The 72,089-nt window shown below is 32.4% G+C and overlaps 5 protein-coding genes across 13 annotated transcripts in view; 4 read left to right on the top strand and 1 right to left on the bottom strand.

Annotated features, from left to right (window-relative positions):
- LOC125864338 (uncharacterized) overlaps positions 1-9,173 on the bottom strand; it is an 11,632-nt gene extending 2,459 nt beyond the window's left edge. The window contains exons 1-6 of the mRNA XM_049544298.1: positions 8,893-9,173; positions 6,643-8,251; positions 4,960-6,396; positions 3,446-3,819; positions 1,591-3,293; positions 1-107 (exon numbers count right to left, since the gene is read on the bottom strand). The exon at positions 1-107 is cut by the window's left edge and continues 332 nt beyond it. Of these exons, the coding sequence (XP_049400255.1) occupies positions 1-107; positions 1,591-3,293; positions 3,446-3,819; positions 4,960-6,396; positions 6,643-8,251; positions 8,893-9,158 (5,496 nt within the window). The 5' untranslated portion in view covers positions 9,159-9,173. The remainder of the gene's footprint in view (positions 108-1,590; positions 3,294-3,445; positions 3,820-4,959; positions 6,397-6,642; positions 8,252-8,892) is intronic.
- A 2,487-nt stretch (positions 9,174-11,660) lies between these two features.
- On the top strand, positions 11,661-16,899 carry LOC125864359 (uncharacterized). The gene is made up of 6 exons (XM_049544331.1): positions 11,661-11,936; positions 14,688-14,887; positions 15,483-15,623; positions 15,736-15,816; positions 16,279-16,403; positions 16,491-16,899. Exons 1-6 carry the CDS (start codon positions 11,714-11,716, stop codon positions 16,537-16,539), a joined length of 819 nt encoding a protein of 272 aa, XP_049400288.1. The 5' UTR covers positions 11,661-11,713; the 3' UTR covers positions 16,540-16,899.
- A 13,767-nt stretch (positions 16,900-30,666) lies between these two features.
- On the top strand, positions 30,667-32,139 carry LOC125864352 (probable aquaporin PIP1-2). 2 transcript variants are annotated; one of them, XM_049544321.1, is made up of 3 exons: positions 30,667-30,901; positions 30,985-31,072; positions 31,162-32,139. In XM_049544321.1, the coding sequence occupies exons 1-3, from the start codon at positions 30,807-30,809 to the stop codon at positions 31,957-31,959; spliced, it is 981 nt and encodes a 326-aa protein (XP_049400278.1). In that variant the 5' UTR covers positions 30,667-30,806; the 3' UTR covers positions 31,960-32,139. The 2 variants fall into 2 exon arrangements, with proteins under 2 accessions (XP_049400278.1, XP_049400279.1); XM_049544322.1 differs by having other exon boundaries at positions 30,674-30,901; positions 30,988-31,072.
- Positions 32,140-36,087: 3,948 nt separating this feature from the next.
- LOC125864351 (probable aquaporin TIP4-3) lies at positions 36,088-70,133 on the top strand. Of its 8 annotated transcripts, none has more exons than XM_049544320.1 (4): positions 36,097-36,229; positions 36,462-36,549; positions 36,640-37,216; positions 69,925-70,133. In XM_049544320.1, exons 1-4 carry the CDS (start codon positions 36,132-36,134, stop codon positions 70,116-70,118), a joined length of 957 nt encoding a protein of 318 aa, XP_049400277.1. In that variant the 5' UTR covers positions 36,097-36,131; the 3' UTR covers positions 70,119-70,133. The 8 variants fall into 8 exon arrangements, with proteins under 8 accessions (XP_049400273.1, XP_049400277.1, XP_049400271.1 ...); XM_049544314.1 differs by lacking the exon at positions 69,925-70,133 and adding an exon at positions 46,589-47,199 and having other exon boundaries at positions 36,640-36,919; XM_049544313.1 differs by lacking the exon at positions 69,925-70,133 and adding an exon at positions 46,886-47,194.
- LOC125864379 (probable carboxylesterase 18) lies at positions 56,845-69,930 on the top strand. Its single transcript, XM_049544351.1, has 3 exons — positions 56,845-57,240; positions 60,418-60,666; positions 69,359-69,930. The coding sequence occupies exons 1-3, from the start codon at positions 56,860-56,862 to the stop codon at positions 69,794-69,796; spliced, it is 1,068 nt and encodes a 355-aa protein (XP_049400308.1). The 5' UTR covers positions 56,845-56,859; the 3' UTR covers positions 69,797-69,930.
- Positions 70,134-72,089: the final 1,956 nt, after the last annotated feature.

Below are 72,089 nucleotides of genomic sequence, written 5' to 3'. Positions count from 1 at the left end.
ATGATTTCTGAAAAATATCTTCGGGCCTTGCAAGTGCAGGACTACATTGAGTAGAGACGATACTAAATTCTGGATATGCCTTTTGACCACAGCCAACTTCTTACGCCCTATAAAAAGACAAAGGACATACGAAACCGCAAGTTACGCACAAATCTGAAAAACATTAGTATAGGGCAAGTATCGGGATTTTTTGCAACTTAATATGAAGAACAATCAGCTCCCTAAACTATCCAACAAACAAATGAAAAACATCACAGCTTCCAGAGAGAGCTCACACATAGGTAGAGATCTTTGCAAGTGCTACTTCGCCTCTGAAGACATGTTAATTAGTTCCTAAACTGATGTCGTCTTAGTCTCTTTACATGCCATGAGCAAAGCCAAGGCAATTATTGTTCCTTTTAATTAATTGTGTGTTCTGAAAAGTAACAACCTCCCAGTCAAAAGACCCTTTAAGAAAAAACGAGAATTCATGGACAAAAAGAATCAAAAGTCCCCCTTTTTCAGGGAGACTCTGCTAATTTTTCCCCTCCACTCAACGCGCTCCTCTTGTGATTTATGACTTAAGTTACTCATCTGTCCAAACCAGAGCTTTTATATTTCATGCAATGCAACATCTGAGGAATTAAAAACTATTTTAAACAGCCCTACTCGCTCCTACTCAAACATATCCATTCAAACCATTTGGATTTTTTTTTCACATCCAAACCATTCATAGTAGCATAAGGAGCATCTGATTGTTAGAGCTATTCAGTTAATTTCATGTCGACAAGAACCAGTGTTTTCTTATCCTTCACAAGGTTAAAACTGAAATACAAATACATCATCTCTTGATCTTTCTAGCAATCGAAAGAGCTTAATTTCTCTCTGATCCAGACAAAATTATGTAATATCTGTGAGGAAAAAAATGCTAATCATTTGTGGAGTCCAAATGAAAGCAAAGAACTTTGACATAATAGCTATCTTGCATTTTTCTCTTAGGACCCGTTTGAACATGCGATATGAAATTGAAGTTTTGTATGGACATGCAATTTGGATTTCTTTAGTTGTATTTTTTTATAAACATGACAACCCCACAAGTTGTGATAACTATCAAAATTTCCCCAATTCTTACGCAATCTTACCAAATTGAACAAACCATAGTTCATAAACAAGATACCGGAATATTGAAAGGCACCACATTGATAAATCACATATATTCATGTTCCTTTTACAAATAAATGTTTGTGATTTGTGAATACAAACTTGCAAATACACATAATTTTATAAAGATTCACTAGTCAACAATAGTAGTAACTAGTTATTCTTTAATATAATAATTTCACATGGTACGAACAATCTTTTCACGCCGAACATGTCTTTTTTTACAAAATTTCAAATGATGGGTCCTTTTTTTTACAAAAAATAAACTTATGGGTCAAGTTTTACATTTACAAAAGTTGAAATCATGATTTGAGCTTTCTGGAGAATTTGGGATTTGAAACCATGATCTCAAATCACATATCCAAACACCGATTTGAAATTATGACTTCATATTGCATGCCCAAACGCAAGCTTGGTACTTGAAAGTAAACCTTGGATATAAAATAGTACCTGACACAGATTCAAGAATCACGTCCAAGCAATCAATGCCTGCAGCAACATAAGCAGAGACCTTTGTTCCATGTGAACTTCCAGTAGTTACTTCATAGTTAATAATGCAGTGTTCCTGCACACCAACTAATGCTCTCTCAATAGCCTGAATAGCAGACAATAAATGCAATTCAGAAGCTCTGCTGACAAAATTCGCGAATGACATCCTCAATCTGGATTTTAACTCATCCAAGTGGTTTAGCCAATGAGAGTTGGATAGGTCATGTTCTGGCAGACCACTTAGCATCTTGGTACTTGATTCTATCTCTCGTGATGCAAGAGCAGCTTCCTTCCCCTGTAAAGATATGCACTTTCCCATGGCCCTCAAATGCAATTCTATTTGCTTGACAAATAAATCTCTAGAAGACAAAGGATTAAGCAGCGGAAATATTTTTCCCAGCTCTCCAATGAACTTCGCAACACCATCTAACCAAATAAAAGAGAACTGTTCAAGTGACCCACTGTGATTGGCAAAATCAGAAAGCAAGACATGAGAGACACGGATTAGTATGGGAAGAAGATTCTTTGGCAAGGAAGTAGACTTGGTATGCAACGAAAATTTTAGAATAGCTGAAGAAGCACCGAAAATATGCTTCAGACAAAATGCGGCTTCAAGATTTTCTCCTTTGGAAAGTCCTTGCAATAAAGATTTTCTCAAATATTGTTGCTCAAAGTCCACATTGGCCAAAAGAGACTCAATACCTCCAAACTTTTGCAAGTCATTCTTACAGTCATTAGACTGTACAGAGTCAGCCGAACCAGAATAGTGTTCTTCCTTTTTCACATTATTAGGCTCATCAGCAGAGTCCCTAGATTGGTAAGTTCCCGCTGCCAATAGATCGTTGCAACATTCTGTCTCAATAGCAGTGTGGGTACTAGACAAACCTTGAGGGTATTGATCGCCCTCAAGAAATAACAAATGCAAAATGGAGTTTAACAAGTCTGCACATGTCTCTATACATGGTTTCATTTTGAGGTTGTGGCTTGTTGATTCTATAAGAGTACTGCTTCTTTTAATATCCAAACTGTCCATTGCAGAAACTAGACCACATAAGAATCCCTGAAAGCAAGAGATCAAAGGTGAGACTTTATCCATTTCCTGAAGCCCAGCTAGATCATCCACTTTTCCATTAACAACCGCTAGATTTAGGGAGTCCAGCAATTCCTGTGCATGTCTCGTTAAGGTGCCAGCTACAGATGAAACACTTCTCCATGCATCGTTGTTATCAGAGAAATCTGAACGCGGACCATTTTCTCTCAGAACAGTCTCTTTGTGGCCATCAGCAGAACTGATAGCTCCTCCATAAGACTTCCCAGCAGTCAAAGCAAAAATGGCTTCAAATTGATCTTTGAACAGAGTCAAAAGGATGAAAGATGTGTGATCCATCAACGAGAAAATCATATGTTTCAATTGAGGAGAAGTCTCTTGAGAAATCACACTCAGAAAACCAGTTACTGCAGACAATGACTTCAGAAGCCAAAAAACAGGAGATCTCTCTGACAACAAGCAAGCTAGCAAGGATTGATGACCTTTCTTCCCTTCACATGATGCCATTAGCAGATTTTTAAAGGTTCTCCGGCAGGTCACAAGCAACCTCAAGAGCTCATAACGGCTGCATAAAGCTACTGACCCATGCTGATCAAACAGGCAGCCGACCACGAGCCTGAAATATTACAGCCATTTGCAAACCAACATTACAGTTTGAATTACTAGTTTGAAGTTGTTATGTCAATATCTAAAAGCTTTCCAACAGCTAATGCTAAAGGCATTTAATGTCTGATGAGAACAACAAAAAGGGTGAAGAAGTGATATTACCTGTCGATATTGAGAATGCTAGTGGCATAACGTGAGAATGATTTTGATCTAAGATGTCCTTTCGGTATCCAGCTCAAAAGGTTGAGAAATTCCCGGCATCTGGTGATTTCTGCGTTTATAGGACTTAGTTCCTTTTCACAAAGTTCAGCAGGTATGTCATTTAGTAAATGATGGATTGGATCTATCAATAATGAGTCATTATCCTGTGGATGATTACTTCTGAAAAATGTAGTCGATGACTTTTCAAGCATGTGTATAGCATTCTCCCAATCAGGTGTACCATTTAGATCAACTTCTCCAACATATGAAAATATTGACGACACAGACTTCTTCAAAATTTGGCAAAATATGGATGCCATGTGCCTGCAAATGGGCTATCATAACATACAGTTAGAACACCACAAGAAACGATCGCTCCCAATAGAACTCAATAAGGCAACCAGACAGCGCAATAACCCAAATGATAAACTAGCAAGGTGTAAGTGGAATAGGATTATCCAATCTAATACACCCGGACGTGAGAAGTGTCCAAAATCCCCAACAACTCTGGGATGCTAATGTGATCCCTTATGCAACTGATAGTTTGACACAGAGAGACCTAAGTACCCAAGCTTTATGTGATCTACCTGCAACATCATTCTTACTAAAATATGAAAACCTGCCTCCAGGAGGACTCAAACTTGAGTCTCAAATTGTAGCAGGCATTAACTGCTACATAACTCCAGTTTGCATATCAGGATAGATTTCGCAAATGAATATGTTTCTGCTAAGTTGCTTGGACTCCGGTGCAAGTGTCCGATACAGGTGCAAATTTAGAGGTCAGATCCTTCATGATCTAAATTTTAAGATGTGGGGATATGGATACAAGTGCGGGGATTCAGCTAAAAATAATTCAAATATCTAAAAATAGAGTTATAAAACCTAAACTATGAGATATTATGTGGAAAACTTGAGCAAAAATATTGACCGAGAGGAAAGTCTTAGAAGGAGATAAAACAAAAAGGAGTGACATAGAAAATTCTATATACAAGTTATTCCATTTTCTTCAATTTCACCTTAGCTTTTGTTTTGATTTCACAAATCATTGAATCTGTCCAAAATTTCTCCGTTGATTTTAGTCAAAGTACTCAAAATCTATTGACTAAATCAGGTACGGATCCCACACCCTGTTATGTCTACAAGGTTGTGGCACCGAAAGTGAAGAGTCCAAGCAACTTCGTGTTTCTGTGGGTCATTCTATAAGTAGATGAAATTTTACTTTAGTTTATACATCACAATGTTCAAGTTATACCCATGGAACCTGCAGTTGAACCAAAGAGCATAAACCTGTTTTCTTGACGTGTTTCTTTGGCTGAGATTTTCCTAATTGAGGGATTAGCAAGTAACTTTTACATGGATTCATAGAAAGGTTCTTTCACAAAGCTGTGACATGAGATGCATGAAGATTTGATGGTCATAAGTAAAGCTAAAACAGTGCTAAATGTATGTGCTGTAGAGGCTACCCAAGAACTTACTTTTTGTTCATATAGAATGGTGTTGCTCAGAAGTTCCACTGAGACCAAATGTCGGTTGACTCCTGTCACGTAGCCAGATTTCTCTATATAATTCCTGAGCGCACTCATATTCGTGCTTAAACAAGGATGGGAGTTCTGAATTAAAGCTAAAAGAAACTTTTTCAAGTCTTTTTTAGAAGCATGAGGACACCAGATATCAACATTTTGGCAAATAATCCACCACAAAGCAGATGGAAACAGCTTCTCATCTATAGATCCAGTACCAAGATCCCATACCTCAGTTTCATACAGATGATTGAGATATGTATTCTTACTGCTTACTTGATCAACTGAGGAATTATATATCCTATCTTCAGTCACTAATGAGAGATATCTCATCATGAATTCGGTGAGGTCTGCTGCCTCTTTCCTCAGAGTTGAGACATGTTTGTTCCACTTTTTAGTATCCTTGGAGTATGATGATAGACCAGCATCATTATCTAACATAGCCTGGACTAGATTATTATTCCTCTGAAGCAAGTAATCAATGGACTTCATTTGCCTATTTAAATCAACTAGTCTTTGAAGAGCCATGCCACTCAATACATAAATAAGGGGACAGCAAACTATAACAGTGTGCTGATGACAAAACTCAGCAATAATATGTAAAACAGCAGGAAGAGGAGCTGAAGGTTGGACAACCCAAGAAAAATAACTTTCGTCTTCCCAACCAGTGCTCTCCAACCAGTCCTTTGCAGAATAAGCGGAAAAAGAATCAGTAAGTGCTCTTGACATCTTCCTTGATGCATCTGGGGGCATCAGGCTGATGGCTTGTCTTTGCAAGCTTCTGCAAGACATATATAAACGAAAGAAAAAGACCACAATCCAGCATGCTGAGAGAAGGTCATTCCCAAGTGCAGCTGCCTTACTGAATCCTCTGCCCGTTACCAGAGTAAAGAAAACGTTAAGAACATCTGAACCTCGAGAGACCAGGCTACTCAAACCAGGGCGAATAACAGCCATCAAATCTTTCACGGAAAGAGCAATGAGGTTGCTATTACCGGTAGTAACAGTCATTGAGTCGAGAATAAGGGTATACATTTCAGTCAAGCTTTTCCCCAAAATCTCAGCTTTTAGAACAAAGCAAAGCGTGCCACAACTACTTAAACATGGTTCTGCAAAATCACTTTCAGCAGGCAACTGATATTCAGATTTTATCCATTCCAGAGATTCTGCAACATCAACAATCAACTGTCGGATGCATCCACTTGCTTGGCCCTCAGGAATGGACTTGACAGCATTTCTGATGGAAAGTCTGAATTCTGGAGAGCACAATAACATGCTCATTGAATTAGCAAATGAGTGACAGAGCAATGAAGATCTGAACACTTCGTTGCTTCTGAATGATGATAATACATCTCTAACAGCTTTGCTTAGTGCGAATATGGCAATGTTAACCTATAAAGTTCAGGATAAAAAAGGACCACAAAATGGTTCAATTCCCCAAAAAACAAACAATAGTAAAGCATGAAATTAAAAGTTAGCTCAAGCATTATCACTAGCACAAAGGGTGCAGAAGAAGGTGGATAGCGGTTCATGAAACTAAGGTGTTATGTGAAGTGTCATACCTTTCTAAAAAAAATTAAGTTATTCCTCCATAATACAAAGTAACTGTCTACAAATTAATCAACAAAACTCACAAACCTGTCGAAGTTCACTGTAGAGGTGAACCAGTCTGCATCCAAGCTTAAGTACCTCTGAAGTCAACAAATGTTGATCTGAAGCGTTCATCAGAGAGTGACTACTGGTTGTAAGAGCAAGTATCGTGCCCCATAGTTTTTCTAGATCATCCCCAACAACATCATATTCAATATCCACTAAATAATGAATAGCAAGAAAAATTTCCTTGGCAGCTAGAATCAACAATTGCCCCGGTATTCGTTCTTCTGGAGAGTCAAATGATTGTAGTAACCGATTCATATGGGCAGTAAGCGACATGATCGCATCATAAATTAACTTCAAAAAATTAAAGCAAGCCCCTTCGGAGGTATCTTCAGTTCGTATATATACCTTTTCCTGTACACATGTTGCAAGCAACTTATTCATTGATCTTAATGTGCTAACACCCAAATACAGAGGTTCAGCATCCACACCGGCCTGTGAGTGAGTATAAATCTCTGATAAGAAAAGTTCCATAATCTCTACAAAAAAATCAAAAACTGATTTCCGTGCTTCTGCATCTAGGGCATAACAGGGAGGACTTGTTGAAATCGCAGAGCTGTTGGAAGAGCTCCTGGAAAAGGCAGTAGAATTGCCTTCCTGGTGTCTAAATGCTTCTGCACCGACTAAAACCCTATTCTTTATATAAATACAATTAATGAACAGGCGAAGCAGCTCTCCAGCACCACTGAGTGCTGACGCATTCTTCCCAGTTATAATCTTCCCCAACTTATCAAATAAGTGTCTATGGTAACTTTTTATGAAAGTTTTCTCCTCTTTTGATTTTTTATCATCAAAATGCCTATACTTGGATGTACTTTGGAGGCATAAAAATCCATCAATATGAGTTGGATGGAATAATGCCTGTGACAAAACTTCTTCTATCAACACCGATAGATTTCTTTTCCATTCTGGATTGCTTTCACAGCCATGAACATCTAACGCATCCCACACAATCACCAAATCTTCAAAAAGCTTATCTATAAACTCGCGGAAACCATTTTTACGAGTTGGATGGACCTTTAGAAACTTAACAAATGGCTCAAGCAAGCAGCAAGACAACTGCTTGGCAAAAATACCCGCCTTCGTTCCATCAAGCTTATCATTGAGAACCTTTTGGACAAATTCAAGCACCACACTAATCAATGATATCCATAAGTCTAGATTTTCATTAGAAATACCCCCATGAGATGAGAAGACCAGGGATATGCAATCAAGCACAATGCTATGCAACTTCAAATCTTCACTAACCAAAGGCTGATCACCCAGACGTATCAATGCATCCCTTGAAATGTATTGGATGACCCGTAACAAGTCCCTTAAGAAGTGTAATGAAACACCCATCTTTTTTGATTCCTCCAAGCAGAACCTGAAAATCACCCAACATCTGCAATCTAAATATGACCCTGCAATTTCCATCGCATGCTTGTCTCCTTCCACCCTAATTTTCTTTTCAGAAGAAACTAGTATCCTCTGAACCCAATTATTAAAGAAAACTACCACTCTTGAAAAGCTTACTGTCTGAATTTTCTCCCTGCTTTCACCAGCCCCTTCTGTTCTTGATTTCACATAATTATATGCCAGCTCCAATTTTCTGCACTAGAATTAGTTTGTTAGAAGAAAATCATCAATTCACAGTAAACAAATGTGAGAACACTTGTGTTTCGACATGAAAATAATGGCTGGCACTTGGTTCAAAAGGTCAAAGAAGAATCTTTGCCAAAAAAAAAAAATCAGTTTTTTGTTGCAAAAACTGGTTTTCATCCAAAAGCTGGAGAATAAAAAAAAATCATTGGTTGAGAAACAGTTTCTGCAATGGCATTTGGAGCAACTCTTTTTCAAAAGTTTGAACCAATTACCAGCTTAGACGTTCTGTTTTTTCCTAAAGAAATGTTTTCCATTCTTGTCCAAACGTGTGAACTTGCTAACATTGCCAGAGAAGGGTTAAGGTATGTTGACAGACCGCATAAAACTAGTCACTTTATGATTAATTCCCATCTATAGTGATTATTCATATAGCCGACCCCAACTAGCTTGGATTTCGAGTATTTGTTTAGAAGACAAAATAAAACTATCAAATGCACAAAGTTTCTCTTCTAACTAATAACAAAATTAATTCTCCCAAAACCAAATCCGTGAGCTTGCAAACAAAGCAAAAAATAACTCCATAACAGAAACGAAATTGAACGTTTTTATCAGCAAAATATAGCCGAACATTGAAGTATTAGTACTGACTCTTGGAGAGGGATAGAGTTGTTCTGAAGGGACAATATCAACTGTAGATTTCTCCATGGGGAATCATCCTGTATCTTAATTGCTTCTTCACTTTCCGGAACAACTATAGGTTCTTCAACTTCACCAGCCAGCTGTTCGGTGCGATGGGATTTTGAAGGTCTGTTACAGCCTTCTTCTTTGTCGGCGCTATGTTGCTTTCGTTTCTTCATCTTCATCTTCATCTTTTTCATCTTTCTGTGTGCTGAGTTCGTCTCACAATCCGCCATTGTTGTTAGGGTTTTAGCAGGGTTTTGGTTTAGAAGGGTAGTCCCGGGTACGACGCCGTTCCGCGCTTGAGGTCCATCAATTTGTCCAAAACTATGAATTTTTTTATTAAAAGGGTTTTTAAGACTTTGAATCTAAATGGATAAAAAATGTAAAGTTTTAATTTGATTTATTGTCAACACTTACTTTAATAAAATAATTTTTTAAAAAACAAAGTACTTATTCTAAAACAACAATAGTAGGGAAGAATGAAAGAGAAAATATCGAAAAAGATCTAGAAAATAACTAACAATTGTTTAGTAAAGAATAATCTTGGACCTCAATTCTTAATCGATTTAGTAACGTTTTAGGGTGTGTTTGGTACAAGAAGAATATTACAATAACAATAATATTCCAGTGAAATCTCACGAGTAAAGTTTGGAGAGGATAGAATAAAGACAAACTTTACCATATTTTGTTTTCGAAAGACTCATGACTCAAATGCGACAAATTCATATATAAAAAATAAGGAAATCGTAAAGAGAATATGTCAATTAACAAGTAGCATTGCAAAGTCTACCTAAAAGGATTCGAAACAATAATAGAATAATGTGATAATTGAAACACATTAAACAACGTACTACGATAGATTATTGAAAACAATAAAACAATGATAAAATCAAAAACAAAAACTACAATAATACAACTAATATAAATGATAAACAAGTCACCTTAAGCAAGACATCATTGCACAACCTACTAACATTTTACCCTAATAAACGTCCTCTATCCCTTCTCATCTAAGGTCATGTCCTTGGTAACCTGAAGTTGCGTCGTGGCTTGTCTTGTCACCTCTCTTCAATACTTCTTTGGTCTACATTTGTTTTTCCTCTACCCTTTATAACTAACCTTTTGCACCTCATCATTGATGTGTCTATGAAACTCCTCTTCACATGTCCAAACCATCACAGTCTCACCTTCCTCATTTTGTCCACCACAGAGGTGACTCTCACATTATTCATGAAAAACGTTCTCTTGAAAAACAAATTGATTTCTTACTTATTTTATAGTGTTCGATAATTATAAGTAAAAAAAAATATTGTCTTAAGAGCGTTTATATGAAATCTAGTAAAACACTATAGGGGTGATAGGTGGTCAGGAGTAGAGCCTCGGTGGCAGGGTGAAATGGTTAAGATATATAGGGATTGGGGGAGTTAAGAAGGTAGGAATCGGGGGACGTTGAGTTGGTGGAGAGGATTCAAATTTGAACTCTAACTCCAAGTTGCGCATACTTTCAACGATGAGTAAAAATTGTGGATAATTTCTTTCATTTTTCAGTTGGAATCAACTATGCTTTCGCTTATAATCAGTGTCCAAACAGATTCGTCACCATACATAAAAAGAAAGGAGTGTAGGATTGACAAGCTTTGCGAGAAAGAAGCTATTCGACAAATTCAGGAGGTTACTACCGGCGAAGACTCCCCGAATCAAATGAAATTGAAAAGACTTTCTATTTCAAGGTAGCATCTCGAAAGTATCACTAGTCGATTTAATCATGAAACGTTTAAAAATGTATAATAACCCTCTAAATTAACTTTGCTTTAAAGCTTTTAATGACCGTGGTGTGTGAATGAGCTCTTATAGTGATTAATACTTTGTTTTGGATATTACAAAGTTGTGAATACTAATCAATATTAACGCACATCACAATCATGATTCATGATATAGGTGTTGTGATCACATCTTAAATTGGTTAATCCAATCCAACTAAAGTTGTTAGATTTTATGACCAAATATAAACAAATAGTTCACCAAACTTCATGATGGAGTATTCATTCCAGCTAATTAAATGAAATAGTGTTTTCTCTTGGAACTTTTGATTTTCAACTTTTTAAAAATTTATCTAAAATTAACTTTGAAATATTGTTGCCTTGTTCCAAGATATGAAATATTATTAGGGTAGATCATTTATTTATTAGTTTTAAATAATAATTCATTTATTTAGTCTCCTAGGAATTTTTTACAAATATTGTTTATCAAAATTAAATTAACCTAATTCAATTAGTATTAAATTATTCAAATCAAAATCAAACCAATTTAATTGATTTGTTTGTTATTAGTTTGGTTCGATTATTTAGTTATTAACCATACATCAAAGTTAAAGAAACGATTCATTCAAATGAATTATTGTCTTTATTCTATTTTGAATCTTATAATTATTAATTCTTATAGTATAACTCAATTATACTTAAATTATTCATATAAAAATAATATAATCATGTATATATAACTATAAAATATGTGTAGAATTAGTTAACACTATTTCTTTAAATTTTCGAACAAAAATCAAAACCAAACTAAATATTATTATTTTTTAAAAATACAAATCAAAGCAAATAAAAATAGATTTGGTTCCATAATTTGTATCAACACCCTCTCTACTCCTTAACAAAACAATTTTTTTTTTTATAACAAAAGGTAAGTTACGAAATATAAGGTATATATATTGATCGACGTATCCGAAGGCTCCAATTTTCAATTGACAGTCGATTTTTTTTTAGCACATCAAGAGAGCAGTATGAAGGCTCCGAGGAGGCCGATCCACGCTGTGTCAACATGGGTTAAACGGCAACCGCCAAAGGTAAAGGCTTTTCTGGCGGTGGTCGCCGGCATGACAGTTCTGGTGCTGCTACGTGCCATTGTTCACGATCACGACAACCTTTTCGTCGCCGCCGAGGCTGTTCACGCCATCGGAATCTCCGTTCTTATCTATAAGCTCACCAAAGAGAAAACTTGTGCTGGTAACAATCCCACATTCTATTTCTGCTTATATATTGTTATCGAAAATTGGTGCTTTTAGGAGATCTGCATTGATTGGTAGTCTTGGATTGAAATTTAGAACCTTTTTGCAAAAGACACAATTAATGAAATCTCACAAGTGAAGTTTGGGTTGGGTAAAATGTGTGCAGACCTTACCACTACGGTAGAGAGACTCTTTTGGAAAGACCCTCGATTCCTAACTAAATTTTGAAAAAGAATACTAATTTATTGATCAATCAGCTCAACCTTCTGAACTAGTATGGATTAGCTGTTTCAATCATCTGAACTCATTCAGCTTTATTTAGATTTCTATTAGGAATTATCATTTTTAGACTATTTTTACAATTGCAAGTTTGCAACCCTCCTCCTGTAATCCCGTCTATGCTTAGCAAAGTTCACATTGCGGAGTTTTATGGTCTTCTTGATAATTCGTTTAATGTGGGTTTTACATTGAATCTTATTAGTTTTATTTGCATGCTAGGCCTTTGTAGTCCACCTATTGCTGTATTGGATGATATTGATTTTGTGGAGTCTTTGACGTAATGAATGTGACTGATGAATTGTATGGTACCAGTTTCATAGTTGGACTATGCAAAAAGCGTGTGTCCTATACCTATATTAACCTTTGGGTTGGTTGAATCAGCTATATTAGTAATGATTTTGCATTTGTATGAAAACATATTGGAGACTGTTTTTATCTGCAGCTACCTTAATGGGTAGCGATTTGACAGTCTGGCATCTTGTGGTTATTGGAATAGATGGTGGGAAATGATTGAATGATTCTTCTCAGACAATTATGTCCTCTACATTCTTTCTAAATAAACACCAATGCAGGTGAAGAGGAGGTTGAGCATTTGCTCTCGGGATCTTTGGTAGTGACAGTCTGTGAGAATGAGATTCCTATTTCCTAAAGCATTGTTTTTTTTTCAAAGAAGCATAAGTGCCTGAACAGCATTTACTTGCCTTCAGTTTCTTTATATCTCACAACTTGGCATATCAATCAACTTATCAATTATGCCACAACCCCAAACTAGTTGGGGTTGGCTGGATGAATCCTCTGTATTCGTTTTGCTCTATTCAAGCACATTAATTTCAATACTAAATGATTGATATTTTAAGGCTAATTAAGAGTTATCTAAACTGGAGATTCTCTGGAACTCATATTCTTTACGCGGACATGCAAGTGTCTAACCAGCATAAGAAGACCAGATTTGTGTAAGAATAACAACAACAAATGTGCCTTAATCTCAAATAGTGTGATTTCCTATTTTGATCATTTGCTTCCGTTATAATATCTTCGTAGCTAAATCCATATTAATTTTGATTGTCTACTTTCTGAGACAATTTTCTTCCCTGAGATCTTAGGTATACCTCGTTATATCACCTTCAACTATCATAATGGCGTCCCTAAGAACTGTTGCATAAGGATATAACCAGATGATCTGAGTTGTCCTTCTCGCATTTTATCATTTCTATGATATTTGTACTCTTGTCGAATATGATCATGTATAGTCTTGTCCCATTTTGTATAACCTCTTTTCCATCTTAACATTTGAATCCTGCAACATACAGATCGTGGATTTGTTGGGCCTTAGAAGCACAACAATTATTCCATATAACATTGCTGGTGTCACAACTCTTCTCTTAAATTTGCCTTTTACTTAGGTCTTGTCCTATGCATGAAACTCCCATAACACTCATCTTTTTCTCCACTTATTTTGCTTTCATGTTTCTTAGATTACTTAACCTAGATGTGTGATTCTCTACATTAGGCCAACAATCTTGTCTAATGCCAATTCACAATCAATCTTTTTTATGGGGATAAACTTGGCCTCTGAATATAATATCAAAATTCATTTTGTTGCATTGCAACATAAATGGTGAGAGCATCTTTTCTTGTTTTCCATTTAAAATAACTTCCACAAATGCCAAAGCCTTTTTCACAATTTCTGTGCTATATATCATAATACTTCATAATTATAATTCATACATGTTGAAAATCAGTGTGTGCTATTGAGATGGGTTATAAGGCGATAGTAGTAGAATTATTGATAGAATGCTGTAACTTTTTCATGGTCATGTGGCCCTTGTTGGTTTTCACATGAGATAGCATTTATCTTATTGTTATTCTTTAGTAAATTGCTCTGTACTCTTCTATATCTGTTAATTATAGTTTTTGAGTTTTGTTCCTCATATCCACAGCTTCATCTGAACATAACGTTAGATAGGAAGGTATGGAGGTCGAGGATTAAGGTAGAAGGTTAGTAGGTAGCTGAGTGTTGCTGTTTTTCGTGTGGGAGAGGTGTAGGCTAGCCTCCTATTGTCCTCTTAGTAGTATTATTCAATTAGCTCATAGTTTGTATTCTTTGATTTGTATTACTATCTGTCGCTGCATTTGTTTGTATCTTGCTACTTTGTTGTCTCTTTTCTTTCAATCTTGTGTCGCATACTTCCCTTTTGGGCTGAGGGTCTATCAGAAACAACCTCTCTACCTCACAAAGGCAGGGGTATGGTCTGCGTACATCCTACCCTCCCCAGACCTCACTTGTGGGATTACATTGGGTATGTTGTTCTTGTTGTTTATAAACTAGATTTTAAAAAATAAAATAATAAAGGAAACCTATTTCTCAATTTTATCCGGATTCAATCCTATGGCTGGGTTTTCCTGATTGCCATGTTAGTTTTTATCTTTTGTGTGCCACTGATCATTTGTAACTCTCATACTATTGCAGGGATTTCACTCAAATCCCAGGAGCTCACTGCTCTGTTTTTGGCTGTCAGACTGTATTGTAGTTTTGTCATGGAATATGATATACATACCTTACTTGATTTAACTACATTGGCGACAACGTTGTGGGTTATATTTATGATCCGATTTAAACTTGAATCAAGTTACATGGAGGACAAAGACAATTGTTCAGTTTATTACGTGGTAAGTCTTCAAACAACCTCACTTTTATATGTGCTTCATTCAAGGTCTAGTTGGTAGTCCATACATTGATGATTGATGTACTGATCTTTGATAGATATAGCTACCAGATACCGCTTATACATGTACTAGTGAAGCGAGACTGTATTTGTGATGATGTTGAATAATTGTTTCAATTCAATTACAATTTTACTTGGTTAATGGCAAATGAAAAAGATAGAGAAAACTAGGAATTTGATTAGAGAAGATCCATGTGTGGTTGATCTCTCTTTGTAAAATTCCTTAAGATCAAATTATCTTGTCATTTGTACTTGAGGCAGATTTGTAAGATGATGACATTTGTAAAGTGAAGTCCCTTTGTAAGAATGCATTTGAGTATTGTGTATAGTAGTCCAAGTCAAGTTGTATAAAACTTCAACTAGAAATGATCTCAAATGTTTACTTTATCCTAAAAAGTTACCAATATTTCATCATCTTTATTATTCTCTGTTTGATTGTTTAAGATTTCGGTTGCATGATTCTCTGTAATGCATGCTGTATAAAGTTTTTCTCTGGCTTATCTTTTATAAGTAAATTGTTTTAACCCACTTTTGTCCAGGGGATCCCTTGTGCTGCCTTAGCCTTACTAATTCATCCATCAACATCACATCACTTGATCAATAGAATCTTCTGGGCTTTCTGTGTTTACTTGGAGGCAGTTTCTGTGCTTCCTCAACTTCGTGTCATGCAAAACACTCAGGTATAATTACTGATTATTGTTGATGAACATGCAGATTTCGCTCTCTTAAAACTTCTGTTCTGATCAAATGTTCTTGTAAGCTTTGACAACATACTTGGTATATTGTCTACAGATAGTTGAACCATTCACGGCTCACTATGTATTTGCGTTGGGTGTTGCGAGGTTCTTAAGCTGCGCTCATTGGATTCTCCAGGTTTGATTTGCAAACTTAAAAAATCGCACAAATCACGTAAATTTTCACTGACAAGGTTTCCATTCTTCATATTTGGTGTAGACGCAGTATCTTATTTGGCTACTATAATGATTCGAACTAGCAGGGATTGGAAGTCTTAGTTGAAGTAAAAATGAGTAGATATGTGGTTTTGGTTACTTTGTCCTAGATTTTGATAAGTGCCTTATCATGCATGTCTAAGTGTCAGTTTTATTAATTCGCACAAAGTCAGGTTGTGCACCTAGTACTGACTACATTGTAGGAACTGATGAAGGACCTTTAAAAACATCTTCAGGTTGTTGAACAATGTATCCTTTTTTGTATGATAGCTGTAACTTAAGTCTACGAATAGAGATTGAGGAAGATTGTCACCTTTAGATCCATTTTTGCATGCATGCTGTTCATTTCTATTAACATTCTAAGTTTCTCTTGGGCTGACTACAGGTTTTGGATAGTAACGGCCATCTACTAGTAGCGTTGGGTCATGGTCTATGGCCTTCAATGGTGCTTATATCTGAAGTTGTTCAGACATTCATCTTAGCAGACTTCTGTTACTACTACGTTAAAAGGTTGAATATCAGCATCCCATGCCTTCCTTGTTTTTCACAATGCTTCTCTATTGACCATATCCTTCTTATTTTGTGAATGTATTGCAGTGTTTTTGGAGGACAGCTGGTTTTGCGCCTTCCTTCAGGGGTTGTGTAACTGAAGTTTGTGCTAAGTGATGGACAAATCTCACGTACCACGCTTGCCTTTGCTTATTTATTTTTTTGTATCCTACACAAGTCCAACTTGGTCTAGTTTCTCCAGGGGTAAGACCAAGAGTGGATGTTTTTGTAAAGCTAGCACTATTTAAATTAAGTAGCTGATTTTGTGGCTATCAATCGTAGTTTTAAACTTTTTAGTTATGAGCTCTAATTTTTTCGGCTTCAGAAAGGTAGTCACACTTGTAGTTTTTATGAACTAAGTTGAATGATTGATGATGCTGGTTCTCAGATAAGCTATAGTGCCTGTTTGATTACAATATAAACAACTTGATTGTGGTAAATCCATTTAATTATAAAATAAATTTTGTGACACATTGGATTGTGCCTTTGTGAGCAATTTTCAAACATACATGTGTTGATTTGCCCATGTTAGAGATTAATGAGGAGCGGGTGTTCATGACTAGGGTTGGATCAATTTCTCAAATGTTGGAATTAGATCAAATCAATTAAGTCAATTTTTCATTGCTTTAGTTTTTATCGAACTAGAGAAATTACATATCTAATCAAATTACATAGAGGTGTGGAAAACACCTAGCGCAAAAAAATAAAAATCAATATGCCATACCATAGAATTTTATGTAAAAATAAACACACACTTGTGTGTGCATGCGCAAGTATACTTTTCAAATGGCTTTTTATATTGTTGATTTGGTTTGATTATTATTTTTTGTTTAAAATCAATACCAAATCATATATTATCAATTTTTAAAAACAAAATTAAAAATTAAACTAAACCTAAAAAGTACTTATTATTTTTATTTTTTTCTTTGATTTTATCGATATTCCGTCACCAACCCTAATGAGAAGTATAAAAACAAGACTAAAAAGTATATAAAAGGTTTTGGCTCGAATATTTCAATTATGAGTTTATGTAAAGTGATTTTTTTGTAGACTGATCCAATAAGTGTAGATAATTGAATTTTCGAATAAAAGCAGTCAACTCTCATTTATTAAGATGATGATTATTATTATTAGGTAAACGGAAGTGATCATCAAATGCTGGAAAAAATAAAATAAAAAGGTCAACAAAGTAGAGGAGAAGAATACATGTGATCTTATTTTTAATTAGGAAACAACACATACGAAGTAATCGTGAAGTTGGAAATTTAACTAAAACGAGTCAAAATATATAAAAACAAATTTAAAAAATTTAACATGTAGTAGTACACATATAAAAATATAACATAATATAATATTTTAGTAAAGGAATGTGAATCGACACCTTTTTGAATAAAATGCGTACAAGAGTGTAGGTACAATTATCAACTGCTTATTAAAAGCACAACAGTCAGTAATTATAATGTATAAAATCGGAATAAAGTCCTTTAAAATGACTTATTTGATTTGAAGGGTGGTCATCCACATGAATAACTCAGAGTTTATTCCCTTCGTTGCGAGTTTATTCCCTTCGTTGCCTTCTAAATTGAACCTATCGCATAAGACTAGACTTTTCTTTCTGGACCCATTCCGCTCTAGCCTATATGCCATCAATCACTCAACCAGAAGGTCCAAAGGACAAAAGTCAAAATTTGAAAAATAATTGAGCATACCATTCATTCAAATAGATACAAATATAGCCTTCAATTTAGATGGCTAATTAATATACAAACTATTTTCATTCTAATTTATATGATATTTTTCTTAATCAACATTTTATTAAAAGTTATTTTCCAATATTTAATAACAATAACTTTATTCTTAATTAAACGTTTGCATGACGTATTACAAATCATAAATTTTAAATACTTTTTGAAAATTTTATGATCAATCAAACATCATCGTCATATAATTGAATTGGGACGAAAATAATAGTAATTTCAACGGCAATTAGACATGTACGAATGTACGATATCTCTTTAGAAAAGATGTCACCTAATTAACAAATATGGGGAGTCCACTTGACTACAATAATATAATCTCTTATAAATTATAAAAATCATAAATGCTTCTAAAACAGCAATGCATGTGACCAAATTTATATGGCGTTACATTGTGAATACTATTTACACTGCATGGACTTTAAGCTTATCCCAACAAGTCTACGGTTCTAATTTATGACAGTACTTCTCCCACTTTTTGTCATCAACTTTCACATCCCATTTAATGCCATCACACTCTGTTGACTTTAGCCTTCCATCTCTATCATCCAACACAATGTCCCTACTAAGAAAGGAAAAATTTTTCCTAAGAAACTACTCCCTCCGTCCCTATTTACTTGTTCATATTTCCTTTTTTGGTTGTCCCTATTTAGTTGTCCATTTTGACAAATCAAGAAAGGACAATAAATTTTTTCCTATTATACCCTTATTTACACTTCTTGAAAATTGTAAAAGTGTATGTTGTTTCCCTCCAATTTATTTCACTTTAATTCAAATAAGTGGTTGTAATTTTGAAGTGAAAAGTTGTCATAAGGGTAAAATTGTAACTTCACTGTGCTAATCATTGTTGCCTTAATCTGTGTGTCATTTCTAAAGTGGACAACTAAAAAGGGACGGAGGGAGTAGTAGTCCGCATGTGAGTTGGATCGACAGTCATATATAGTTTAGATTGATCAATCAGACACTCTTCGTTAAAAAATTATATTATCTATTTAGAAAATTGTACGAAATATATAAATCAATATTTTTCATACATATATATTAAATTTTTGACACCGTTAACGCTTTGACTTCGCCACTAATTTAAATAATATATTTGTAATAGTAAATTTATTAAATATATATAAATATTAAGTTTAAAATCCAATTATCATTATTTAAAATTATTATTATAAAATTCAAAATTCATTAATTCGGGAAAATATCAAGCATAACACTAAAAAGTCAAAGCTGCTTACTACTCTGACAAATTGGATAACATTTTGGACATACTCTCTATACAAGTACTTTTGAGAGAAAAAGATATACAGTTAAAAACTTCCCTTTTTTTCTGATCGTGCATATATTCTAGTTTATTATATTTAATTAAAATGATGAAAAAGGAAATTTGTAGTTGCAACAAGAAAAAAACAAGTAGATCTTATGATTCTAGTTAATGAGCATGAAAAGATAGTTGCTTTGCTTCCCTTTTTAGCTGTTTTTCTTTACTTTACTTTTGTGATAATAAAACTCTCAATTTAAAGTAGAAACAAAATGATATGACATGTTTATTATGACAACACGTAGAAATGTTGTCTTTCAGAAGTATTTTTCTTCAACAACATAATATATATAGTGTATGTGTGCTCTTTTAAGATGTACTCCCTATTCGTTCATCTTTATTTGATCAATATATTAAAAATGAATCTGAATCCAGAACAAACATATTTTGGGCATCACATACGAATAGGAATCCTCTAAAACACAAATCAAAACGAATATTTAGCTCACAAATGGCCGAACTATCCCAAACGATGTTTGTATATTCATGGGAGTACAAGGGAGAAATAATGTAAATTGTAACTTAATCAGATATGTAAGAATATAGTATCTCCGTTCTTAAATACTTATCATCCTTATTAAAAATAAATAATCTATGATATTTATCGTTTTAGAAAATCAAGACATAATTGAATATATTGTTTCTACTTTTTTTTATTATCCTTAGAAGTGTTACAAATCCACNGAGTGTATGCCACTAATTGCAGCGCGCACACGGTATTCTTTAGTAAAAGGCAAAAGAATAATTGAATATATTGTTTCTACTTTTTTTTATTATCCTTAGAAGTGTTACAAATCCACTTAATTGTGTTGATGTTTCTCTTAATCTATCCTAACGTAATGTTTTCATTTATTATATTAATTAAATATTATAGTAACACATTGTTAAATGTTGTAAAAGGATGGTTTGAACATCCTATAAAAGGGTAGTCTTCACCCTTGTAAAAGACACAATTGAAGAGATTAAAATAAGACTCTCAACTCACACTTTGTCTTACTTTCTTGTTTAAGTATTCTTGCATTTTCCTCTTATTTTACAATACGTTATCAACACGAGTCTCTAACCAATTGAGACCTACTTAATTTGGGATTATCTTTTTTTCCTAAAAGTTAATCAATTTTCTTTTAGAGTCAGGTATAAATTTATGTGTTTATAACATCTCTAATAGGACTTGCATAAATCTTTGATATGTATTTTAATTACTGCATCTATAACTTGCTTTAGGTATTATTATGATACTTTACTAGGCATAATAATCAATACGTTTCAAGTTTATATTGTTATGTTATTTATATGCTACTAACTTATAATTCTAAATTAAATACTAAGCAATATGATAACATGATAGTTAGAATACTCGTAACTATTTTCTTGTCATACATTTTGTGTGTCATAAAGAATATAGTATTGTATTAAATATAACTTGAAATTATTACTAAACTTTGACGTTAATTGAAACTAGTAATAAATACTTAAAACAAGTAGAAAATATATTTAACTCTTACCGTTTCAATGCTTCATGAGTTTATATTTTTTTCTAACATTAATGTTCATGCATATAATATATTTTATACTCATCCTATACTTTATTATTTAAAGTATTAATTTGTCATTTATAATTAACAAACCAACATCATAATATTAACTCAATTATTTTATGATACTCCCTCCGTTTCACAAAGAATGACCTCCTTTCCTTTTTAGTCAGTTTAAAAAAGAATTACCTCTTTCCTTTTTTGGTAACATTTTACTTTTTGCTTTCCACGTGGCATGTTTAAGACCATAAGATTAAGGGCAATTTTGTACATTTGACATAATTTTAATTTAGGACCACAAGATTCAAAAGTCTTCTTTATTTACTTAAACTCCGTGCCAAGTCAAACCAGGTCATTCTTTGTGAAACGGAGGGAGTAGTTTTCATCATGTCGAATTTGTTAAAGCTTGAATTTGTGGCACTTGACATTTCTGGAAAGAACTATTTGTCATGGGTACTTGATGCTGAAATTCACCTTACTGCTAAGGGTCTTGGTGCTAGTATAATCGAAGGAAATCATAAAGCGAAAGCTATGATTTTCCTTCGTCATCATCTTGATGAAGCCTGAAGGTTGAATACTTAACAGTGAAAGATCCACTTGAATTGTGGATAGGTTTGAAAAGGAGGTTTGACCACCTCAAGGCAACGGTATTGCCAAGGGCTCGTTATGAGTGGATGCACTTACGGTTTCAAGATTATAAAATCATAATTGAGTATAACTCTGATATGTTTAGAATCACTTCTCAATTAAAATTATGTGGGGAAACTATAAAAAATGAGGACATGTTGGAAAAGACACTAACTACTTTCCATGCCTCCAATATGATATTACAACAACAATACCGTGAAAAGGGTTTTAAAAAATACTCTGAATTAATCTCATGCCTTCTGATGGCTGAGCAGCATAGTGACCTTTTAATGAAAAATCATGAAGTTCGTCCTGCTGGAAATGCTTCATTATCGGAGGCACACAGGGCAGAAGCACACAACCAGTCTGAAATAAGACAAAACAATCGGGGTCATGATAATGTGCGTGGGCGTGGCAAGGGCAAAAGACGATATAATAATCATCAAAGTGGTGGTCATAACAAAAAGGAGTACAATATGAGTTCTCAAAATAATCCTTCAAAGGGCAAGGGTGATCACTGTCATCGTTGTGGCCTTAAAGGTCACTGAAAAAATGAATGTCGAACACCTGAGCATTTTGACAGGCTGTATCAAAATTCATTTAAAAGGAAAGGAAATAAAGGCGGTGCCTCCTCTTCTAATGCCTGGGTGGAGTCACATTTGACTCTCAAAGATGATGTCAAGGCAGGATCTTCTCAAAAATATGTTGAGAATGTTGAGGCAAATTTAGCATTGAAAGATGATGCTTTTGATGGGTTCGATGATATTACTCATCTAGAAGTTGAGGACTTCTTTGGGGATCGCAACTGAAGATTGATAATTGAACTGGGAAATGAATAATGTTGTTATGTGTTTTAAATGTATTACTTGAAGTTCATGTACTTAAATTTTCCCTTGTTAAGTTTCGTACTTCTTATTATGTATTTTTATGTTTATGAAGATAAATAAAATTTCCCAGTCTTCAGTTGAATCCAAGATGAATAATGGAGATATGTGCCTTCTGGACAGTGCCACAACTCATACAATACTAAGAGAAAATAAATATTTATCTCATTTGATTATGAAAAAGGCATATGATAATACAATATCCAATAATACAAAATTGATTGAGGGTTCTGGAAGAGCGGCCTTATTATTACCTAGAGGAACAATATTGATAATAAATAATGCATTGTATTGTAGTAAGTCTCAAAGAAACTTATTAAGTTTCAAGGTTATTCGTCAAAATGACTATCATGTTGAGACTACAAATGAAGGAAATATGGAATACTTTTATATTACTACAATAAATGCGAAGAAGAAAACTGTGAATGAAAAATTGCCTGCACTTTCTTCTGGGTTGTACCATACAAATATTGGTACGATTGAATCACATGTCATGGTAAACAAAAGGTTTACTAATTCTAATGATTGTGTCATTTAACATGATCGATTGGGCCATCCCGATTATAATATGATGCGCAAAATAATTGAGAATTCACATGGGCATACTTTGAAGAACCAAAATATTCTTCAATCAAAGGAATTCTCTTGTGCTGGTTGTTCACAAGGAAAGTTGGTTACCAAATCATCAATGGCTAAGATTGGAGTGGAATCTCCTGCATTTCTAGAACGGATACAGGGTGATATAGTGGCCTATTCACCCTGCATGTGGACCATTTAAATATTATATGATCTTGATAGATGCATCTACAAAATGGTCTCATGTGTACTTATTATCAACTCGCAATATGACTTTTGCGAGGTTGTTGCTTAAATAATAAAGTTAAAAGCACAATTTCCAGATTATACAATAAAATATTCGTCTTGATAATGCTGATGAGTTTACATCTCAGGCATTTAATGATTATTGTTTGTCCACTGGAATAACAGTTGAACATCCCGTTGTACATGTTCATACTCAAAATGATTTAGCAGAGTCATTAATTAAACGTCTTCAATTGATAGCTAGATCATTGTTGATGATGACAAAGTTATCTGTTTCGATTTGGGGGCATGCTATTTTGCATGCAGCGACACTTGTGTGCATAAGGCCAACCAGTTATCATGACATCTCCCCATTATAATGGTTTTTGGTCAGGAGCCAAACATTTCCCATCTTAGAATCTTTGGTTGTGTGGTATATGTTGCAATTGCTCCACCACAACACACAAAGATGGGTCCCTAAAAAAAGTTGGGGATATATATTGGGTATGAATCTCGTTCTATTATAAAATATTTGGAACCTAGAACTGAAGATTTATTTATTGCAAGGTTTACTGATTGTCATTTTGATGAATCAGTATACCCAACATTAGGGGGAGAACAAAAGTAGTTGGAAAATGAGATAGATTGGAATTCACTTTCACAGTCTAATTTAGATCCTCGAACAAATCAATGTGAACAAGAAGTTCAAAAGATGATTTATTTGCAGAATATTGCAAATCAACTGCCGGATGCATTTACTAACCTTCCATGGGTTACTAAATCATATATCTCAGCTGCTAATGCTCAAGTTCAAGTTGATGTCTCGATAGGACAAAATGATAAGGTAAATAAGTCTGGACCACACTTAAAACTTGGTAGACCAATTGGTTCCAAGGATAATAATCCTCAGAAAAGGAAAGGAATAAATGATCAAGATGATCATAATATGGAGGCCATTGCTTATGAAGATCTCCGAGACATAATAAATGATGACACCATAGAGGAGGTCCATGTACCTGAAAATAATGAGAATGAGAAAATCTCTATAAATTATGTCTTGACGAGAAGAAGGTGGAATCAAAATAATATTGTGGTGGATAATATTTTTGCCTATAATGTTGCAGTTGAAATAATGCAACAAGATGAGGATTTAGAACCAAGCTCTGTCAATGAATATTGACAGAGAAATGATTGGTCAAAATGGAAGGAAGCAATTCAAACAGAATTGACTTCACTTGAAAAACATGAAGTTTTTGGACCAATAGTCCGAACACCTGAAGGTGTCAAGCCAGTGGGGTGCACATGATTTTTTGTGCGAAAACGCAATGAAAGTGGTAAAGTTGTAAGGTTTAAAGCATGACTTGTGGTACAAGAATTTTCGCAAAGGCCTAAAATTGATTATGAGGAGACATATTTTCCTATGGTAGATGCAATTACATTTAGGTTTCTAATAAATATGACAGTTCATGAAAAGCTTGAAATGCATCTAATGGACGTTGTCACAGCCTATTTGTATGGCTCACTAGATCACAATATTTTTATGAAAATCCCTGAAGCAATCAAAGTGCCTGAAGCATATAAAAATTCAAAAGAAAGTTGTTCAATAAAGCTTCAGAAATCCTTATATTGATTGAAACAATCAGGGCGAATGTGATATAATCGTCTTAGCGAATATTTGCTAAAAAAAGGGTATAAGAATGACCCTATTTGTCCTTGTATTTTTATACGAAGGTCAAAATCTAAATTTGTAATAATATATGTTTATGTTGATGACTTGAACATCATTGGAACTCCTAAAGAGCTTTACAAGTTGTTGAGTGTTTGAAGAAAGAATTTGAAATGAAAGATCTTGGTAAGACAAAATTTTGCCTTTGCCTTCAAATTGAACATTTGAAAAATGGAATATTTATCCATCAATCAACATATACTAAAAAGGTTTTGAAGCGATTTTACATGGATAAATCACATCCATTGAGTACCCCGATGGTTGTGAGATCTCTTGATATAAATAAAGATCCATTCCGACCTCAAGAAAAGGATGAAGAACTTCTTGGTGATGAAACTCCATATATCAGTGCTATTGGGGAACTAATGTACCTTGCCAACAATACCCGAGCAGATATTTGCTTCGCAGTAAGTCTATTGGCGAGATTCAACTCATGTCTAACAAGAAGACATTGGAAATGTGTTAAGCATATATTCAAATATCTTTAAGGAGCAATTGATATGAGATTGTTGTATTCTAATACATCCAAGTCAGAATTGATTGGTTATGCAGATGCGAGATATTTGTCTGACCCACATAAAGTTCGATCTCAAACAGACTATTTATTCACATATGGAGGTACAACTATATCATGGCGTTCGATGAAGCAAATAATAGTTGTTACTTCTTCAAATCATGCAGAGATAATAGTCATTCATGAAGCCAGTCGAGAGTATGTATGATTGAGATTAATGACTCAACATATTTTGCAATTATGTGGTCTTTCTGTGCAAACAAACATTCCAACAATATTGTATGAAGATAATGTTGCTTGCATAACTCAATTAAAGGGAGGATATATCAAAGGAGACCGAACAAAGCATATTTCACCTAAGTTCTTTTTCACACATGATCTTTAACAAAATGGTGAGATAAATGTTCAACAGATTCGTTCGAGTGATAATCTTGCAGATTTATTCACTAAGGTGTTGCCAACGTCAACATTTGAGAAGCTAAGATATAAGATTGGAATGCGTCGTCTCCAAGCTATCAAATAAATTTTTCATCAGGGGGAGTAAAATACGCACTGTACTCTTTTTCCCTTAACCAAGATTTTGTCCCATTGGGTTTTCCTGGTAAGATTTTTAATGAGGCAGCACTCAAGGCGAATAACAAGATGTATGTACTCTTTTTCCTTCACTAGGCTTTTTCCCACTGGGTTTTTCCTATTAAGGTTTTAACGAGACACATTATCTATAAACATCCAAGGGGGAGTGTTACAAATCCACTTAATTGTGTGGATGTTTCTCTTAATCTATCCTAACGTAATATATCCATTTATTATATTAATTAAATATTATAGTAATGTATTGTCAAATATTGTAAAAGGATGGTTTGAGCATCCTATAAAAGGATAGTCTTCACCCTTGTAAAAGACACAATTGAAGAGATTAAATTAAGGTTCTCAACTTTATACTTTCCATCACACTTTATCTTACTTTCTTGTTTAAGTATTCTTGCATTTTCCTCTTGTTTTACAACAAGAAGTAATTATTCCGGGAAGTAAATATAGACCAATTTAGCATAGAAAATGTTGATTTAATCTTCCAATCTCTTTATTAATGACTGTTTAGATACTTTCATCAACACACTTTTCATTAATTAAAGAAAAAATTAAGGAAGTTGAATGAAAAATACATAAAACCATAAATAGGGAGGATAAATTTGTTAGGCAAGTTGGTGCTATAAATTTGAGCAGTTTAATTAGTACTCCGTCTGTCCAACTATAGTTGTCCACTGTTGACTTGACACACTCCTTAAGAAATCATAAATAACAGGGGTATTATTATTATATTATTCTTTGACTTTATTAAATTTAATACTGTGAAAAATGTGTTATATAATAAATAATATTTAATAGCAAGAGTAAAATAGATACAAAAATTAAATTATTTCTTGATTTCCTAAATTGAATAAGTATTATTGGATAACTATTTTAATATAGTGGACAACTATTATTGAACGGAGGAAGTGACGAAAAATTAAAGAAGTCGAAAGCTTCGTGACCTGCCTAATAAATGACTCCCAACCCAAAGATTGTTATCTCCCTCTTTATTTTTTCTGCAATATATAAGTTTCAACAATAAAAAGATTGCCCAATCTCTATCTTTAAATATCATTCAATTGTACTGTATTTCATCCGTCCACTTTTATTATTTCATCATATTAAAAAATATTCATTTTGCTTATTTATATTAAAGAAAATATTAATAGCTATAGTTATTTTTCTGAACAATAAATTTATTATAATCAAAATATGATATAATAAAATTATTATTCTATTTATTACTCTTAAAAATATATGCCAAGACAATATTAAACACATAAAGATGGACAAAGAAAATAATTTTCTACGTCATCTTATTTTTGTTTTTGATTTTTTCCTTTAAAAGATAAAAAGAATGCGTCATTGCCAATTTCTTGGAAAAGAACTTATGTAATCACACTCAATGCATGGTTTAAGATCGATTATATTTATAGTTAAGCATTCATTTTTTTTTTCATTTTTTGGGAATTTCTAATTATAAGTTTTAACGTGTTCGTTTAAGCATTTGACTCTAAAGAAAATAAAACATGACAAATAAAAGAATAAATAAAATGTTTTTGTAAGAGGTATAAAAGAGAAAAAAGGATAAGGCACAAGTACTCCTAGATTAGGGTTGCGTATCGCGGTTCGGTTTGGTTTTGAAGTTTATCGGTTTGGCTTATTGGTTATCGATTTGTAGAGATGCTAAACCGTTATTAAACCATTAAGATATTGGCTTATCGGTTATTGGTTCATCGGTTTTTGATCGTTATCGGTTCGGTAATCGGTTTAACCGTTAAGATTTGACATACAAAAAAACATTGAAAATCACTTAGAAACAAGGTGACAAACCAAATGAACCATGCACATGAGTTCACAAGTTACATCTTGCTTAAAAGCAAATATTTTTACATTGTAGAATAATCAAGTGTTTGAGACAACCAGAAATAAAAATAGGAAACCAAACTCTAAGTCTTTACTTTATATACAAAATGACATAAATATATTATTTAATTTACTACCGGGTTATCGGTTAACCCGTTAAGAAAAAACCTCAAACCGTTAAGAATCGATAATTCGATAAGAAAAAAAATCAACACCGTTATCAAAACCGCTAATATAAACCAATAACCCATACTCATAAACCAATAACTTTTTTTCAGTTCGGTTTTGAACAGCCCTATTCTAGACTATGATCGAAATCGCGGAGACACATCTTAATTAAACTAATGTCCTATTACCCCTTAACCCTTCTTTTGTAATTTTGTACACCTTTTTGGCTTACATGACATTCAAACATCTCCACGCGCCTTAACTACTAGGAGTCATGGAGTGTGCCACATAAGCCAAAAAGTGTATAAAATTACAAAAAGAAAAGAGTTCGAAAAAATAATAAGACGTTAATTTAGTTAAAATATGTTTCGATCACAGAGAGAATACTTTTTCCTTATCCGAAAGAAAATACAACAAATAAAAATTAAGGCAGATTCTATACTAGAATGAGCATGACTTCATTTATTAGTTAAGCCACAAATCATGCAAATCCCAAGACTACCGGTAAATTATTGGATAAAAATAAGGAAATATTGATGACACAATAAAAATAAGATATTTGATCTCTCATATCTATTATTGGATATTTAATTTCCCTTGTGATTTTTCCATCTATATAACAACTATTTTCCACGATCGTACGAGTTCTTTAATTTACATATTTTAATATTTGATGTATCTACTTAAAAAATCATTCCTCCACACCCAACATCAATCGTCTTCTCCTATTACTGAATTTGTTTTAAAATACTTGATATTTGGACTCTTCCTTAATTACTACTCCATATTTAATACATAATCGTGTTAAAAGAGAGATAAATGATATATTCTTTGTCCTAATTTATGCTAAACAAAACTCACCTATACTCCCCCCCCCCCCACCCCACACACACACCAAATTTCTTTAAAAAATTTAAAAACAAAAATTGATAATAATTTAAAATATTTAAAAAGAATTTGAGAAAGAAAATAATTTAGTCAAAGAAAATTAATAAAATTATCCGACTTCCCGAAAAATAACAATCTTACGCAAAATGGGATGGGGGAAAACAAGTTCAGAAAAATATTTCTTGATTAAGACAATTAAATATTTCCTCCGACGATTCATTTTGCTTGTTATATTTCTCTTTGCTAATCCTTTAAGAAAACATTAACTTAAAAAATAATTTTCATTAAATTATTCTTATTTATTCTTTGATTTCAACTTAATACTATTCTCTTTTTCACTATATTAATCTTTCTACATAGATATTAAATAAAATTAAATAATTAGTTATATTTTATGTTTTAAAGATAATAATTATCTTAAATAGGGCCGGCTCTATGCTTTGGGAAATAAGGCTTTTCCCTTAAGCCCCCAAATTTCGGGGGCCCCAAATTTTTATCAAAATAAATTATGTGTTAAAATTTTTATAGAAAAAATTGATTATTTATGATAAAAAGTATAAATTTTTTTAAAGTATATTATTTTACCCACTTTAACATCTTTTGTACTTTGTTAAAAATAAGAATTAATAGTGAAAAGTGTTGAATAAAGTGAATTACAAATTCTTTTTATTTCGTTTTAAATTTTATTTTCAAGCATTTCTACAATCATATTAAAATGGGGTATCAAGTCATCAACTTCTTGCGTCAAATTCTATGGTTCTAAATCTTATCTCTATTTAATATTTATCAACTTATTACTTGTATAATTATGTTAACAATTCATATAATAATTGTCTCACTAAAAGGATGTTTTTCAATGTTGAGTTGATAAAATCTTACCTAAAACTAATAACTAAAAAAATAATATTAAAATACTAATAATTTTCATCTAAATAGTGTAAGAAATATAAATTTTGAATAAATATGTATATGAAGTTTGATTATATTTTAGGCCTCGAATTGAAATTTTGGAATAGGCCCCCAATCATGTTGAGCTGCCCTTGATCTTAAACCAACTATTTTTAATAAACACGATAACTAAAATGGTTCAGAAAGGAGCATTTTTTTTTGTTTCCACCCAGTGTCCGATATCCTCATTGGAGCGTGACTAAATTTGAATTTCACACCGAGAAATCACACATTGAATAGAGCGCTCTCTAACAAAAGTATCTCTATACCTAGAATAATTCGAACCCAAAACCTCTGATTAAGGATAAAGAAGTACTTAAGTACTTAATATCTTTACACTCTTGGAACTCGTAGTCGTAGATAAATAATAAAGAGGATGAAAAAGTAGAGCTTGATATTCTTAAATTATTTCCTAATTTCAAAAAAGCCTACTATTTTAACAAAGATCTGTCACATCCGTACATGTAGTAGTAGAACAACCATATTATATAACAAAAATAAAAATTGACTACTCTAATAAAATTGGCCAAGAGAGATCTCTTTTGCTTGATATATTCAACTAAAAGTAAACAGAACTTTCTTATATTTTAATAGGGATCCCATTTTAATAATAATAATAATAATAACAAAAGATAGGTTAGGCAGTGGAGGTTGGAGAGTAGTATTTATAACCCCATATTCATGCACACAATTTCAGGGAAAATGCATTAAAACCTTAAGCTAAATACTAGGATCAACTATCTTAGTTTTCTCCCACATATGGCTTCCAATAGTAATGTTGTTTTTGGTGATGAGGAAAGCCAGCTTTCTGGTGGGACTAATAGAGTTCAACCTTGCTCTTCTACACCAAGAAAGTATGTCCTTTGATTTATTATCATTTGTACTTTAATTTGTCTGGTTAATTTCTCAGATGATCACTTAATCTCACTCCTATTAGCAGAAATACTATTGATGATGACGGAAAGAAGCAAAATTTTCTTTCACTCTCTCAAAGGCTGGGCATCCAGGACTTCTTTTGTTTGGATGTTAGTAATATATTTTGATTTCATCACTAATTGCCTTCAGAATAAATAAATGACTATCGTAAATTTAAACTCTATTTTTTGTTATATAGGTATGGCGAGCGTCGATGGGAGAACTCCTAGGCACAGCGGTTCTTGTTTTCATGTTGGATACTATAGTAATTTCCACTTTTGAAAGTGACACGAAAATGCCAAATTTGATCATGTCAATTCTCATAGCAGTTGTGATCACAATTCTACTCCTGGCTGTTGTTCCGGTGTCCGGAGGCCATATCAATCCGGTTATCTCTTTCTCGGCTGCGCTCGTCGGAATTATATCCATGTCAAGAGCCATAATTTACATTGTGGCTCAATGTCTTGGTGCTGTTTTAGGTGCACTAGCTCTCAGAGCAGTGGTTAGTTCATCAATTGAAGACACTTTCTCACTTGGTGGTTGTACTGTCACAATAATTGCACCGGGCCCAAATGGGCCCGTTACTGTGGGCCTAGAGACTGCCCAAGCCTTATGGCTAGAGATACTTTGTACATTTGTTTTTCTCTTTGCTTCAATTTGGATGGCTTATGATCATCGACAAGCTAAAGCTCTTGGACACGTCACTGTGTTGTTCATTGTTGGTGTAGTGTTAGGCCTTCTAGTGTTTATCTCGACTTCGGTCACCGCCAAAAAAGGCTACGCCGGGGCAGGGATTAACCCGGCAAGATGTTTGGGGCCCGCCCTTATTAGAGGAGGTCACCTTTGGGATGGACATTGGATCTTTTGGGTTGGACCAACTATTGGTTGTGTAGCCTTCTATGTGTACACAAAAATCATTCCACCAAAGCATTTTCTTGCAGAATATGGATTCAAGCATGATTTTGTTGGAGTTGTTAAGGCTTTGTCAAATGTATAAAGGCCCACACGCAACAATGGGCCTATGGGTTTCCTTTATGGGCCAATAATAAACTAATGGGTTAAAGAACTTGAATAATAAGTAGTAAATAGAACATCATATCATATTGTCCCTACCTAGTACTCACTTGATGTAATTTAAGCTTAAGCTTATCAATGTTTCAACAAGTTTCTCTCTCTTTCAAAATTGTACAAATTAATAGTATCATTTGTCATTTACATATCAGAAGCTAACCAATGATTCAGAGACGATGGGTGCATCAACGGATAATGCATGTTATTTAATTAAAGCATGTCACTTAATATTGATTCGTGTGATATTTTTGTTAACCATAGAATAGTAAACTAATGTATTAACATATAAATTTGAATTAAATGACTTTAATTAGTACATAAAGTTACTGTGTGAAGTGTTGATTTTGAACTTAGGTTGTAAGTTTGAAACTATCAATCCCCTTATTTTATCCAATATTTGCAAGGTTCTCCGATGAAAAATGGGGGAACCCAGTCCATCACCTTAAATTGAGGAGGGGCACAAAGTTTAAACCAGTGCACCCATTTAGTTTTAGCGTTTTTAGAGTGTCTAATGAAATATATGTCATATCTTAAGCTATATATACACATATACATAATTTTTCACGAAGTTAACAGGTGCATGTGCACCCTCACATATAAAGATGGACCCGTTTCTATTTGACATGCATTTTGATATCAAAACTAAGGTAAACGAACTCTCGAGGTTAATAATATGATCATGAGAAATTATTCATCAAAATTAGTTAGTAGTCTTTCTCATTAAGGACAAATTTCACTGTTGTATATGTTGAAATTTTGTTTAGATCGATTAAATTAATAATATAATATTTAAATGAAATGTCTTTTAAATGAAAGAATGTGTCCTTTCATTTTTTAGTTTGTGTCTTTTAAATGAAAAATGTGGTCTTTAATTCTTTGGTTACCACAAGTTTTATTTAAATCGAACTATTGTAGATTCAAACGTAATTTTTAACAATATCTTTTCTTATAACATTCTACAAAGAATTTCTTTGTTCTCCAAAAAGATCAAGTTCAAGTTTTTGCTTTTCAATGAAAGTTCTTCATTATTTGTTTAGCGCATATATTAATAGGCTTGTCATATCCACTAAAACTATTTGCGTGCAATCCTATAACAATTTTTAATAGGAGACAACAAATATCATTTTTACGAAAGCGTTTCGTTCGTGTTTCAAGCCTTCTATTCTATTTCGTTGTTCATATTATCAATCAAATATTCATCTTGATTATTTTCATCAATTACTCAATTTAAAGTACTAGACATCACTATGATTTTTATTTTTTTTGGTTTCTCACCATGTATTCGATCGGTACCCACACTGAAGTCCGACGTACCCAATGGGACTCGAACCCGAAACCTCTGAACGAGTACTTATCATTCCACTACAACCTTTGTTGATATGATTTATTTTATTGTGATACACTATAACTTGACAATGGAGCGTTTGAAAAGAAACAATAACGTAACTTATAATAAAAAAAGCGCAAGACGATTCATGGACTGGTCAAAGCATATTCCAATTATTGCAAGAACAAATTGTAACGATCTGATCGGGTCATTATGAGTAGGTTCATAGATAAGAAATTTGGGCTAGAAAACTTTTCGGATAGTAATTTGAATTTTTTTGGCTAGGCATGCCTTAGATGGAATTTGAGCTAGGTGAGGTCTAGGGTAATCTGGGAACGGGAGGGATCTTGATTTGAGATTTGATTGATGTATACTTATAGCAACACATTAAGGAATTCATAAGGCCTTTCAGAATTGAATTCAAATTTATAGAACTCCCAAAATCAAGCTTGACATGAATGACACGAGTCAGGATGTCAAAGGAAAGTGTTGTATTGTAAAAAGGGCCCTTTTTCTGAAGTTGAGGTTGCTGAACTTTCGTCGATCTCGCTATAGCATCCGGCCTCCCGCTTTGGCGGCGCTCAAACCGCTATAGCGAGGGAATCGGAATTTAATGCAGAAAGCTGGTCAAAATATCTATTTTCTGCAATTTTGTTCTTGAAAAACAGAAACGGGCGATTTTGGGAAACCTGAATTTTTTTCCCACGAAATTCACCAGTAAAGATAAGAATTCGACTCCTCAATCTTGTAAATTATTTCTTAAGCCTTAGAAACTAGGTGGTTAATATTGGAGGGGGGAGGGGGGAGGGGGGAGTTTAGGTATGATTTCATGGTGGAAGAAGCCCTAAGTTGGGGGAGATGATCACATTTTGGCTAGAAATAAGATTTGTTAGTAATTCGGGTAAATTAATAAGCCATTTGTGATTGATTGTTTTGTATTGTTATTTTTAGACCAAGAACAAGCCACTCTAATTCGAGCATAAAAATATTATATAATGAAAAGTCAAAAAGTATAAGTTCATAACATAACTGCGTGAGAAAGTTAATTCAAGATGGAATAACTTTTATCATACCAGTGGAGTCAAAAAAATGTAACAATTCTATTTACTAAACCTCTTATAAAGAAGTTGTTAAATACAACTTTAAGTTTGATTATGTTATAACTCTTTAATTAGGTCCACCAATAACGCCAATCCTACCCAGCACTTTGAAATAAATAGTTATAGGTTCAAAGGGTAATAACAAGTTATTGATACGTGAATGTTTTAGTAACAGATTAAGAGATATACTAGTATTGATTGTCATAGATCAGGGAGTTGAGTTAATGAGGTTCAGTTTAAGGAATAAGTGTCTCAAATTGACAAAGACACTAAAAGAATTTCACCTATATAAATATAAAAGTGATGTTGCTTCGATTGAAAGTTAAGAGTTATTTTCATAAATGTTCATTAATTTTGAATAGCACATGACCATTAAAATACCAAGCATGTCTGAGTGGAAGAAAAAAAGAGGTTTATCGATGTAATTTTTTATATGCATAACAACAATATTCCCAATCGTTCGTGTTCTTTAATTTACCTATTTTAATATTTGTTGTATCTACTAAAAAATCGTTCCTCTACTACTCAACATCAATCGTCTTTCCATATTACTGAATTAATTAGTTTCAAAATATTTGACTTTAAAAAAAACATATATATGTAATTATTTTTTGGACTTTTATTTACTACTCCACAATTAAATCATGCTAAAAGAGAGAGAAATGATGTCCCCCGCGCCCCCCATTTATATAATGGGATGCAATATACTAAGGATAAATCACTCAATTTTACTATGAGTTAAGGTATATACTCCTCTCCCCCCCTCAAATTTCTTAAAATAAAAATTATGCATTTAAAATAAAATAAGTTAACATGATAATAATTTATTCAAAGTATTTAAAAAGAGTTTGAGAAAATGATTTAGTCAAAGAAAATTTAAAAATTATTTAACTCCCAAAACAAATAGCAATTTTACATAAAAGGGGATGGGAGAAAAATACTTTTGATTTAGAAAATTAAATATTTCCTCCAATATTTTTACTTGTTATATTTTTCTTTACACGCTCCATTTCAAAACATTAACTAAAAAAATACTTTAATTAAATTATTCTTATTTACTCTATAATTTTGATTTAATCCTACTCTTTTATTTTCATCACATTAATCCCTTTTCATATTTATTAAGTAAAAATAAAAAGTTAATCATCTCTTAATTTCTTAAATTAATAATTATTTTGAACCAAATATTTTTTTTTAAAGTACGATAACTAAAATGATCCAAAAAGTAGCATATTTCTTAAGGTTTAAGTAGTGTGAATACCTTTCATTAATACTCTATATATTTTGGTGACTCGTAAATAATAAAGAGGATGAAAAAGTAGAGCTTACTATTCTTAAATTATTTCCTAATCACAAAAAGGCCTACTATTTTAATGATATGTCAAATCCTTACATTTAGTAGTAGAACTACCATATTTTGTAACAAATATTTTTTTAAAAAAACAATTAATAAGAAATTGACTCCTCCAATAAAATTGGCCAAGAGATCTATTTTGCTTGATATATACACGTAAACATAACTTTCTTATATTCTAATAATTAATAATAATAACAATAAAAGATAGGTTAGGCAGTGGAGGTTGGAGAGTAGTATTTATAACCCATTTCCATGCACATAATTAAAACCTTAAGCTAAATACTAGGATCAACTATCTTAGTTTTCTCCCACATATGGCTTCCAAGAATATTGTTGTTTTTGGTGATGAGGAAAACCAGCTTTCTGGTGGGACTAATAGAGTTCAAACTTGCTCTAGTTCTACACCAAGAAAGTATGTCAAATTAATTTTTTCTTTGATTTATTGTGATATTTTCCTTTTATTTTGTCTCGTTGATTTCGTCAGATGGTCACTTAACCAATATTTATTATCTCAAAAAGTCAATTTCTTTGTTGAGATGTTTTGAAATGGTGACTTTCTGAGATAATAAGAATTAGTTGAGTGACAATCTGAAAAAGAATCAAGCTTTCATTTTTTCTAATTAATTATTGTACACTCCTATTAGTAGGAATACTATTGATGATGAGGGAAAGAAGCCAAATTTTCTCTCATTCTCTGAAAGGCTGGGCGTTCCTGACTTCTTTTGTTTGGATGTTAGTAATATATTTTAATTTTATCACTAATTGCCTTCAGAATAAATAAATCGAATATTATCAGTGCATATATATTTTTTTGTTATATAGGTATGGCGAGCGTCGATGGGAGAACTCCTAGGCACAGCGGTTCTTGTTTTCATGTTGGATACTATAGTGATTTCCACTTTTGAAAGTGACACGAAAATGCCAAATTTGATCATGTCAATTCTCATAGCAGTTGTGATCACAATCCTACTCCTCGCGGTTGTTCCGGTGTCCGGAGGCCATATCAACCCGGTTATCTCTTTCTCGGCCGCGCTCGTCGGAATTATATCCATGTCAAGAGCCATAATTTACATAATGGCACAATGTATTGGTGCAATTTTAGGTGCACTAGCTCTTAGGGCAGTGGTTAGTTCATCAATTGAAGACACATTCTCACTTGGTGGTTGCACTGTCACAATAATTGCACCGGGCCCAAATGGGCCCATTACTTTGGGCCTAGAGACGGCCCAAGCCTTGTGGCTAGAGATATTTTGTACATTTGTGTTTCTCTTTGCTTCAATTTGGATGGCTTATGATCATCGACAAGCTAAGGCTCTTGGCCATGTCACTGTCTTGTCCATTGTTGGTGTAGTATTAGGCCTTCTAGTGTTTATCTCGACCACGGTCACCGGGAAAAAGGGTTATGCCGGGGCGGGGATTAATCCGGCGAGGTGTTTGGGGCCAGCTATTATTAGAGGAGGTCACCTTTGGGATGGACATTGGATCTTTTGGGTTGGGCCAACTATTGGTTGTGTGGCCTTCTATGTGTACACAAAGATCATTCCAGCAAAACATTTCAATGCAGAATATGGATACAAACATGATTTTGTTGGAGTTGTCAAGGCTTTGTTTGGGTCGAATGTATAAAGGCCCAGATGCAATAATGGGTCTATATTGATGTATTTAGTTTTGGGTTTCCTTTTTATGGGCCGATAATAAACTGTTTAATGCGCCTAGTCTAATAGGACTCAATAGAATATGGAAAAATTATAGAAATCTCACATTTTAATTTACTGATTAACATTATCCCCTATAAGTTTTACAAATCTCCAAAATCCCTCATTTTCGCACATCAGATTAGTGTATCTCGCGCATCAGATTAGTGTATCAGGTATAAAATGTAATGTATCTTACTTAACGATTAATGTATCTCGCGCATCAGATTAATGTATCAACGCTTATATTATTGTATCCGTTTGAAGGATTTATGTAATTATAAACTTTTAAGGGATAGATTGTAATTTTACTTTAAAAGTATGTGATTTCTGTAATTTGCCCATAGAATATCAGATCATATTGTCGCTACTCAATTCCCACTTGATGTAATTTATTCTTAAATTAAACTTATCAATGTTTCAACAAGATTCTCTATCTTTTTCTATTATAGAAAGTCATTATTAGTTAATGAAAAACCTAAATTAAAGTATCATTTGTCATTTACATATCAACGTAAGAACTGCCATAAAGCTCATGCTTTTATCACTATGATGAGTAATTATTGTAATTTATAGTACTTTTTACGTAGTTTATAAAAGGTGGCGGAGTCAGAATTTTCAATAAAGGGGTTCAAAATCTGTAGAAATAGACACACGAAGTACCCGAAGGGGGTTCGACATTTACTATATATACATAAAAAATTATTTCAACAATGTATAAATAATATAATTTTCCGCCGAAGTACAAGGTGGCTCCGCCCCTGTTTACAAATATATAAATTTCATTTCAAAATTTTTGAAGATTTCATGTGTGAATTCCCGGTCAAACCTACATTGTTTGACTCTCAAAAAATAAAAAAATGTCACATAAATTGAAATAGATGGAATATTATTTTCTTAATAGTTGTGCCAAGTCCAAAAATTACAAATAAAAATGAACGAATAGAGTAATTGGAAAAACCAATTTTAGAGAATATCACACAAATGAAAAAAAAGTTTTACTTTTATGGATCACAGTTTAAAATCAATTATATCAATAGTTAAGCATTCTTTACTTTCCATTTGTTGTGAATTTCAAATTACTCCATTCGTTTACTTTTATTTATCTACTATTTTAAAGATATTTTTTTTTATTTATCATTTTTAATATATCAAGATTAAAAAAAAGACAATAATTTTTTTCCTGCTTTATTCTTAGCATTAATTACTTATTCTATATATTATTTTTCAAAATCTAGTACTTACTACACATCAATAAATAAAGATAGTGTAGAAGAATAGTCATGTCAATCATTATCCTCTTAATAAATGTATCAAATCCAAATATAACAAATAAAAAAAATGGGAAAAGTAATGTATAAGTTTAAATGTGTTTATTTTAGCATATGAAATTTTCAATTTACATAGTGCACACATATACTTTTATATTTAGTACTAGTAAATAAATATATGTGTGACATTTAATCCGATCTGTCTCAAAATAAATAATATTTTATTTATATTTAGTATTAATAGTTTAATTTTAGATTTTATTTTTAATAGAATAATATATAATTATATAAATATCTACAGCTTTTGACATGTTCAAAAAATCTTTTTTTTATTCTTAAATCTTATATCCACTATTCAACCGTCGTCACCTAAATTGAATGGAGGAAGTATATAATCATAGATTATATCATCATAACTTGTTTGGTGCATGAATTAGTGCGAAAGTATGCAACACAAAATCAAGAAGAACAAAGGACATACTCTCTTCGTCCAATAATAGTTTGACTATGCTATTTTGGAATGTTGAATAATACTTTCTTTGTTTCTAATTACTTATTCATATTTATTTTTTTAGTTGTCCCTAATTGCTTGTCCATTTTGACAAATAAAAAAAGGACAATTTTTTTAACGTATTATACCCTCAATTAATTACTTTGAAAAAGGTATAACTTCTTGAAAATCTTAAGTTTTTAATTCATCAACTTCATAATTAATAGGAGTAAAATGATAAACTCACTATGTCAATTATTATTTCTTAATAGGTGTGTCAATTCAAAAGTGGACAAGTAATTAGAGACAGAGAGAGTACTTGTCCATTTTACAAAATCAATAGATAATTTTATATTTAGTTCTTAATTTACCCTTATCATTAATAATAGTCATTTATCTATTACATTTTTCAAGATATTGTATTTATTATATTCAAAGGATGACATAGTAAAATTACGCTTTTATTTATAGTTTTTTAAGAAGAGTGCAAAGTCAATAGTAAACAAGTATTATTGAATAAGAGTATTTTCTTAAGAGGTGTGAAAAAAATAACAGAACAAACAAATTGAACGGAAAGAAATAATTCTAACACATTTTACACTTAGAATGAATCAGACTTTTATTTATTACTCCTTCCAACAATATTTGTCCACTATTGACTTTGCACGCTTCTTAAGAAACTATTAATAGAAAGGTAATTTTACTATAGTAAAACCTCACTAAATTAATATAGTTGGGACCGTGAAATATTATTATTTTGTAGATGTATTATTTAATCAATAAATTAATGATTATTAATGTATAGAGTGTTTTGAGATTCAACCCTATGATGCTCGGATAATAAAAGCTTTCAAGATGTATTATCAGAACAAATTTTATCGTAGAATATATATTAGAAGGCTATGAAATGGGATATGAAAGCAAAGGGGAAATTCGTTAGGAGAGAAGACCCGTCCACGTCTGCAAGATACCTGACGGCGTCTACGAATTTCGTGAATTAGTTCTTTTAGAATCAATTTCAAACCATCTGCTAGAGGTTGTAACAATCCAAACGATCCCACTACATCAGGACCCTTTCGACGTTGCACAAAAGCCATTACTTTACGTTCAGCTAGCACTAAAAAGGCTACTCATAGTAGAAGTGGTAGAATTATTCCAAGTATTTCAGCTAACACCCGGGATAGTGCTACCCTTCTTCCCTATCCGAAAACTAATCCAATGAAAGCGTAGAAAAGCCCAGAGACTGTACTGAGCCATTCGGTGACTTTCGCGGTTGCCCTCACTAAACGTCTTCGATAAGAAAGAGGCGTCTGAGTAAACAAAAGTGAGATCTTCCTATTGATACTAGCACTAACCGGATTGAAATTGTGAGACAGTTCGATTCTCTAGACCCATCTGCCACCCTAGAGAAGGGGCGCGGTGTTGAAATTGTTGAACCGGAGAAATGAGTTGGAAAGGAGTGGAACGAAAGCAGACAAGTGAAGACCAAAAGAGACAGGCTTATGACTAAACACTACCCGGAACGAAGCCCAATCGATTCGAATCGGTCAGTCGAACAAACAAAGACTATAGTTCGCGATCAAGTCGTTCGCTTCTATAGCGGTTCAGAATTCCATTTTTCTCTGTAAAGTTGTTCAATTGATCCATCAAGGACAGGAGGTCCACTTATACTATTGATAAAGTCTCTAAATTAATAAGGCCCCGGTTGTGTTGTTATATAAGATGAAATTCAATCTAACAAGCGGACTACCTTCGGCTACTACGTCGTGAGTTTCGATCTTAGTAGCCTTTATTCCCATCCGGAAGTAGCAGTTTCAGTAGCCGTATTTGATGATGTTGATGTTTCAAAGTAACTTCAAGTGTGATCAGTCTCATCCGTGTAAGAATTAGGAATTCCTCTTCCAACTCGTCCCAGAATGGGCGTTATGGCAAAGAACAAGAAGAAAACTAAAGGAGAAATTTGTCCAATAGTAACTTTGGGTATCTGTTCGCAGATGACCTAACTCGTGCTGTGAATCATTTTTACTCTCCTCCGTCAGGTGAAGGGTGGTTCAGTCAACCGCCAACTCCAGTTGCTGGTTTCAGCACCCAAGGAAATGGAGTAAGCCATAAAAAGAGCACCCATACTATCTCTGACAACACCACCACCTCCCACTCTGACTATTTAGAAGGCTGCCTCTTCTTCGATCCAGAATTCCCAGCAAATCCTTCCTCGAACACAATGGAATTTCACACCTGGTGAATCTTTCACTCTACCTCCTCTTATTAAGACCATAGAATGTTCCTGCAAATTATGACCTTCGCCTGGAATGTGAGCAAATATATCATGTCGATCCTCGAGTCCTGTCATGATCGCGCACTCGACGAAAGAAGGTTTCCTCGGGCCGAGAGGAGATTGGCCCACTGAACTTGCTTATGCTCCCCTTTGATCGAGCTGGGTAGCACAGCGCATATATTTTGGGTACAGAGGCGACGAGGGGTGCTAACCCGGCCACCCAACCCAGCAGGTCAGGGGCAGGCCGGAGTAGCTCCTCCTACATACGAGTAGGGAGATCCTGGGGCTTGGCTTGACCCTGTGTTCTCCCGGGTCGGAGGCGAGAACTTTGACACAAGAGAAGAGGACCCCGATTCTTCGATTCAATTACTTTTCCAATTCGCACGTCGTTATGGCGCTTTGGAACACTGCTGACTCTTTACTTGGAGGGTCGGTGACTGGGCCCTATCACAAAATGAGCAAGTTAGCGACTTGTCAAAGCTTGGTGGCAGGTTTTGTCGAAAAAAGAATGTTTTTCAGCGGGAGTCTCATCTAAGTAAATTGCTCCCGGTTGTTCAATCATTTGACAATCCAGAAACAAGATTGGACGTTATCCCGGTTTGTCTCCATTTTTGTGAAACTATTTCTCACCTAGTGGTCCTTATCTTATCACGCCACACATTGGAATACGAGAATAAGAAGAACGGAAGTACAATAGGACGAGAAGGAAAAGAGGCGAGTATAGTTTCACTTGCTTGGTAACCTCTTTCCCGGTCAGAGGCCTAACCTTTGAAATTGAGCTTGATAGGAGGGATCTCCTCCGAATTGTGTTGAGCGAAAAGCTTTCGTTGGAGACAAAGATAAAGATGGTGGGCACAGCCAACCCTGTAGGTGGAGGTACACGAAGACCACACACATATCTGTTTTGAATATATATCCCACGCTCATCTCACGTATGGTTCTCTGAGAAGGGGGTGGCTACCTACTGGAGCTTCGACCACCAATAATGCCCCTATCGACCTTAGTCTTGTTTTTTGCTAGCTTGAGTTCATAACGTCAGCGACTACTGCTCGAGACCTACCCTTGTGTGAGTGACTGACGGAGGGAAGCGATGGCTCAAGGAGAGAAGGCGCAGTGCAGACTTGGTTAATCACATAATCGTTGTGGAGTGCTGTAAGTGCAGAACCGCCATAAAAAGATTCCTCGTGTTTCATCTGTAGCAAAACTATGAACGGGAGCTAGCAATTCGGACCGTATTAAAAAGGTTCCGGAGACACAGCATGGAAAAGTAACAATATTAAGAAATGAGGTCCAAGAATAAAGAAGGGGTAGAATTACTGAATGAATACGAGCCTAGCTAATTATGCCATTGATGAGGAGATTTCTGGCACTTTTGAGGAGTTCCACCAGCTGCCTGCACAAGCTAGAAAGCTTATCAATGTTGATAAAGCGAAAAATAAATTCCTTTTTTTGAGCTCCAATTGGACAAATTTTCTTTGACTTTTGAAGACTTGCCTACAGAAAACAGCGAATTACTTTCTGCCAGGCTCAGGAATTCTACTTTCTATTTTTATTTTTTTCTCTGAAAGTAGCGCAAGGCGAGTCGAGGCTGCTGGACCAGCAGATTGTTGGATTGGCACCACAGACAAGAAGCTTTTACGTATTACGGAAAAGCTAGAGCCAGTGAAACGGTAGCTACTAAAGCGTAAACTACTCATTTTTCCTTCCCCGCGAGTATAGCATGATGAGCCCAAGTTACGGCAGCTCCAGATGAAAAGGGAATAAGGGTATTAAGAATCGATCCAGGAAAAAATAATGTTTTGGATGTTATGAATTTTGCAATCCTGGTTTGGACGACAAATGTTCAACAAAAGACAACAACAAATTATTTTCGACACTACAAAATTTGTGTGGAGGATGGAATCTCAGAGAATTTGAATGAACTCACCCACTTGTGAAAACATCATTTATAAACTTGAGGTCATGATTAATGATCTCGGTTAGCTCAATAAAATGGACATCAATAACCTATCTAATTATCCAAGTGACCATGATACATATTCAGTGGTCTAGAGCTTATAAGAAATTGTGGATACCATAAAAAACAGTATTGACGATGAAATTGTAGATGATACAATACCTTTAGAACCAGTTATGCGTAAGGAAACACTTATTGTATCTAGAACTCTTCACAATATTATGGTGCAGTTCAAAAAAACAACACTAGAACTTTTAGATGCAATAAGAAAAGTTAGAGATGAACTTCAACTAGATTAAAAGTTTAACAAAAAACAAAGCACAATAGAATCACATTTCACGTAATCATCTTAAATATATTAGTACTTTCAAGAATTATTAATTTGTAATATTAATGAGACCATATATTTATATAAGGATCTTCTGAAAATATATTATTTTATTATGTTATCGAAATAAGTGATTTTTTTCCATTGGCCCAAGTCGGAACCGGAAGAAAATATTATCTTAGAGATATTATTAATTTATCGAATATTAATTTGGTGAGGTTTTATTGTATATCATCCTTTAAATATAATAAATATAATGTCTTGAAAATATACTAGGGAAATGACTATAATTAATAATAAAGATAAATTAAAAAACTAAGTGTGAAATTATCCATTAATTTTATAAAGTAGACAAGTATTATTGAATATCTCAAAATAGTATAGTGAACGAAGAGAATAGTTAAACCACATATCATGGAGCCAACGATGCAAATCCCAAGTCTCATGGTTGATACTTCCATACAAATACGGAAATATTTATGACACAGTCTGTCAGATAAGATATTTGATCTCCATCTCTATTATTGGATATTTAGTTTCCCTTGTGATTTTTCTATATACATAACAGTAATTTTCCACGATTGTACGTGTTCTTTAATTTACAGGTTTTAACATTTGGTGTATCTATTTTTTTTTTAACCTCCACTTCCCAACATCAATTGTCTATCCATATTACTTAATTAGTTTCCAAATACTTGACTTTTTGTAAGAGAGATAAATGATATTTTATTACTCCTAATTTATGGGAAGGGATTCAATATACAAAAGTTAAATCACTTAATTTCGATTATAAATTTACATATACTGTTTTTTCTTCAAATGTTTTGAAATGAAAATTACATGAAACATACTATGTTAACATAAATAATGATTCAAAATATTTAAAGAAAGTTTGAGGAAATTACATTGTCAAAGAAAATTTTTAAACATATTCTACCCATCCCCAAACAATAACAATTTTACATAAAGTGGGACGGGAGAGAAACTAGTTTAGGTTTTTTTTTTTGGTTAAGACAATTAAATATTACCTCTGATCATTTGATTTGTCATATTTTTTTTTGCATGTTCCTTAAGAAAATAATAATTGATGGAGTAATTTGATTAAATTATCCTTATTTATTTTTTGATTTCAATTTAATACTCCATCCTTTCAAAATAGTTGTACATTTCGCTTCTTGAAAGTCAATTTGACTGTTTTTCAAAGCTAAATTAGATTAGATTGATTCGATATTTTGAAATTAAAATTTAAATATTCAAAAACTATCACTACAACAAAAACACCTTTTAGCGGCAATAAATATACACATTAACAATGAGTTTCAAAGTCTTTACCGGCATTAGTTAATTGTTATTGGATTCAATGTCACTAAAGGCTTTAGGGACATATATAAAGAGTGTTAATTGCTGCTAAAAGTACATATTTAATTGCAATAAAGCTATTGCCGTTAATTAATTGCCGCTAAAGATCATTTTTGATGTAGTGTATATGAAAAGTATTATAAATTGCAATATTTCTCATATCAATTTGGTTAAAATATATCCTTACATATTGATCAAAATTCATATCGTTAGACTCTTAAAATGAAAATTATAAAAAAAAATACCCTTTTTTCACTAAATTTATTGAGTAAAGATAAAATAAAAATAAACAATTTATCATCTCTTAATTTTCAAAATAATAATTATTTTAAACCAACTATTTTTAAGAAGCACGATAATTAAAATATTCTTAAGGCTTAAGTGGTGCGATTACCTTTCAATAATACTTTATATATTCTCGGAACTCGTAGATATTAAAGAAGAGGGTGGGAAGTAGAGCATACTAAAATTATTTCCTAATCATAAAAGCCTATTATTTTAATTATTAGTATCTGTCACATCTTTACTACTTGTAGCAGAACTACCATATTATAACAAATATTTAACAAAATAATTAATAAAAAATGATTTTTTAATTCCTATAATAAAAAAAAGTTGTCCAAGAGATCTCCTTGCTTGATATATACACGTAGACAGAATTTTTTTTTATATTATAATATATATACTATGGAGGTTGGAGAGTAGTATTTATTACCCATATATCCATGCACAAATATTTGAAACTATCTTAGTTTTTCTCCCAAATATGGATTCCATTAATAATGTTGTTTTTGGTGATGAAGAAAGTCAGCTTTCTTGTGGGACTAATAAAGTTCAACCTTGCTCTTCTACACCAAAGAAGTATGTCAAATTAGTTTCTTCTTTGATTTATTATATCATCTTTCCTTTAATTTCTCCTAATTAATTATGTATTTATTTAGCAGGAGTACTATTGATGATGAGGGAAAGAAGCCAAATTTTCTTTCATTCTCTGAAAGACTTGGTGTTCCTGACTTTTTTTCTTTGGATGTTAGTAATACATTTTGATTTCATCACTAATAAATAAATCGATCATCGTCAGTACATAAAAATTGAACTTTTTTTTCTTCTTATATAGGTATGGAGAGCGTCAATTGGAGAACTTCTAGGCACAGCTGTTTTTGTTTTCATGTTGGATACAATAGTAATCTCCACCTTAGAAAGTGACACGAAAATGCCAAATTTGATCTTGTCAGTTCTCGCAGCTATTATAATCACAATTCTACTCCTGGCGGTTGTTCCAGTGTCCGGAGGCCATCTCAACCCGGTTATCTCCTTCTCAGCCGCGCTAGTCGGAATTATATCTATGTCAAGAGCCATAATTTACATTGTGGCTCAATGTCTTGGTGCTGTTTTAGGTGCACTAGCTCTCAAAGCAGTGGTTAGTTCAACAATTGAAGGAACTTTCTCACTTGGTGGTTGTACTGTAACAGTAATTGCACCGGGCCCAAATGGGCCCGTTGCTGTGGGCCTAGAGACGGCCCAAGCGTTATGGCTAGAGATATTTTGTACATTTGTTTTTCTCTTTGCTTCAATTTGGATGGCTTATGATCATCGACAAGCTAAGGCTCTTGGACACGTCACTGTGTTGTCCATTGTTGGTGTAGTGTTAGGCCTTCTAGTGTTTATCTCGACCACGGTCACCGCCAAAAAAGGCTACGCCGGGGCAGGGATAAACCCGGCGAGGTGTTTCGGGCCCGCTATTGTTAGAGGAGGTCACCTTTGGGATGGACATTGGATCTTTTGGGTTGGGCCAACTATTGGTTGTGTAGCCTTTTATGTGTACACAAAGATCATTCCAACAAAGCATTTCAATGCAGAATATGAATACAAGCATGATTTTGTTGGAGTTGTTAAGGCTTTGTTTGGGTCGAATGTATAAAGGCCCAAATGCAATAATGGGCCTATTTAGCTTTATTGACCAGACTCAATAATGGGCCTACTCAGTACCCACTCAATGTAATTTAAAGCTTAAATTTAATTTTATCAATAAGTTTTTCTTTCTCTTTCTGTTATAGAAATTAATATTAGTTAATGAAGAAACTAAATTATCGTTTGTCATTTACATATTCAAGTAATTGGCTGATTGACTAATTAATTGTTAATTGATGGGAAATGCTAAACAGATGAAGAAGGCTGGTCGAAATAATCTCTTACATACATTTATAACTTTAATTTTAAAAAATGATATTTTCTGATCTCTTATGTATAAAAATAAATTTATTATAAAAAGACATAAGATTAAAAATAAATTTATTAAAGACTAAAATTTCATATCTCCCAAAAGCGCTAAAGAGACTGCCCATACATGCATTCTGTCATTTCAAAATCCCTCGTAGGCAAGTTTGTATTAATATAATATAAATATCAATCATTACTTCTCTTTTTTAGTGGAAACATAACATATATAAAATATTTCTGTATTGATCAGTGATCACTCTCTCAATTTTATATACGATCATGTTTGATTGAGTATGAAATTTCAAAAACTAAAGAAGAATTTTATGTAAATCAAATATCTATATAAAATATTATATTATAAATATTAAATAAATGACAATGAAAACTTCACATATTTTTGAAAAAATGGCCAAATGATCCCTCAATCTATTAGTCAATTCTCAACTACACACTAATACTTTTCGGAGGGGTCCTATTACCCTATTTTATTTTAGTGGAACTATTTTGTTAAGTGTCTGCCTATATATAAGCTTGAAGTTACGAAGGAAAGGAAACAGTTTTTCCAGCATTTGTTTTCCTCTTTTACGTACTTCTTATTTTCACTTTTTAAGAGTATACTTAATAGTTTTGAGTGCCAATAGTGCATATTTAACAAATGAATTGACTCCTTCAATAAAATTGGCTTAAGAGATCTCCTTTGCTTGATATATATACGTAGACGTAACTTTCTTCTTTTCTTGTATTTAGTAACAACAAAAAGATAGGTTAGGCAGTGGTAGTTGGAAAGTAATATTTATAATCCGATATCCATGCACAATATTTCAGGGAAAACGCATTAAAAGCTTAAGATAAATACTTGCAACTATCTTAGTTTTCTCCTAAAAAATGGGTTCCAACAATAATGTTTTTTTCGGTGATGAAGAAAGCCAGCTTTCTGGTGGTAGAGTTCAACCTTACTCTTCCACACCAAAAAAGTATGTGTGAAATTAATTGCTTGTTTGATTTGTTATCATCTTTCCTTTAATTTTGCCAAGTTTGACTTTTCAGATGGTCACTCAACTAATATTTATTATCTCGCTCTTATTATTAGAAATACTATTGATGATGACGGAAAGAAGCAAAATTTTCTCTCACTTTCACAAAGACTGGGCATTCCGGACTTCTTTTCTTTGGAAGTTAGTAATATATTTTGATTTCAATCACTAATTAATTGACCATATTTGTCGGTGCCTAATAATTGAACTCTTTTTAATATAGGTATGGCGAGCGTCGATGGGAGAACTCCTAGGCTCAGCGGTACTTGTTTTTATGGTGGATACTATAGTGATCTCTACTTCCGAAAGTGACACTGAAATGCCAAATTTAATCATGTCAATTCTCATAGCAATTGTGCTCACAATTCTACTCCTGGCGGTTGTTCCAGTGTCTGGAGGCCATCTCAACCCGGTTATCTCCTTCTCAGCCGCGCTAGTCGGAATTATATCTATGTCAAGAGCCATAATTTACATTGTGGCTCAATGTCTTGGTGCTGTTTTAGGTGCACTAGCTCTCAAAGCAGTGGTTAGTTCAACAATTGATGAAACTTTCTCACTTGGTGGTTGCACTATCACAGTAATTGCACCGGGCCCAAATGGGCCTGTTATTTTGGGCCTAGAGACAGGCCAAGCCTTGTGGCTGGAGATCTTTTGTACATTTGTTTTACTCTTTGCTTCAATTTGGATGGCTTATGATCATCGACAAGCTAAGGCTCTAGGCCTTGTCACTGTCTTGTCCATTGTTGGTCTAGTCTTAGGCCTTCTAGTGTTTATCTCAACCACGGTTACCGCGAAAAGGGGCTATGCCGGGGTAGGGATGAACCCGGCAAGGTGTTTGGGGCCCGCGATTGTTAGAGGAGGTCACCTTTGGGATGGACATTGGATCTTTTGGATTGGGCCTACTATTAGTTGTGTAGCCTTTTATGTGTACACAAAGATTATTCCACCAAAACATTTCCATGCAGAATATGGATACAAACATGATTTTGTTGGAGTTGTCAAGGCTTTGTTTGGGTCGAATGTATAAAGGTCCAGATGCAATAATGGGCCTATGGTGATGTATTTAGTTTTGGGCTTCTTTTATGGGCCAATAATAAATGTGTAATAGGACTTGAGTACTAAGTACTCGATGTTAAATGTTTCAACAAGGTTTTCTCTCTCTTTTATATAAGATCATGGAAAAAATACCGAAATACACAATTTATTTTACCACATTCTCTAAAATTTCTCATAGTTTAAAAAAATTACAAAAATTCCTACTCTCTTTTATTCTCGTATACATCACTTTACGCGATGTATTGGGGTATGATACATCACTTTATGCGATTTACCGGATTGGATGCATAACTTTACGCGATGTATCGGGCATCGATGCATAACTTTACGCAATGTATTAGTCGAATAAATCACTTTACACGATGTATCTGGGCGTACGCGATGTACCAGGACGTTGAATGATGTATTCGAATTTGAGACGCGATGTATCAGGATATTGAGCAATGTATCCGAAACCGGAACGTGATGTATTGGAAAGTTTTTTGGGATGTGTCTGAATTTCATCAAATTTATTTTTGTAATTTAAATAAGAGTAGGAATATGATGCAATTTGCTCCTAACATTACAAAATTTGCGTAAAATTTCATTGTTTAAAATGTGTGTCTATATATATATATACTGTTTAATCAACTTGTAATACTTGATCTTGTGATGTAGAACTTAAATAACTATAAATAATGAAAAAATTGGACAAAATATCTATTGAGTAAAAATTGCTTATCAAATATTATAAATTACTGATTTCAGCCAAAGTGCACTTTGCACCTTATCTATTGAGTCGAAATTTCTTATCCAAACATTTTTTTCTTTTACTTATTTTGTTTTGTATTTTATTTTAAGCATTTCAATTTATAATAATTTTCACATTCCTATATATGATAAATTTTGAAATCTATATATAAATGTTAAATATACTTTTAAAATTTTGAATAATACACGTAACGTTTTCATAATTATATTGAAAAAAGTATCAATTCATTGAGGAAGATAAATCATTGTTGTAGAAGTATTATATAAATAATGTATGAGGGTGTATATACATCTCTGATACATAGTTATACATCATATATACTCAATTATACAATCAGTGGCGGACTCAGAATTTTCGTTCAGGGGGTTTGAAAAATAAAAGTATAAACGTGTATATATAAGCCAAGAAAACAAAATTTCAAGAAAGTAGTAGTATTTAGTTTAGTGGCGGACCCTTGAATTTTTTTGGGTTTAAAACCACACTTTTAGCATGTTTTATAAAATAAAAAACTAAAAACGGAACTGAAACCTTTAAAAAAAAAAAAAAAACTGAAACTGAAAAAGAAAAAAATAAAACGCTAACGCAGGGATTCGAACCCTCAACATGAGGCTTAATTTTCAGGAAAAATACCACTGGGCTATCTCTTTCTCCTTGTCATTGAGGGGGTTCAAAATATATATATCCACATAAATACATAAAATTATCTTATATATATAGTGTAATTTTTTGGCGAGGGGGTTCGGGTGAACCCCCTCGAACCAACGTGGGTCCGCCCCTGTATACAATATTGACACATTACATATACATATGACTATTTTATAAATAAAAAAATGTTATCTGTACAATTACATAATTAAGTGGGTAAGAATTTACTTGAGGCTAAGTTTAAGTAGCAGTGTATCTTAATGTATTTTCCTTTAAAATATATAAAGAATACCTGCTGTTATACGATTGGATGGTTTTATTTTATTGAATGCATGCTGTTATACGATTGGATGGTGTTATTTATTTTCCTAAAATATATGAAGATTAATAACCAGTGTGTGTTGCATTGCTTTAAGTTTGTTTTCTCTCTTCTTTCTTTGAGGGATTTTCATATTGCGATTTCAAGATTTTCCTATGATACCCACTAATTGTGTCTTAGGTTCTTAAGGGCTTTATGTTTGAGAATTTGACTTCTTACGTGAGCACCCCATGAGTGTTGACATAGCTATCTTATAAAGAACTTTGCTCAAAATGAACTTAAACATGACTTTACTTGTCTTTTTAAATGTGCCTAAATATTGATTTCAAAGGCTCATATTTCTTTGTCAAGCAGACTACATAGTTTCTCTTTTGTAATCTAGTTCAGTTTTGCTCTATCATCATCATATTTATTGAATTACAAATTTTTGGTGTTCATCTTTGTTTGCAGGCTGCTGACTTCAATGTCGAATATGCTCAGCAAGGGGTTGTCTACAAAGATGAATTTGATAAAATAACCAAAACAGTCCAAAAATTATTATCTACTTTATGAATTTGGATAATTGACTTTAAGGTAGTCATTCTCATCAGTCATCTATATAGGTTGAGAGCCTTAACATTGACAGAGATGTATCTGAGGAGGATGTCCAACAGGCGCTGTTGAAGTTGTACTCGTGTTGTTCCTGTCTTGAGACTAGGGGCTTCTTATTGACCCTACTAAAATGGTTGTAGTCTTTTTCATATTATAGATCTTGTTGCATAATCAACATCGGCCTGCCAAATTTTTCATTTTCTTTGTTAAATGGTTTTTAACCTTTTCCCATTTGTTTACACTAATCTGGAGATAGCTAAAAGTATCATTTTTACTTGTGCAGGAACTTTTGTTTGTTTAGGGAAGACAATTCAGAAAGGTTATTTGTCAAACTCAACTAATTTCATGAAACACATTTAGGTTAATTGATTTAATATGGTTCAACTTCTCATTCCTTTACTCCCAGATGACAAGATTCTTTAACTGGATTCGGAGCACCTGTTCGAACTAACATGAGATTTGGTGGTATAATTATCATTTTCTTTTACATTATTGATGTTCGTTATTACGTAATCTTGTGTGTAAGATAATGTACTGTTTTAGTTTTAATGATTGACAGACTTTAAGTGTTATTTTATAAATTTTGTGATAATAAATTTTCGCACGTGACACGAATTAATTTAGTAGTATTAAAATATTTAAAAAGTGAAATAGAGAGGTGAATAATAATTCTCCAAATTTAGAGAACTACTATTTACCTCCCTATAAATAGAGAATAGAGAACTTTTTAGAGGATGACTGGAGACTCAATTCTCTATTTTACTGTGCAAATATTTCTTTCTTCTTCTCCTACTCCTCCTCCTCCTTCTTCTTCTTCTTTCTCGTTTATTTTTTGATATGTCTATTTTTTTCTCTACGTGTTTTCTCATTTCATTTAATTATTTTTACGTTTTTATTTCTGTTTAATTTTTTATTTACTTTGGTATGTAATATTATAATAATATATTCATATATTGTTAAAAAATCATTAAAGTTTCGTACATTTATTCATGTACAATCAATCATCTGCATAATGCTAAGTAAAAATAGAACAAATGCATAGGAAAATAAATAAATATAAAAAGTGATATCAAATTGATCTTGCTGAAATAATTTGTTTTGTCCAATTTTCAAGTCTATAGAAATCATATACGTACCCCTCTCTCTTAAATAATTTAAATGTGTTTGTAATCCTTAATTTTTGAAAAATAATAATATTTTTTTAATATAATTTTTATTTATAAACGTCAAAAAGACGATAGCAGTGTTTCTATAATGAACACAAACATATTAAATAAACAAGCGTGTCAAATTGAAGCTGCTCTTTATATAAAGAGAATTACCAACTCAAACGCATTCCACGCTGCTCTCTTCCCCAAAAAAAGCCACTGATTCAGTTTTTCTCTTCTTCAGTAATGGCTAATGGGAGTGTAGTTGGCTTCGTCGGTTTGGAATTGGCTACTTCGCTTCTTCATTCGGGTTACTCTCTTCAGCCACTCGAGGTTTATTACTCTTTTTTTGTTGATAATTTCTACTTCTTCTTGTTATGTTTCTTGATTTTCGATCATTCTAGTTATTTTTTTTTTTATTTTTCATCAAGATTGACAATGTTTTTTCATCAAGATTCTGAAATTTAAAGATTTAGTTTAATGCATTATTTCATCTTCTTTTTTTATTGGGTGTTGGTGGTTAGGCGGGGGATGACACGTACTTTATGCAGTGCATGATTACCAAGATTTAGTCAATGATTAATGAAAATCTTAAATTAAAATTTCAAGAAACTTTAAGATTTTGGTTAATGCTTTAGATGACTAATAGTTTAGGTACACTATGCAGCGATTTCTAATAGTAAAATAAGTTCTCATGGGTAATTTACTTAAACTAATCTCTCTCTGTGTCTTATTCGTATTGCAATTTCAAGTTTTTTAGTTAAGTGAATGAAACTCTCCTCCTCTTCTCTCTCTGGCATTAAAGTAAGCTTCCTCTTCCTATATTTTCAATGGATATTCGTATTGTGATTTCAAGATTTTAGGTGAAATCAAAGAAATTCTCCCTCTTTTGATTGCATCTTAGGTTCTTTAGGGTTTTATTTTGGAGAATTTGAATTCTTGATGTTTCTTGATTGTAATTCACAAGGTAATTGATCTTCTTTTTGCTTTAGTGGTTTCGTATGTTCAAGAATTTACAATGTCTTTGTGATTTTTTCACCAAGATTCTACAATGTCTTTTGTTTAGAGAAGAAAGTTGTCTGATGGATGTTTTGGTCACTTTTTAGTCTCTTTTCCAGGATTGTAATTGTTTGTGGATCTTTAATAGTGAAATACTTGGTTAAGATCAAATACATTTCTGGGTTCTTTATTATTTTTATTTTTCCTTTAAAATCTACCAAGAGTTGAATGGTTTCTCTTTTGTAAACTGCTTCACTTTTGCACTATCAACATCATAGTTCTTCAATTATAAATTTTGATTTTCATGCTTATTCTTGGAGGTTGCTGACTTCAATGTTGAAGCTGAAACATCTCAGCAAGGGGTTGTCCACATAGATGAGATTAATAAAATAACTAAAAAGGTCCAAAAACCATTATATACTCTATGAATTTGGATAATTGATTTTAAAGTAATCATTCTCATCACTCATCTGTATAGGCTGAGAGCCTGAACATTAGCAAAGATGTATCTGGGACGGCGTCCAACAAGTGCTGCTGAAGATGCTCGAAGGAACTGTGAATGTTTATTGCAAATTGTTTCATCTGGTCGTTCCAAGTGCCTATTNGCTATTATTATTCTATCACATAAGATAAACATCTAGATATAAATAATGCAATTAGTTTTCTAACAATTCAAGCTTCATTTCATTTCAACAAGTAAAGTTTTACATAAGACCGTCTCACGAGTTTCATCACGTTTCCAACTATACGCATTTTTCATAAAAAATATATTTTCAATTATTGAATCTAAAGTTTTTTTTTCTAAAAGTTAGCTTTTATAAATAAATTTTATCTTCTTACACTTAGCCTAATTAATTAATTAAGTTCGGCCGGTTAACCATTTTAATGGATCTTAAAGGATGCCTAACCCCTTCCCTTTAGATTAGTTGAACCCTTACCTAGAATCTTATGTTTAGTAGACCTTAAAATGAAGTTTAACTTTAGAAAATAACTTTAATTAATTTAGGTGTCCTAATTCACCGTAATAATTAGGTGGCGACTTCTTGACTTAGTTAATTACTTTAGAAATCACCAAAATGTTGTACACTATTTTGACCCGGTTAAAATGGGGTATAACACCTATTACTCTTGTAAATGTGTTTGCAAGTTCATATCTGTAGTTCCTTGACTTCAAATGTGTTCTCTTTTGAAGTATTTTTCAAGATTAATAATCTCACTTACTTAGTTTATCTTTATTTCTTCTTCAGATTGTAAGTGCACCTGAAGAGCACGGAAACATCCAAGTGGCAATACTATTCCAGTATACTGAATCAATTTAAAGCCTATTTTATCTGCTTTTTTCTTTTTAAAAATTGCAGGGTAACAATTTTGTGGAAATAACACTTATCACTTTCTATTTGGATGGTAATATAGTTTAGTGCTTTTAGTGGAGAACAAATCTCTATGAGAAAAGAATGTTTGGCCAAGCAAAATCAGATGTCAGACACCTATTCAACAGCAAGAAACAGAACTTCTTCAGCTAGACTACACATATGTTGGGATGGGGAGTTCAAGTGATGATCTCACTGCATATGAACTCATATCTGAATTTGTGAGGTGATTTTCAGTTTTAGTGAGTTTATCTTCACTGGATGAGGATTATCTTGTTCAGGTTTGTCTATTACTTTTGCCTTTTTGCGATGCAGTTTCTAGTTTGACTACAAATTTGGTGTATAATTATTAAATAGTGGGATAATATTGTAATTATTTGAAAAGTGTTTTTGATAAACAAATTGTATTTGACCAATCTTTTTTAAAGAAGTATTTTTGAGAGTCATGAAAAAAGATAGATATGAATGCACCTTCTATTACATTATTTTATAAGGAGAAATTATTTAAAGTCACTATTGAATTATTTTATAAGGAGAAATTATTTTAAATATCTATTATTAAAGACTTTAAATAATATTTGTACTTTATTCAATTAAGAAGTGCATATTATACATTTTTAATCAATATAATGTATAAATAAATTAAATTTTAATATAATATTAACATAATGATTTCAATATACTAAACAATATCAGATTTTTTAAAAATATCATTCTACAAAGTACAGTCACTGCATATAAAAAAATCACCAATAAATAATAATAGGTAAAATTCATTACATGCAAAGGTAAACTTTGAATAATAATAGATAAAATATAAAATAAAACAAAAAAAGATATTGTGAAAAGAGGAGGAAAAAAATCTTTAAACAAAATTTAAGAAAACTTACGAGATATGTTAATACATTAATGAAATATATATATATATATATGTGGTAGGAATACTTTAAAATTTTAAAAAATATATATTTTGTGCTTTTTTTTTTAATTTAAAAAAAGCAAAAACTTTTTTGTTTGGTATGAGAGTTTTTCAATTTTTTGAAAAATGATTTTTCTTAAAAAACAAGTTCGTTAAAAATAAAAATAATAATTTTTCTAATAGAAATAGAAATCAAATTGTGTAAATGACATTTCAAATATTATTTTTCTCCCTCTCCACCAACACACAACCCTCATCCCTTGATCATCACAACCCTAATATTATTTTTAGAATAATATTTTCTTACCTACTTTTCAAACAATTTTAAAAAAAGAACTCACTTATTTTTTAAAAAAATTATATTATCTAAATTATTACTCCTATTTTTTTTCATACCAACCTAAAAAACCGGCTTTTATTTTTATTTAATAAAAATAAGTTTCACTAAAAAAAGTAAGCACGTACTTTTATTGTAAAAAAAAAAAAAGTCTTTTTGGTCTTCCCAACTGCTTGGCCAAACAGACCCTTAAATCTTACTTTTTGTGCTTCTTCACAACTGTTTTTTTTCTTCCACACATCACAATTTCTCTCTATTTTCTTCTTTTCATCATCAATTATGGCGCAACAAGAGAAGAAATCATCAGCTTCATCTCCGGGAATTCCTTGGAGGACACGAATCGCACTATCCTTCGTCTCTACAATTACCGACTATTCTCGCCGTCAAAACGGCACCGTTGACCGCCGACTACTCGGGATCTTCGGCCTTAAAACTTCCGCCAATTCAAATCCAGTTAACGGCGTTAAATCCTACGACGTCACTGTAGATTCTTCTCGCGATCTCTGGTTTCGCCTCTTCATTCCAACTACCGATGAATCTCGGAATTTGAGTTCACTTCCGATTACCGTCTTCTTTCACGGCGGCGGATTTGTGTATCTCAGCCCTGATACGAAGGCGTACGACGCCGTTTGCCGTCGTTTCGCGAGGAAAACCCAGGCTGTTGTTCAGTGGCGGAGTTAGAATTTAGATTGAGCGGTGTTAAAATATGAAGTAGTATGCACACAAAAAATTCAACAAAATAAATTTTACTAACAAAAGCAAAACATAATTACATTATTACAACTGTACTTGACGCGGTTTCATCTCTTGAAATGTTTTTACAATAGTATTATTAGAAATATTAATAAATACATCTTTTTCTACATAAGGAACTAGACAACCCTTCAAAAGCTCATCATTCATCTGATTCCGCAAGGCATTTTTAAATAAACTTCATTGCTGAAAAAACTCTTTCAACGGATGCAGTGGCAACTGGTAAAAGCAAAACAAATTTCACTAAGCGGAATACAAGAGGAAAGTTTAGGTTCTTCTTTGTCTCAACTAATTTTCTTGAGAGATCACAAAGTCCATTAAGATTGGAGAACCTTTCATCCATATCACGAACATCAATAATGTAAGTGGCAAGTTGATTCTCAAGAGCATTCATACTAAACTCATCAAAGTCATCAGGATATAACTTAGCTATTCTCATTATTTTTCTGATGTTAAAACTAGAAAATGAGTCAACTGGATTCAAACAAGCAACTTCATGAAGCAAATCAGTAGTCACCTCATTGAAACGATCATTGAGTTCTTGATGCTGCCAATCAATAATCTTACAAAATACTTCAACACGATAATGATGTAAGACCGTATAATCGGTAGGTTTACGCCTTGATCTTCCAGAATTAACATATGACTCATCAAAATTAGGTAACAAAATGTTATACTTGATACAAAATGTGGATACCTTATTAATAAATGCATCTCATCCATCATCTCTTAGCATTTGCAACCTTTTCTTTGCTACTTCAACCAGTAGCATAGCATTTGCAATATCTTGTTCTTTCTTTTGCAAGGATTTTTGAGCTTATCAGTGATTCCTAAGATATCTCTCATCAAATGCAACATAAAAGCAATCTTAAATGTTTTACAAGCTTCGAGATATCCTGTTGTCTTAGCTTTTTCATCGGTAGAATATGCATCAACAACAAGTGCATCAAGAACATCAACAATAGATCCAAACATAAGAATAAAATTGCTAAAAGATTTGTAGTGAGATCACCAACGAGTATCACCGGCTCTTATAAGACCAAGTTCTTGATGCAAGTCGGTACCGGTTGTAAGTTCACCCATATCTAATGCCTCTTGAATTCTTTTTTTTTTTTGAGAATCTCAAAATTCATCCATACGCTTAAAAGAAGCTCCCAACACATTCAAAACATTTGAAACCAATAATACAAATTCTCCCACATTTTTTAGAAACTGCAACAAGAGTTAATTGAAGTTGATGAGCAAAACAATGAATAGAGTGAGCTGAGATACTTTCTTGCCTAATCAACATTTTAAGGCCATTCATCTCGCCTTGCATATTACTTGCCCCATCATAACATTGTCCGCGCACATAGGATAGACTCAATGAATGTTGAGCAAGTACATTGACAATTGCCCCCTTTATAGATAAAACACTAGTATCTTGAACATGTACAATATCAATCAATTACTCCACAAATCCCATTCGATCAACATATCGTAAAACGATAGCCATTTGCTCCTTACGTGACACATAAAAAGATTCATCAACCAATAAAACAAAATAGTCACCATTTAATTCTTGGATAATAGCTTTGATGGTTTCTATCTTACATGCAGTGATAATATCTTTTTGAATCATTGGAGAAGTCATTTGGTCATTCTGAGGAGCACGTTCCAATACATAATCATAACTTTTATCACAATGTTTCGCATACCATGAGAGAATTTCAAGAAAATTACCTCTATTAAGTAATGATTTAGATTCATCATGAGCCCGAAATGCAAATCCTTGATTCAAAAGAAGTCTTACTACATCAATTGAGGCAGACAAACGAAGCCAATACTCATGCTTAACTTGATCATATTGTCTCTCAAATGCAGATATAATAGACTGTTGTTGTCGCATTAGATCTTCACTTTTCTTTTTGCCTGATTATGAGTGCTATTTGGCCCACCAATATGTTGCTTAAAACTTTTCTTCTTATTCCAACTCTTAAACCATACAGTAGAAAATACTTCACCTCCACCTTGATGAATGTTATCATCTTTAAACAAATAACAATTCAAACAATATGCTGCATCGTTAGTTACACTATATTCCAACCAATCATGATACTCTTTAAACCATTCAGGATTAAAACAACGCATATCTCCATAAAAGTCTATTTGAGGAAAAATATGATTCTCAGGTTGACAAGGACCTTGTCGGAGGTATGCTCTCCTAATTACATCACGATCATTTGGATGATAGTTCAAGATTGGAGTCCTTTTCGCTAGATCAAATTCTAAAGAATTTAAATCAATTTCTTGTCTTTGAGAAGAATGGAGTGATACTTTTGATTGGTTGGAATTTTCTTCCCGTGTAAGTTGACTAGTAGAAGCCAAATTTGATTTTGGTACTTGGAAAAAATAGTTCTTCACTGATTTTTGAGACTGAATTGTAAAACAAAAATTTCATGAGAAAAATATATAATTGCAAATGATAAATCAATCCTAAACAAAACAAGTAAATATAAATAGAGCATTATGATGGCTGTCATCAACAAATTGGACAAGGAAAATAAATATAAGGTGTAAGAAAGTAAGAACTTACCAGTGCCATGACCAGGACGTAGATTGACGCCAAGCAATGGCGATTGAAGTCTGAAGACGATTGCATGACGCAGTCAGCGAACAAAGACGACTTTTTTGGACTCTTCCTCTTCAAAACTTTTGATTTTGGAATTGGGGATTTGTTTAATCCCTAGACTCTAAATCCCTAAAGTGTATTTTATTTCTTTTTTAAAAATAAAATATTAAAGTAAACTTAATTTAAGTCAATGGTTTAAAAATTGGAGAAAAAAACGTTTAGCTATCTAAAAAGTAAAAGACAAAAAAGTTACAGTTGGCTAAAAAGTTAAAATAGACTTCAGCAAGGTTTGAACTCCCAACGCCTAGGTCAATGACAAGGCGGAACTTTGTAGTTCCTGAACCGCTGAACCAACACTTCAACTTGGTTCAGAAGTGTCAATTCTAATATATATAGGTATAAAATCAGAATTTGACTTACCTATACAACGTAATTTTCTGATGAAGGGGTGTCGCTTGACATCCCTGGGCAAGGGTAGCTCCGCCCCTGCTGTTGTTGTCTCTGTTAATTATCGGCTAGCTCCGGAACACAAGTATCCTGCGCAGTATGATGATGGATTTGATGTGCTGAAGTTCCTTGACAATGAGAAGAACCGTGAGCTATTGCCAGAAAATGTTGATTTGTCTCGCTGCTTCCTTGCCGGAGATAGTGTCGGCGGGAACCTCGCTCATCACGTGGCTAAGCGAGCATCTGAAATGACGTCGAACTTTGATGCACTGAAGGTATGGTCCCTCTTTCTCTCCATCTGTCTACTCATATTCCATGACAATACATATGTCACGTCACTGTATTGCCCAACTTCTTGGTTTTTCTTTTTAAGTGTTGCCTCATTTGCAATTAAAGGCCTAACATCCATAGCTACCTCAAGTTATCAATTTTTTACTTAACACATTTTAACAGGACCATATTTATTTTAGATATCTTCTTGTTATGTTATTTTGATGAAAAAAGACATAAATATACCATCAAAGTTATCTCGTATTTGCATAAAAGTGTCCTATTATCCCATATAACTATTTAATATCTTTGTAAATGGGTCATTTTGACCCATTCCCTCGTCTATGTAGTCGCGCGTGTTGCTCACTCCCTATGATAGAATTCAACCCGACCTGACCCTGTTCTTTGAAGAAAGTCATTTTTCCTTTTTCTTTTCTTCTTCTAAATTTATTTCTTCTCTGTAAGGTCTTTTGTTTTATGTTTTAGTTTTTTAATTTTTCTTTTCCTTCTTTCTTATCAGATTCCTTTTAGTTTCTCTGTTTTTCGACCTGTTTTAGTTGTTTCAAGATTGTCTTTATTGTTGTCTTCTTTTGATTTATTGTCTACTTCACAATCATTTCAAGATTTTGGTAGTAGTTCCTTATTGCATTTACAAATTGAGGGTCGGGTTTTGTTTCCCGATCATGTTTTGTTGTTGGTGAACAAAAATTCAGAAGAATTTAAACCATAAAAAACTTCAAATTAACGTTTTATACTGGAAATTAAAAGATAAAACAAATTCCTACCTTATTTTCTTGGGGAAGATGATGAAGTCATCAAACAGAGAGAACCAACGTTGATCTTGCTATGGAAAAAAAATCATGAAATCGAAAAATTAGGGCTATCATGGCTATTTTGGGTTTAAAATTGGGGAAGATGACATAAATTGATTAAATAATTAATAATAAAGAAAGAAAATGACACGTGACACTTTTAAATTGGTCCATGGCAGTGAAACGAAATGACGCACCTCATGTGCATGGTAACAATTCAGACGAGGAAATGGGTCAAAATGATTTGTCCCATTTACAACGATATTAAATAGTTCTGTGGGGTGATATGACACTTTGAAAGTTAACGTGTCTTTATGCAAATACGGGACAACTTTGATGGTGTCTTTATGTCTTTTCTCTATTTTGATATTTCTTTCATAATCCTCTCCGGATCCTAAGGGTTCGTTTAACCATGTTATATAAAATGATGATATGAGATATTAATATGAATTCATGAGATGATCCTAAGGGCCGGTTTGACCATACAATATGAAATCATAATATGAATAATGAGATGAAATTAAAGTTTTGTTTGAACATGTGCATTGGACTTTTAATGTTGTGTAGTTGTAAAACTATTAAAATTATCCCAATTCTTTATACAATCATACCAAATAAGAAAAAATTTATAAAATCACATAATACACTATCACAAAGCTATGTATTCTTAAAAAGTACAATATTTTATTAATTAACTTTTAATTCAATAAAAAATAAAATTAAACATAAGTTGTAGTGTACTAGTCTTTAAAATAATCCTCACACTTAGTAAAAATAACCTTTTCACGTTGAACTTGCATTTCTCGTTCATATGATCGAGAAGACGTATCAATTTTGTTACTTTTAACCATTTGTTGGTCAATTTGATTGGTAAATAAATTTGATATAAAACAATAATTGGTGAATATAAATGTTAAAATATGAATTGATTTGAAATAAGAATAAATTTTATGATGATGAGAATAATCATTATATGAGATATAAATAATTTAAAAAGTAATGATATGAATTATAAATTTTATTTACATATAAAATAAATAGCTACTAGATATATGAGATAACTTATCTCATTACTATGATATAAATTGTGGGATAAGTTATTCAAACATGACAATCAAACAAGATACAATAATTTTATTCCATCAAGTCATGTCATATTAAAATATAAAATAAGGATCAAAATAGATAAAAGCGACCAATGAACAAACGACATGTAATTATTTATCCAAATAATTTTTTAAAAAAGGTTTCAATAAATTAAAAGAAAAAATCAGCACTCCCATCCCTACACAATCATCTTCTCCATCATATTCCTCCATTTTTATTGTTTTTTCCGCCACAATCCATACCCATACAATCATCTTCTTTATTATAATTCTTTATATTAATTATCTTTTCCACCATACCGATTCCTGCATGGTCTTTTTCTCCACCTTATTCCTCCTTTTTTCCTGGTCTTTTATGTCATCTCCATCCCAATTTGATCGTCTTCTTCGCTTTCCAATTCTTCATTTGATTTGGTGTTTAGTAGTGCGAATCGTATGACAATAGTGGTTAGTGTTTTCAAGATTGTATCTTTCTCTTTAATTTTGTGATATTTGTAAGCTTAATTAGGACTCAAGGTTAGTGAGATTAGAACTTAGGAAGTAGAAATTCTACACATTTTTCACAAAGGAGTAATTCGTTTGACATTAATAGAATTCTACTGTTGAAGTTAAGACTTTTTACCACGCACCATTAATATTATAGGTAATAGGAGCATATTTTGTCAGAGGTATTTAAAGAGCTTATTTAGAAATTATTTAGAAATCCCAGCTTAATTATAATTACGCATGCTAAAAGGGCATGCAATTTTGGATTTTTCGGACTTTTCTCAAGTTAAGATTAGAGGTTCAGTTTCGAATCGAGTGTCGGAATTGAATCTCGAATGAAGGATGTAAGAATTCTTACCTATTCTATACAAAAACAATTATTTTGATTAAAAAACACTCAGATTATGTATTTGATCAACCTCAACAATTAGGCTAACGTCCTTTTCCTAATAGAATTATATGTGTGATCAACCTCGTCCATTTGCCCAAAAATATATCTGGTTACAACAATATAATGTAGATGACTAGTGAGGTACAATAACCCTTTATCAATTCTATTTAATACTCTCCTAAATGAGGTTAAAACACACCATGTGAACACAAATAATATGTAGATGTTAAATTTTTACATATAATGCTCGTTCTTCTTTTGTATCACTCCCCTAAATAAGGTAAAAACACACAATGTGAACACATATAAAATGTAGATATTAAATTTTTACATATAATGCTCCTTCTTTTTTACCATTCCTAAATGAGGTTAAAACACATCATGTGAACACAAATAATATGTAGATGTTATTTTTTTTTTTTTTTTTATATATAATGCTTCTTCTTCTTTTTTATCACTCTCCTAAATGAGGTTAAAACAAACCATGTTAACACCAATAATATGTAGACGGTAATTTTTTTTACATATAATGCACCCTTCTATTTTATCACTCCCCTAAATGTAGGGGTGTGTATTCGATTTTTCGGTTTGGTTTTATGCTATTCGGCTTAGATTTTTTGGTTTTTGGTTTTGAAGAAGTGTAACTCAATCCGAACCAAAATAAATTTATTTGGTTAGGTATTTCTCTATTTGGTTTGGATTTTTTTCGGTTCGATTAATTGGTTATGTCAATAATTAGAAACATAATAAAGTTATATTTACAATTTGAATTTCTTCAATATACTTTCTAATATAATCACAAGTAAAAATGTAAAACACAATACTTAAAAGTATATCAATTGTAGATGTCCAAACATAAAAAATAAACTAAATCATAAAAAAAAATAACTTAAAACTGACAAAAGTGATTAACTCCAACTTATTTATATATATATATATATATTTGGTTTTTTTGGTTTTTCGGTTTTCATTTTTCTAAATCCGAAACCAAACCAAAAAATCAAACAAAATAAATCATAAATCCAAAATCAAACCAGAAATCCAAAAAACCAATCCAAATTAGAATTCGGTTTGATTTGGTTTGATTTTTCGGTTTAATCCAAATAGGGCACACCCTTATCTAAATGAGGTAAAAACACACCATGTGAACACCAATAATATGTAGATGTTAATTTTTTTTTGCATATATTACACCTTCTTCTATTTTTTCACTCCCCTAAATGAGGTAAAAACACACCATGTGATAATGTGAACACAAATAATATTTAGAGGTTACATTTTTTTTTATATAATGCGCCTTCTTTCTTTTTTATTGTTGTACAAAAATATGTTAATGTCTCGTGTAAAAATAAATATATTATAGAGTGAATTGGTCTTTTGAGGCCTTCTAATAAAGAGTGGAGACTTTAATTTATTGATTGAACTAATTAATTGTTAGGGTGAACATGATTTTTAGTGGTGTATAATGTAATGATCCGTTAGATCATTTTGAGATTTAGTCCTCTCTCTTTCATAAAAGACCCTTTTTATAAAATTTTAATGTTAATTTTGAACTATTCGTTTAATAATGGATAATTAATTAATGGGTAAGTTTTAAATAATTAATTTAGTTTGTAATTAAGGAGCTAAGCCTATAATTTATTTAATATAGTATATCACTTGACCCATATTTATTAAAATAAGTTACTAGAGTTTATCACTTTTAGTACATAATTATTTTTAAAAAGAAAAGAAGAAGAAGGAAAAGTTGATGGTGTTCACATGGTGTGTTTTAACCTCATGTGACAAAGTTAACATCTACATATTATTTGTGTTCACATGTGTGTTTTAACCTCATTTAGGAGAGTGGTAAAAAAAAGACGGAGCATTATACGTAAAAATTTAACATCTACATATTATTGGTGTTAACACATGGTGTGTTTTAACCTCATTTAGGAGAGTGATAAAAAAGAAGAAAGAGCATTATATGTAAAAAATTTAACATCTACATATTATTTGTGTTCACATGATGTGTTTTAACCTCATTTAGGAGAGTGGTAAAAAAAAAAGGAGCATTATATGTAAAAATTTAACATCTACATTTTATCTGTGTTCACATTATGTGTTTTTTCCTTATTTAGCGGAGTGATACAAAAGAAGAAGGAGCATTATATGTAAAAATTTAACATCTATATTTTATCTGTGTTCACATTATGTGTTTTTTCCTTATTTAGCGGAGTGATACAAAAGAAGAAGGAGCATTATATGTAAAAATTTAACATCTACATATTATTTGTGTTCACATGGTGTGTTTTAACCTCCTTTAGGAGAGTATTAAATAGAATTGATAAGGGCTATCGACTATCGTACCTCACCAGCCATCTGCATTATATTGTTGTAACCAGATATATCTTTGGGTAGATGGACGAGGTTGATCACACATCTAATACTATTAGGAAAAAGACGTTAGCCTAATTGATGAGGTTGACCAAATACATAATCGAGTTTTTTTTCTTAATCAAAATAATTATTTTTGTATAAAATAGGTAAGAATTCTTACATCATTCATTTTAGATTCAATCCCGACACTCGATTCGAAATTAAACCTCTAATCTTAACTTGAGAAAAGTTGGGAAAAAATCCAAAATTTCATGCCCTTTTAGAATGTGTAATTATAATTAAGGGCCAGACTGTCCAGGGAAAAAAATGCAAAATTCAAATCCGGCCTAGAGAGTTCGAGTTGATTATCGGGTTGGGGTGGTTAGGTGGGGTAGCGGTAATATTATTTTATAATGGTATTAATTATTCATGTATTAGTTATACGTGTATTAATGATTCTATTTTTTACCTTAATCTAAAATACTACATAGATTTCTCATAACTTATACATATATTTGTTATGCAAGTTTATAAATTGTCAATCAAACATTATATTAATTTTATAAATAAATAACTTATTTCTTAACTACCTACGAAACATTCGTATAAGTTAATAGAGAAAATTAATCCATAAATAACCTCCTTTCTTATTCAACTGTCAAAAGATCCCTTACTTTATAATTTATTTAATTTTAAGCGTATTAAATAATGGGAAAAGGGCTTGATATACCCCAAACTATATCATTTATAGTTGATATACCCTCGTTATGAAAGTGACTCATATATACTCTTATCATTATAGAAATGACTCACATATATCCTTGCTGTTACAAAATGAACTCACATATACCCTTTATCTAACGGAATGAAAAAATAGTTTTAAATTTATTTTTTAAAATTTAAATTTTTAAAAAATTCATTTAGGGGTATATATATATATATAAGATCCTTCTAACAAAGTTCAAGGTATATTTTAATCTTTTTCGTACGAAAATTATTTTTTGACTTCTTAGATTATCATTATTCGAGTTTCTTATTCTTTTTTTTTGTTTCATTCTTTAGTGTAAAGAAAAAATTTGAAACTAATTTTTTTGCGGCTATATTGTAATTTAGTTTTTGTATTTGTAAAACTAAAATAAAAAAATTGAGCATCTATAGTAAATTTTATGAGAAAATTAGTGAAATATAAATAAATTTGACCATCAAAATAATAAATTTAAATTAGTCGTTGAAACAAAAAGTAAAAAAAAAAACGTGTGAGAAGGATCAAATATACTCCATATAGATTATATTTTTTCAAAATAATAATAATTAAAAGATTAAATAATTAATTTTTTCACTTCCGTTAGAAGAAAAGAGTATATGCGAGCCATTTCTATAACATCAAAGTATATATGAGTCACTTTCATAACGAGAGGTATATCAACTCTAAATGACAAAGTGGAGGGTATATCATACCCTTTCCCCTCAAATAATTAGTCATGGTAAATACTAAGAACAATTTGTAGATAAAAGCTTCAAATGCTTAAGAGCCTTATGTTTTATTATCGGAATTAAAGTAATATTCAATACAAATAAATTTTTCAAGTTCTATTTTAAAAAAAACTTACAAATTTAGAGTTTACATAGTTTTGGACTATTTATTTAGTGAAATAATTATTTAATCAGTATAAAATTGAGTATAATTATTAAGAAAGAGTAATTATACTCTCTAATTTTTAGTAGTGATGAAAAATTGCTAGTAATTACATAATTAAATTACACAATAACTTTTAAATTTTTATTTTTCAAAATAGTATTCTTTTTACCTCCTTTCTCTTTCATTTAAATTAAATGACTAAACGTTTGTTAAAATAATTTACTAATATTTTACTAGATTCATTATTTATTATAGTAGAAAAAACGTACTAAACTCGTGTTTTTTTGTAATTTAAAAAATACAACAAAATATGATTTTATATTATATTCACATGAATTGGAAGATACTGGTTATTGTTACGATATTGGTTACCAATTTATAATTATTTGATATGATTTTAAAAATACATATTTTACATCTAATTATAAGTAAACTTTAATGTGTCTTACTGACATGTATTTGTCACACGTTAATGTCTGTTTAGTTGTTCATCTAAAATAAATTCGTTTAATTTTTATATTTTTTATTTTAAAATAAAATATTTAATTTGATAATTACACTTATATATCAAATATAATAGTAAAAATTAAATTAGTAATTATGTTAGTACAACTAAACATATATTTGTACTTACTATATATAATGATCTCCGTAGTAAAAAAAAAGTACTTAGCAGATGATCATTATATTAACCAATTATTTCTCAGAAAATCCGTAGATATTTGTACGTAACTCTTTACTTTAATGCTTTTCCATTTGATAACCAAACAGGCAGTTATAGTTTGGAGTCCAACAATAGAAAACATAGTATTACAAGTCTCCATTTTTGTCAACTCTGATAAAAAAGAGAGAAATTGAACAAAAGTGGCTCAGTATTTAAATATGAAAGGCATAATATATAATATGTCCTTTAATTTGACTTCAACTCATATTTATGTTCTCTAACTTTAGGTGTGTACAAGTAGACATTTAAACTTATATAAAATTGAATAAATAGACACACGCGTCCTATGTGGCATCATACATGACAATTTTCATCTTACGTGGTGTCTTATGTGTATTATGTCACATAGGACACATGTGTCTACTTATTCAACTTTATATAAACTAAAATACTTATTTGTGCACACCCAAAATTGAAGGACACAACTGTGAAATATTTGTGCACACCCAAAGTTGGAGGACACAACTGTAAAATATTGTCAAGTGAAAAGACAGATTTATGTATTATGCCTTTTTGAAATCTTAAAAAAGATAGACATGTGCCTCTGAACAAAACAAAATAATTGGTGAGGAAGCCAATCTCAATCATTAATTGTTCTAGAGTCTAGTACAGATTTTTCTTCCTTTGACAATCAAGCCTTACCATCTTTTCACTTTTTCATGTCATAGTTGGTTGCGTGCTTGATTCTAATTAGAGATTGTTGGAAAGAAAAAGGAAGTAAAGGAGAAAGTGAACAGAAAAATAGAGCAAAAACAGAAGTAAAAAGCTACTGCAAAGATTTGTTTCTGATTAATAATGAAAGCAACAAGTCTGCCTATAAATAGGCTTACTGTAAAACAGAAAATACTAAAATCTAGGTCCACTAAACCACTAACTACTAATTAGCTACTAATCTGCCACAATATCTAAACATGCTAAGATAAAGGAAACTAACTAACAAACTCCTGAAGACTTGGTCAAGTATCTGAATCACTTTTCAACAGAGACTTCTCCAGTTCTCCCACGCCCACAAATTACATGGAATTTGTCAAGCGTAAAGAAAAATAAGACAAATAAATTGAAACATATTTTGAATATTACTAGTATGAAATAGTGGTCCTTTTAAAAATGTATATACCCAAAATCTATGCATATTAAACTTTAGGGACAAATTCCCGTGAATTCTGTATTATGTGGTCTAGGTAATTGGACTGGTGGCTATACAACCCTTTTTTGGAGGGGAGGAACGAACGGAATCAGAATTAAAACTAGTAGAAGTTGACGCATTGATATCAGTGAGAAGAACAGATTGGATGTGGAACGCGTTCCTGCCACCAGGTGAAGGGATGGATCGCGATCATGAAGTCATTAATGTTTGCGGCCCAAGGGCTGTTGACATAACAAAGCTGGACAATTTTCCAGCAACGATGGTAGTTGTGGGTGGTTTTGATCCCCTTAAAGATTGGCAAATGAGGTACTATGAGTGGCTTAAGAGGTCTGGCAAAGATGTTCACCTCTCAGAGTATCCAACTATGGTGCATGCTTTCTACATTTTCCCTGAGGTTCCTGAAGCTACACAACTTATTCTTGAGATTAAGGATTTTGTTAATAAGCAATGCTCTAAGGTTGTGAAGAATTGATGTGCCATTATTCAAATCATGTGTGTAGTATTATTAGGGTTCTCTTGGACATGTCATTGTGTTGTCCATTGTTGGTGTAGTGTTAGGCCTTCTAGTGTTTATCTCGACCACGATCACCGCCAAAAAAGGCTATGGAGGGGCGGGGATTAATCCGGCGAGGTGTTTGGGGCCGCGCTTATTAGAGGAGGTCACCTTTGGGATGGACATTGGATCATTTGGGTTGGGCCAACTATTGGTTGTGGCCTTCTATGTGTACACAAAGATCATTCCAACAAAACATTTCAATGCAGAATGTGGATACAAACATTTATATATACTATAGTAAATTTAATAATTGATATCAATTTTAAAAATAATACACAATTTGTTGTTCTTTACTCATGGGTAGTTGGGAATTTATACACTTTTTAAACACCAATAAAAGATGTAATAATTTCAAATTTGTTGTGGTATCTACTTTCATACCTATTTCACATAGTAAAATATTTATACCTACAACAATAATTTATACCAATTTTTATACACTTTTTAAAATATATAATAATTCACAATTTTATTGGAATATCAAATTTCATACATATTTCATACCGTAAGATATCTACGCATATTAAATTAAACTTACTAATTGATACCAATTTATATGCATTCTAAACATCAATAAAGAGTATAATATTCCATAAATTTTTTGAGGTATCAAATTTCATACCTATTTCATATAGTAAAAATGTTTATACATACTAAACTAAATTTTACTAACTGATACCAATTTTTATACACTTTCTATACATCAATAATAAATATAATAGTCCACAAATTTGTTGGGGCATCAAATTTCATACCTATTTCATACAAAAATAATACTAATTTTAAAACAGTTGCAACTAGTAATTGTGTTTTATCATAGAAATAGTATTCCAAATGCATACAAGCCTTTTGCCAATATTATACCAATTTCATACCAAAAGTAAACATTGGTTCATAGCAGATTCATACCAAAAGAATATCAATTTCAAAACAATTGTAATTGGTAATTGTGTTTTGCTATATAAATAGTGTACGAAATGCATACAATTTTTTGTGTCAATATCTTATCAATTTCATACCAACAATAAACACTGGTTAATACAAGGTTCATACCAAAAAGAGATCTTTGTAATTTTTGTTATTTTTTACTTACAAAATTTGAATCGGAGTCTGAACACTCAGACAATAGAGGTTCCACCATTTTCCCTTTCCTTTATAGTCCCTTACAATTTGAAGGAGTGGATTTTCTTTGATTATTGTTTCTTCTCCTTTGCTGGGTTTTGATTTTTCTTTGGATGGGTAGCACTCTTCTTCGCCGGAGTTGCATTCATCTTGGGAGAATATAAAAACTTGGAAGCTCTATTTCAAGATTAGATAAATCCTCTACAAATCTAGAACTCTTTTTAGGTGTGTGATAAACATTTTGATTCTTCGACATGTTTGTTTGAGAACCAAAAATTTGATTCTTGACACTATGTACAAAATTTGCGGAAGTTTTTGTTTGAATGAAGAAGAAGAACAATGGAGAAGCTGGAAGAGAAAGAGTAACCATGGTGGAAAGAGAAACGTGGGTATGTGAGACACTTCCTTGAAAGATGTAATTGATAATTAGCAACTTATTCTCTCTCATATACAATATTATCAACATTTACGAACAACGAACAACTTCACATTTTATATCAAATCATTGATTCTCTCATGGAATCCAAATCCAAATAGTTAGCATATCGGAACGTGGTATTCGATCCTATAATTATGCCTGAGCGTGGCAACTAAGGCTGGCAAACGGACAAGATCGGATCAACAGGACTTGTTTTATCGGAACCGATACTGGAACCGGTCCTCGTTACCGGATTTCGTTACCAGAATCGGGTCTTACCGGAACCGGTTTTACCGGAAATTTCCAAAGGTTCCATCCGGTCCCTTAGTTACCGGATTGGAACCGGTTTGGACCAGACTGGAACCGGTTCTTACCGGATCATTGTGTACCGGTAATTTTTTTATTAACTTTAATTATTATATAATATTATATTATTAATTAATAAAATTATATTATTAAAAAACTTCAATTTAAAACTTTAAACTTTAAAGTTACTTTAAAGTTTCAATTGAATTTAAGTTTAAACTTTAAACTTTAAAGTTTAAAATTGACTTTAAATTTTAAAGTTTATATTGAATTTAAAGTTTAAAATTGGCTTTAAAGTTTAAAGTTTATATTGAATTTAAAGTTTAAACCTTAAAATTCAATTTTATATTAAAGTTTAAACTA

The sequence above is a fragment of the Solanum stenotomum genome, chromosome 5 (genome assembly GCF_019186545.1).
Source record: "Solanum stenotomum isolate F172 chromosome 5, ASM1918654v1, whole genome shotgun sequence".
NCBI lineage: Eukaryota > Viridiplantae > Streptophyta > Magnoliopsida > Solanales > Solanaceae > Solanum > Solanum stenotomum.
This window is presented reverse-complemented; position numbering and strand designations above follow the sequence as displayed.

Bases quoted from the DNA above. Each gene is read 5' to 3' on its own strand.
- LOC125864351 (XM_049544315.1), top strand. From the start codon at position 36,132: ATGGCTTCCAAGAATATTGTTGTTTTTGGTGATGAGGAAAACCAGCTT. The intron at 36,230-36,461 runs GTATGTCAAATT...CACTCCTATTAG, and splicing joins TCTAGTTCTACACCAAGAAA to TAGGAATACTATTGATGATG. The intron at 36,550-48,668 runs GTTAGTAATATA...TTTTTAATATAG, and splicing joins CTGACTTCTTTTGTTTGGAT to GTATGGCGAGCGTCGATGGG.
- LOC125864352 (XM_049544321.1), top strand. From the start codon at position 30,807: ATGGCTTCCAATAGTAATGTTGTTTTTGGTGATGAGGAAAGCCAGCTT. The intron at 30,902-30,984 runs GTATGTCCTTTG...CACTCCTATTAG, and splicing joins TGCTCTTCTACACCAAGAAA to CAGAAATACTATTGATGATG. The intron at 31,073-31,161 runs GTTAGTAATATA...TTTGTTATATAG, and splicing joins AGGACTTCTTTTGTTTGGAT to GTATGGCGAGCGTCGATGGG.
- LOC125864379 (XM_049544351.1), top strand. From the start codon at position 56,860: ATGGCGCAACAAGAGAAGAAATCATCAGCTTCATCTCCGGGAATTCCT. The intron at 57,241-60,417 runs GTTGTTCAGTGG...TCCCTGGGCAAG, and splicing joins TCGCGAGGAAAACCCAGGCT to GGTAGCTCCGCCCCTGCTGT. The intron at 60,667-69,358 runs GTATGGTCCCTC...TATGTGGTCTAG, and splicing joins CGAACTTTGATGCACTGAAG to GTAATTGGACTGGTGGCTAT.
- LOC125864359 (XM_049544331.1), top strand. From the start codon at position 11,714: ATGAAGGCTCCGAGGAGGCCGATCCACGCTGTGTCAACATGGGTTAAA. The intron at 11,937-14,687 runs GTAACAATCCCA...ATACTATTGCAG, and splicing joins CAAAGAGAAAACTTGTGCTG to GGATTTCACTCAAATCCCAG. The intron at 16,404-16,490 runs GTTGAATATCAG...AATGTATTGCAG, and splicing joins TGTTACTACTACGTTAAAAG to TGTTTTTGGAGGACAGCTGG.